At 40.6% G+C, this 60,948-nt stretch overlaps 2 protein-coding genes across 3 annotated transcripts; both read right to left on the reverse strand.

The window, feature by feature from the left end:
• Positions 1–16,345: 16,345 nt before the first annotated feature.
• On the reverse strand, positions 16,346–36,662 carry LOC311048149 (inter-alpha-trypsin inhibitor heavy chain H3-like). 2 transcript variants are annotated; one of them, XR_014601067.1, is made up of 23 exons: positions 36,522–36,662; positions 35,475–35,510; positions 35,337–35,360; positions 34,639–34,793; positions 34,428–34,532; positions 33,693–33,855; positions 32,322–32,432; positions 32,037–32,165; positions 31,460–31,576; positions 30,783–30,951; positions 29,703–29,828; positions 27,503–27,684; positions 26,059–26,244; positions 25,341–25,480; positions 22,136–22,296; positions 21,471–21,497; positions 21,291–21,374; positions 20,389–20,502; positions 19,857–20,058; positions 18,718–18,893; positions 18,066–18,177; positions 16,871–17,326; positions 16,346–16,452 (listed from the first exon to the last, which is right to left on the reverse strand). XR_014601067.1 is itself a non-coding variant. In XM_084061218.1 (22 exons), exons 1-22 carry the CDS (start codon positions 36,633–36,635, stop codon positions 17,188–17,190), a joined length of 2,772 nt encoding a protein of 923 aa, XP_083917344.1. In that variant the 5' UTR covers positions 36,636–36,662; the 3' UTR covers positions 16,485–17,187. The 2 variants fall into 2 exon arrangements, 1 of the variants encoding a protein (XP_083917344.1); XM_084061218.1 differs by lacking the exon at positions 16,346–16,452 and having other exon boundaries at positions 16,485–17,326.
• A 1,616-nt stretch (positions 36,663–38,278) lies between these two features.
• On the reverse strand, positions 38,279–59,022 carry LOC311048625 (inter-alpha-trypsin inhibitor heavy chain H3-like; the record flags this gene model as incomplete). Its single annotated transcript, XM_084061889.1, has 20 exons — positions 38,279–38,417; positions 39,103–39,214; positions 39,984–40,156; positions 40,561–40,762; positions 41,011–41,124; positions 42,395–42,555; positions 43,112–43,251; positions 47,038–47,223; positions 48,239–48,420; positions 49,497–49,622; positions 50,154–50,322; positions 50,854–50,970; positions 51,294–51,431; positions 52,481–52,597; positions 54,444–54,606; positions 56,114–56,218; positions 57,760–57,914; positions 58,297–58,320; positions 58,680–58,709; positions 58,912–59,022. 20 exons carry the CDS (start codon positions 59,020–59,022, stop codon positions 38,279–38,281), a joined length of 2,664 nt encoding a protein of 887 aa, XP_083918015.1.
• Between the last annotated feature and the right edge of the window lie 1,926 nt (positions 59,023–60,948).

The following is a 60,948-nucleotide window of genomic DNA, read 5'->3' on the forward strand; positions in this document are numbered from 1 at the left end:
CTGTGTTAGCTCTAGATTCACTTCAATCTTATAAACACACCTGTTAGACCAGCTCCTACATTCTACAGTGGTGGGAAAAGTACTCAAATTCTTTACTTAAGTAAAAGTACCAATACTGCAATATAAAAATACTCTGTTACAAGTAAAAGTCCAGAATTAAAAATTTACTTGAGTACAAGTACATGGCATCAAAAGTACATGGCATCAAAATGTACTTAAAGTACCAAAAGTAAAAGTACAAAATATTTGAAAATAGCCGATCTACAAGCTCACAACGCGTCGCGATGCGACGCGTTGTGAGCTTGTAGATCTGCTATTTTCAAATAGCCTATGTATAAAACAGGGCTAAAGTGGTTAATGTATGTTTCATTATATCATAGTTTATATCTGAAAAGTAGCTAGTAACTAAAGTTTTCAAATAATTGTAGTGGAGTAAAAGTACAATAATTGCCTCTGAGATGTGGTGGAGTAGAAGTAAAAGTATTGGAAATTGGAAATACTCAAGTAAAGTACAAATACCTCAAAATTGAATATCAGTGGTACGTAGTTACTTTCCACCACTGATATTCTCACACAGTGAAATCCTCTGTGTCCATTTTTCCTCTGAAAATATGTAGACATTTTTTTGTACACACATTATTAGAGCTATACAATCAATAATATTCGTGTCGTACCCAGGATTTGAACCATGGTTCGCGAGCAGTGTTGTACTAACTAACTAAGTACATCTACTCAAGTAATGTATATAAGTACAATTTTGAGGTAATTCTTTTACTTTACTGCAGTATTTCCAATTTTCAATACTTTTATACTTATACTTATCTTAGAGACAAATATTGCACTTTTACTCCACTACAATTATTTGAAAATGTTTAGATACTAGTTACTTATAGATTTGTATTAATATTATAAAACTTATATTAGCCACTTCAGCCCTATATACAATTCGGCTATTTGAAAATACCCGAACTACAAGCTCACAACGCGTCGCAATGCTATTTTCAAAGGATTTTTAGGGATTTTGAAAACTTGTGAAAATGGGATATTCTTTTACTTTCGGTACTTTAAGTATATTTTGATGCCAACACTTTTGTACTTTTACTCAAGTGAATTTTGAATAACAGACTAAGTAAAACATTTGAGTACTTTTCCCACCACTGCTCTTCAACCTATAGTAGTGCCTAGTAGTGGAGTTCCACAGGGTCTACATTGGAGACCACCACACATGTGTTAATTATATTGTATTAACATACTCTACCGTAAACATTGGTTAACCACTTAAACCCTATTGTAATAGAAGAAGAACCCTGGGGTCCCCCAGGGTTGTGTATTAGGGTCTGTACCATTTTCACAATCTCTTGGGCGAAAATAGCAGATCTACAAGCACACAACAACACGTCACAACACGTTGCAACACAATGCTTAGTGAGCTTGTAGATCGGCTATGTTCGCTGAATGTTCGCCCCCCAAATTAGGGACGCTAAGGTTCACGTGGTTGAAATAATGTTTTATTCTCAACTAAAAAAAATGTATGGACTGCAGCTTTAACACATGAATCACAAAGTGATTACGTGTTGTGTCACACAGATGTTCGCTGAAAAGAATTGATCAGCTATTTTCAGGGTAACCGGAAGACTCGCCCCAAAACACGCTTTTCCAGCGGTTCTTGTATTCTTGTATTATTTTGACTGAGGATAAGGTTAGAAATAAGGTTAGGCTTAGCCATAATTTTACTGAGGTTGAGGTTAGGAATAAGGTTAGGCTTAGGCATAGTTTTACAGTGATGTTGCTAGGTTTTCAATGTAATGGGTCCTGGGATGCAAGGGTGGTCTTTTAGATGGGTCCCAGGGACATTTTATGGGTCCCACAAAAATGCACAGCGTTTAACTCGTGTTTCATCTTATATGGTTATATTCATGTAGAACATGTATCTGAAAGAAAAGTACACAATTCCAAATCCGACAACTAGTACTTGTAGTACTTGTAGTACTTGATTTGGGTTTAGAAAATAGGCTTGCTATTTTCTGTTGCCCTGCAGCAGGCTTGAGAATCTTGTTTGGTGCCATTTTACACAACATTATTATTTTTTCTTTTATTTGTATAGTTTATTTTTAATTCACGTTTGTTGTATTCAAACGTGTTAACCATCAGGTCTGCTACGGGTCTACAGGTCTACGTCATGGCAGAGACGTCACTTTTCAACTCCGCAACAGACGGCCCTTGTGTGTCTGTGTTACACGCAAAATCGTTACCCAAAGAATTCGGTCCGAGCAATGAGCATGCGCAAAATGGCGGCTCCCATGGATCCTTATTATAATTTGTATCGTCTTTCTAAGACTATTTCTACGTGGATTTTATCGTTTATAAAGTACGATAAAGTAGGATGTGGCCATGCAAAATGGTGGTGTCCCATGGATTTGTAAAATATTCGCGGTAAAAAATTTTTTTTACTGCGAATTATTTTCATATTTTGGTGACAATTGTAGTGCGTCCCATGGACGCACCGATGGTGCCATGAATGCGTCCTTTTTCAATACGGTGCGTCAGAGACGCAGGACGCAGGCCTATGAGCATCTCTGGTTTTATTGAGGTTAAGGTTAGGAATGAGGTTAGGTTTAGGCATAGTTTTACTGAGGTTATATTTAGGAATAAGGTTAGGTTTAGACATAGTTTTACTGAGGTTATATTTAGGAATAAGGTTAGGTTTAGACATAGTTTTACTGAGGTTAAGTTTAGGAATAAGGTTAGGTTTAGACATAGTTTTACTGAGGTTAAGTTTAGGAATAAGGTTAGGTTTAGGCATAGTTTTACTGAAGTTAAGTTTAGGAATAAGGTTAGGTTTAGACATAGTTTTACTGAGGTTAAGTTTAGGAATAAGGTTAGGTTTAGACATAGTTTTACTGAGGTTATATTTAGGAATAAGGTTAGGTTTAGACATAGTTTTACTGAGGTTATATTTAGGAATAAGGTTAGGTTTAGGCATAGTTTTACTGAAGTTAAGTTTAGGAATAAGGTTAGGTTTAGACATAGTTTTACTGAGGTTAAGTTTAGGAATAAGGTTAGGTTTAGACATAGTTTTACTGAGGTTACGTTTAGGAATAAGGTTAGGTTTAGACGTAGTTTTACTGAGGTTAATTTTAGGAATAAGGTTAGGTTTAGACATAGTTTTACTGAGGTTAATTTTAGGAATAAGGTTAGGTTTAGACATAGTTTTACTGAGGTTAATTTTAGGAATAAGGTTAGGTTTAGACATAGTTTTACTGAGGTTAATTTTAGGAATAAGGTTAGGTTTAGACATAGTTTTACTGAGGTCATGTTTAGGAATAAGGTTAGGTTTAGGCATAGTTTTACTGAGGTTACGTTTAGGAATACTTAGGTTAGGTTTATGCATAGTTTAGGTTAGGTCTAGGTATAGTTTTACTGAGGTTAGGAATAAGGTTAGGTTTAGACATAGTTTTACAGAGGTTACCTTTAGGAATAAGGTTATGTTTAGACATAGTTTTACTGAGGTTACATTTAGGAATAAGGTTATGTTTAGGCATAGTTTTACTGAGGTTAAGGTTAGGAATAAGGTTAGGTTTAGGCATAGTTTTACTGAGGTTAAGGTTAGGAATAAGGTTAGGTTTAGACATAGTTTTACTGAGGTTACATTTAGGAATAGCAGGTGGCTGTCGGCACCTGGATTTGCCCTGGGGGGGGGGGGGGGGGGGGGGGCGGGACTGTGTTTTGGGGCGAGCGTTTGTAGTATTCATTCTCAGTGCGTGACACGGCGCGTTGCTAACTTCACCGTCTTAACACAGAGGCTTAACACCAACCAAAACAAGTTGTGTAAGAGATGTGCCTGAAGGCCATGTTCTCTCTTCTGGGCTCTGAGACGTTGTTGCCCCGGTTGGGTGTGATGTCAGGACGACCAGCGGGGGGCAGATGAAAGGGAGAGTCACCCCCCCCCCACTGGGGACGAGACTCCTCTTTAGGGCCAAACGGGGCGAGAGAGAGAGAGAGGGGGGGCCCACCTCTCTGGGTGGCACTGCGGCGGTCCCGGCCGGGGCCCTGAAGGGGCCTGGTTGTGATTTGGTCTAGTGGACGCTAAGCCGCGGCGGTCTCTTCTTCTTCCCTTTTTTTTCCCCGTGTTCTCAGAATGCCGTGGCCACCACCAGGTTAAGAAGAAGGCGGGGGGGTGAGGGAGAGGTCAGAGAGGGGCTCCAGTCCAAAGTGTGTGTCCTGAGGGGGAATCCTTGGGGGGGGGGGGGGGGAGAGGAGGGTGGCTGGCAGTACAGGGGGGTGGGGGAGGGGGGGGTGGTGGTGGCATCCCTCAGGAGCCTGGCCCCTCCCAAATCAAAACAAACAAACAGAGTGGTCCGTCCGTCCGTCCGTCCGTCCGTCTGATCTAATCTAGGCTTCATCTGCAGAAGGCTGCCTGGAGCAGCTACCAGCTTACTGTGCAGAGAGAGAGAACACACACACACACACACACACACACACACACACACACACACACACACACACACACACAAACAAGCAGGTTTGTATTGCTATACTTGCGAGGACGACGTCAACATTTTTGGATAGTGATTTTATGAATGTTATTTTTTAATACATTTAAACCGTAACTTTTTTACCGTAAGACGAAATATAGCAGATCTACAAGCTCACAACGTGTCGCGCTGCGACACGTTGTGAGCTTATAGATCGGCTATTTTTCGGTGCACGACACTGGCACGCCACTACAAGTATAAATCATGTTCAACTCTTAATTCCAAACCCTAAAACTATAACCTCAAAACGTTTAATCCTGATTCTAACCCCAACCTTTTTCTAATTGTAAACTTATAAACCATTTTACTTTTGAGCACCAGGAACGTCGTCTAATTTTCAAATTCTTCTATACTCGAAAGGTCCTCACAAGTATAGTTATAGAAACAAACACACACACACACACACACACACACACACACACACACACACACACACACACACACACACACACACACACACACACACACACACACACACACACACACACACACACACACACACACACACACACACACACACACACAGGGATCATCATGTTCCCTGACTCACACAACATGGTTGCACGCTGTGCACATAGGGAGCTCATATCACTATATTTGTCAGTCATGCTTATTTATATTCATGTAAAAGTGGTGAATAACGCCAATGTAGGATCACCGCTTCTTTTTTTTATAGATGTACTTACACAAGACAATGTATAAAAGGTATAAAAATATTTTGAAAATAGCAGATCTACAAGCTCACAATGCGCGACGCATTGTGAGCTTGTAGATCAGCTATTTTCAAATGGCCGAAATGTATATAGGGCTGAAGTGGTAAATGTATGATTTGTAATGATAATATAAATCTAAAAAGCAACTAGTAACTAAAGCTGTCAAATAATTGTAGCAGAGTAAAAGTATAATATTTGCCTCTGAGATGTAGTGGAGTAGAAGTAAAAGTACAGAAAATTGTAAATACTCCAGTAAAGTAAAAAATACCTCAAAATTGTACTTAAGTACAGTACTTGAGTAAATGTACTTAATTACATTGCACCACCGGTTACAGGCATGTGCTATTTGGTACGTAAGTTTATATTTGCTGAAGTCATGCTTCGCACACACACACACACACACACACACACACACACACACACACACACACACACACACACACACACACACACACACACACACACACACACACACACACACACACACACACACACACACGTACACACAAACGAGGGGGAAACCGTATCGTGCATAATTCGCACTGCCTGGGAAAGCCTCCATGTTTGGTTCTCTGAATTCTGGCCCTAAAACATTCCTTCACTCTCTGTGTTTTGAAGCTTTGCTATGGTTTAGAGGGCAGACTAAACCTCTGTTAATCCACTAAGACCGGGAACGCATCTGTGTCATTTTAAGGTTTCTTAGGCTATTCAAAAATAGCAGATCTACAAGCTCATAGCACGTGCGGCACTCAATTTGAAAAATTGTGAACATTTGTGCAAATCTTTGCTTCTGGGGGATTCTACAAATGTCTTCTAAATCCTAACAGTTTAAAAAAAGAAAACAATGTTAGAATACGCTATACGCTATCACTGGTCCTCAGCTTATTTTTTTTCAAGGACCCCCCAAAATGTATTTGGCCACGGACCCCCATCTCAAAACATGTTGTTCCAGGGACCCCCAGAAGCAAAGATTTGAGTTAAAAAAGTTCAAAATTATATATGTATATTCAAAGATTTGCACACATTTTCCAAAAATAGCAGATCTACAAGCTCGTATCGCGGCACTCGGTGCCGCGCTATGAGCTTGTAGATCTGCTATTTTTGAATAGCCAAAAGTCATCTAAAAAAATGACACAGATGCGTTCCCCGTTCTTAACGGGTTAACTCAACACAATGCTAAACAAAATTCCTCTTCCTCAGTAGCGCGGCCGGCCAATCGCAGCGCGGCCATTCTAGTCAGCTGACCCGAGCCCGGGAGAAGATGAGGGCAAGATTAGACCAATCAGGGGTCAGGCTGAGGTTATCACAACCGCTCCAAAACTAAAACAGATGGAGAGTGGAGAGAGCAGCGCTGAGACGACCCAAACATCTACTGTCGGACCGGGCCCTTGTATTTTTCTACTCCAGTGGACTGGAAGAATGTTATAAGATTTAGTTTTGGTTTTGAATTCATGGCCGGTGTTGTTTTAGTAAAACACGAGAGCGTAATCAGTGAGTATGAGGAGGGCGTGTGCGAGGGAGGGAGTACGAGGAAGGGATCAGACATTTTTGACCACATGAACCCTATTCTATGTGTCCCCGAGTCTGGGCCGTGTCGTAATAGCAGTGGTGGAAAAACTACTCACATATTTATTTTAGTTAAGTGAAAGTATCAATATTGCAATGTAGAAATACTCTGTTTCAAGTAAAAGTCTGGAATTCTGAATTTGCTTGAGTATGAGTACAAAAGTATTGGTATCAAAATGTACATAAAGTATCAAAAGTAGTAAGTACTCATTACGCAGAATGTCCCATTTCACAAGTTTTCAAACGTATACAAATTATTTGAAAATAGAAGCTATTTTCAAATGGCATAAACATAGGGCTCAAGGGGTTAATGCATGTTTTGTAATACTCAAAATCTACAAAGTAACTAGTAACTATAGTTTTCAAATAATTGTAGTGGAGTAAAATTACAATATTTGCCTCTGAGATGTAAAAGTACTGAATATTGGAAATACTCCAGTAAAGTAAAAATACCTCAGAATTGTACTTAAGTACAGTACTTGAGTAAATGTACTTAGTTACTTTCCACCACTGCATAATAGGCAAACTGGCATATTTCCAAGCTCTGGTGAGCTTCTAGATAGGCTATTTTCGGCAAAGAGATTTGGTGTAGAGGGGAAAAAAGGACGGACCAAGTACAGACCCCTGTGGGCCCCATGTCAACTAAGTATACAGGGTTTAAGTGGTTAAGCTAATACATACAGTATATTGATAATATTATATGATAATATTATTATGATAATATTTGACTTTCTTCCTCAGAGGGGTGGAATACCGATGGTTGAAGATATAGAAACGTAGAAAGGTTGAAGCCATAACCAATTCCTCACAAAAACATTAAGTCAAGTCACCGTTTATTTATTATAGCACGTTTAAAAACTAAAACAGATCAAATCAACCATAATAAAATCACAATCCCTAAATGCAAGACTAAAATAGGAAACAGGTGAATCACAATAAAATGATATAATCAAAAGCAGTATAGTAGCAAAATGAGAAGTCAGGAGAAACTGAATAAAATAAGAGATTAAAACTGTGTAAGAGGATGTTAACAATAAATGAAATGTGGACTTGACAAACACATCCATAGGGCAACATCAGATAAAAAAAAGGTGGGTCTTTAAATTGTATATAAGATGATCAGTGGGTGGGGCTGGACTTTGATGGGATGGGAGACTATTCCAGAGTCTATAGATGCAGCAACAGAAAATGCCCAGTCATCTTTTATTTTGAGGTGTGTTTGGAGGAACTGACAGGCGTTATTGTGAAGATGGCAGTGGTGTAAAGTAACTAAGTACATTTACTCAAGTACTGTACTTAACTCATTCCCTGCCTAGAACGACTAAAACGACTTCTGTCCCATAAGCCATGCCTGCCTAGAACGACTAAAACAACTTTTTTTATTTTTTTTTATTTGACCCAAAGACCAAGGAGATATGATTTTTCGAAGATCTAGACTCCCATCCACTTCCTTGTTAACTTAAAACTTAAAAATTCTGTATCTCGGCAATGAAAAATCTTGGCAGTGGGCAAACGCGGCCAGAAATAATTCAGGCAGTGAATGAGTTGTTAAGTACAATTTTGAGGTATTTTTACTTTATTGGAGTACTTCCAGTTTTCAGTACTTTTACTTCTACTCCACTACACCTCAGAGGCAAATATTGTACTTTTACTCCGCTACAATTATTTGACAGCTTTAGTTACTAGTTGCTTTTTAGATTTATATTATCATTACAAAACATACATTAACCACTTCAGCCCTATATACATTTCGGCCATTTGAAAATAGCCGATCTACAAGCTCACAATGCGTCGCGATGCGACGCATTGTGAGCTTGTAGATCTGCTATTTTCAAATATTTTTAATACATTTTAAACAGTAGAAAACTTGTAAAAATGGGACATTCTGCATAACGAGTACTTTCTACTTTTGGTACTTTAAGTACATTTTGACGCCAATACTTTTGTACTTTTACTCAAGCACATTTTTGAATTCCAGACTTTGACTTGTAACAGAGTATTTCTACATTGCAGTATTGATACTTTTACTTTTTTTTTTACATTTGAGAGAGGTTAACTTGGGACTGGGTCAACCCCCCGAGTACTGGGAATTACAGTAGTCCAGACCGAGAAGTGATAAAAGCGTGGATAACTGTTTTCAGGTTGGTATGAGATAAAAACAGCTTTATTGAATGGAATCTTGCCCGCTCGCATCCTCTCACTCCTTGTTTAGCCTCATGTACGGCTACACAGACACATCTTCTTCATTTAACTCTGAGTTAAAGGAACACTCAGTAGTTTTACAGTATATCTGGGGGACTTCAGAGGGCTGTGTGTCGGGCCCTCCAGTGATTTCCCTCATGGGAGCTGAAATAAAAACGTAAAAAAACATTTTTCTAAGCCCCCCCCCCCCCCCCAAACATTACTCCTGTCGTCTGTCAGTCTGCCTCCGCTGTTTCTTTCGCTCTTTCTATTTTTGCCATTTTGTTTGCTTGTTTTTTTTCTCTCTATTATCTCTCCATCAGGAATTCAACTCCCTGATGGTGATAAACATAAGGCCCCACTGAGTCTCTCTCTCTCTCTCTCTCTCTCTCTCTCTCTCTCTCTCTCTCTCTCTCTCTCTCTCTCTCTCTCTCTCTCTCTCTCTCTCTCTCTCTCTCTCTCTCTCTCTCTCTCTCTCTCTCTCTCTCTCTCTCTCTCTCTCTCTCTCTCTCTCTTAGTCTTCTTGCACCCAGATGAGATGTAATTGCCGTTTAACCGCGGCGTGACGGAGGACACAATTCTTTCGTCATGTGGGGGGAAAACAAACAAACAAAACAAGACAGATAACGAAAACAAAAAAAAAAAACAGGGATGGAAATATGTACAGTGCCTTATCACGGATGCTAATTGTTTCCGCGTGGGGTGGGGGAGGGGAGGGGAGGGGATGGAGGAAGGGAGGGATAGAGAGACGGGGAGACGGAGAGAGAAAGAGGAACTTGAGAATATCCTCCCCTGTGCCTTTGGCCTGTGTCTGACTTCTAGAACGTAAGCCCCTCTCTCCCAAGAAGGTCAACACCAGGTTCAACTTTTCACCTCGGCAGCAGCCAGAGAGAACACACTAAATACCGAGGATTACACGACCACGGTGCGCCACAGTGTTAGCCCTTCTCTCTGCACTGTGTTTTACTGTGTTTTACTGTGCAATAATAGCCCAGTGATTTCTCAACCCTGTTAATTACAAAGTTTGATATGCATTAGGCCAGTGGTTCTCAAACCTTTTGATGTCAAGGACCCCCAAATTGACACTTATTAGCCTGCGGACCCCCATTTGAAAATATATGCCAGGGACCACCAAAGAGACGATTTTTATGGAAGTACAGCAGTGATTTTCAAACATTTTAATTTCAAGGACCCCCAGTTGATACCATTTCATCAGTGATAATTTAACTCAGAGAGTGTACAAATGGAACCAAATGGACCCGTCAGGGTCCATTTGGTTCCATTTGTACACTCTCTGAGTTACAGGCACCTAAGCGTCCATTTTGTTCCTATTCCTAACTATCAGTCATGTGGCTGGGGACCCCCTGAAACCACCTCAAGGACCCCTGGGGGTCCCCGGACTCCACTTTGAGAACCACTGCATTAGGCCATGGATCCCCGTTTCATATGATTCTTTTAATTTTTATTATCACCGGGACCCTTAATTATGAATGATTTAGCTGGGGACACCCTTTGCTCCCCCTTAAGGACCCCTGGGAGTCCCCGGAACCCACGTTTGAGAACCGGTGCAATACATTACTGTGTAATAATACAATACTTTTTTTACCCCCATGTCATTCAACGGTGCAATTTCTGTGCCCTACTATAAGAGATGGCCCTTGCAAAACCTGAAGCTCCAAATAGAGTTAATTAGAATAAAGTCGGCGCACGAGCCAAGACCACACACACTAACACACAAAAATGTGGTATAAGACGACTTCAAAGGCAAAGCACCACCAGAGCCCCCCCAAATTCTGCCTCCTTGTCCTGGGAGGACATTTAACCTGTATGCAGTGGTGGGAAAAGTACTCAGATTTAGTACTTAAGTAAAAGTATCAATGCTGCAATGTAGAAATACTCTGTTACAAGTAAAAGTCCGGAATTACTTGAGTAAAAGTACAAAAGTATTGGCATAAAAATGTACCAAAAGTAAAAAGTACTCATTATGCAGAATGTCCCATTTCAGAAGTTTCAAAAAGCAATCTTTTGAAAATAGCAGATCTACAAGCTTTATAGCGACGCATTGTGATCGGCTATTTCCAAATGGCCGAAATGTTGTAACTATTTCAAATAATTGTAGTGGAGTAAAAAGTACAATTTTGCCTCTGAGATGTAGTGGAGTAGTAAAGTAAAAGTACTGAAAATCAGAAATAATCCAGTCAAGTAAAAAAAAAAAGTCAAAACTGTACTTAAGTACAGTACTTGAGTAAATGCACTTAGTTACTTCACACCACTGCTGCTGTGTATGTGATCCGGGGATTTTTGGCGTAGTAAGCACTCGGGCACCGTGGGTGGTGGGGGGGGGCGTGGCAACGCCGTAGAGTGCGCGCCGGTGTGTGTGGGGGCTACAGTATGTCAGCGCCGGTCAGGTGTGACCAAACAGGCACATACCGTCAGACAGACAGGCGGGCGGACCGGGCAGGCGAGGCCAGGCGGGCAGGCTGGCTGGCGTCAGTGGCCACACGCGTGTCACGACACACCACACGCCACAGGGCCCCGCATACCGCCGCGCCCACACCGCTCTGCGGACGCACAATGAGCGCTCAGTGCTCCGCATCACGCACCAGCGGCAGCAGTAATGTGAAATATTCACACGGGGACAAAAGGTACACCGGCAGCGCCAGGGGAGAGGGAGAGAGAGAGAGAGAGAGAGAGAGGGAGAGGTGGGTGGGGTGGGGTGGGGTGAGAGACCTGGGAGGTGGCTGGCTGGGCCAGTGATGGTGGGAAAAAGTACTCACAATTTGTTACTTAACCCATTAATCCATTAAGACCTAAATCCTAACAGTTTTTCGGAAAAAAATATTTAAAAAAAAGTTTCACAATTTTTCAAAAATAGCCAAAGAAATCTAAAATGACAGATTTAGATTTTTTTGGTTATTCAAAAAATATTGTTTGAAAAATCTTGGGGCAAATCTCTGAATATATATATATATTTTTTTTTAAACATTTGTAAAATATTTTTGTTCCATGGACCCCCCAGAAGCAAAGATTTGAGTTACAAATGTTTGCTTTAAAAATATATGTAATTATTCAAAGATTTGCACAAATGTTCAAGGTTTTTCAAAATTCGTTATCCACTAAATCTACAAGCTCGTAGCACGGCACCGAGTGCCGCGCTATGAGCTTGTATATCTTCTATTTTTGAATAGCCAAAGAAACCTTAAAATGACACAGATGCGTTCCTGGTCTTAATTGGTTAAGTAAAAGTATCAATACTGCAGTACAGAAAAACCCTCTTACAAGTTAAAAGTCCGGAATTCAAATTTGAAAAAGTACAAAAAGTGTTGGCATCAAAATATACTTACAGTACCAAAAGTACAATAACTCATTATGCAGAATATCCCATTTCACAAGGTAGCCTATCATATGTATAAAATGTATTAAATTCTTTTGAAAATAGCAGATCTATACAAGCTCATGATCGGCTATTTTCAAATAGCCAAAGTTTAAATAAAGCTGAAGTGGTAAATGTTATGTTTTGTAATAATAATCAAAATCTACACAAAGGAACTAGTAACTTAAGTTTTCAAATAATTTTAGTGGATTAAAAAGTACAAGAGATGTAGTGGAGTAGAAGTAAAAGTATTGAAAATGTGGACGGACTCCAGTAGAAGTGCCTCACAGTTGTACTTAAGTACAAGTACTTGAGTAAATGTACTTAGTTACTTTACGCCGCTGGAGTAGGTGGGGAAGGAGGGAGGGAGGGAGGGAGGGAATGAGGGGAGAGGTGAGGAGAAGGGAAAGTGGGGCATGGACATACCATAGTGTGTGTGTGTGTGTGTGTGTGTGTGTGTGTGTGTGTGTGTGTGTGTGTGTGTGTTTGTATTACTACAAATTCTACTATACTTGCGAGGACCAAGTCTAGTAGAATTTGAAGAAATGTACATTGTGAGGACCGTTTTCCTGGTCCTCACAAGACAAATGGTTGTTTTATAGTTAAAAAAATATTTTTAAGAGGGGCACGGTGGCGCAGTCGGTAGTGCTGTCGCCTCACAGCTAGAAGGTCCTGGGTTCGATTCCCGCCAGGGACGCTGTGGGCGCTGGGGGCGTGTCTTCTCCTCCGCGTCATCAGCGCCCATACCCAGGGTGGGGTTGGCGAAAGGGCCTACTCTGTGTGGAGTTTGCATGTTCTCCCCGTGTCTCCTAGGGTAGTTAATACCCTCACAAAAACATGTAGTAATCCTGGTCGCTATACCGCCTCCCCCATGACAGCCGGGGCGCCTGATGGAGGGGAAGGGAACTGGTTGGAATAACGTGTTCCTTCCACGCGCTACGTCCAACCAGGGAAACTCCCTCCTGTCAGGTGACAAGAAGGTCAGTTGGCTCTCATGCACTGAAGGAAGCATGAGCTCGGCCCTGGCCTCCCTGGCTGTGGGGGACTGGTGTAGCGCTGGTGTAGGGCTCGTGTAGCGCCCAGGATCACTTAGGAAATTGGCACCGGGTGAAAAAGAAATGGGTTACAAAAATCGCGGGATAAAAAATTAAAATTAAAAAAAATATATATTTTTAGAGATACGTTTACAATTAGAAAAACATTGAGGTTAGGATTAGACATTTAGAGGTTAGGTTTAGGGCTTGGAATTAGAGCTGAACATGATTTATACTTAGTTGCGCGCCAGTGTCATGCACCGAAAAATCTGCTGTTTTTCGGCTCTAGACTTTAAAAATGGCATTCATAAAGTGGCTGTCCTAAAGTGTTGATGTCCTCACAAGTATAGTAATACAAGTGTGTGTGTGTGTGTGTGTGTGTGTGTGTGTGTGTGTGTGTGTGTGTGTGTGTGTGTGTGTGTGTGTGTGTGTGTGTGTGTGTGTGTGTGTGTGTGTGTGTGTGTGTGTGTGTGTGTGTGTGTACGTGTGTGTACGTGTGTGTACGTATGTATGTAAGAGTGTGCGTGTATGTGCAAAACGATTCTGTGGGAAAGTTCGTTCACAAACTGTCAAATCCTCCATGTTAATTTAACTCTTTACACGTTATATCTAACTCTGAGATACTAATTGCTTTATTAACAGGATCACTGAGGATATCTATAAGTAACCCCTCTGAGAAAACTAAACATTTTAAGGTGCATTCTAGTTTGAAATGAATCCATAGACATGCAATCGGTGTCATAATCACAGCCTTCCTTTTTATTAGAACAAAAAAACGGTTTAATCAAAATAAAAACACACGAGGAAGTGACATTGTCATCATACAGCTCGAATAATAACTTGCATGACTATCAATACATCTGTGTCTGTAGATTAACCATGATTTTATATGTAGACGTATTTGAATCCAGGCCAAGATCTAAAAACAAACAAAGCAACAGAGCAACAACAACTACTACAGTATGTCAGTAAGGAGAAGTGTATGATTATTATCATGTCGTTTAATACAAAACCACAATACTTATGTGCTTTATCAGATTAAACATAAAAAAAGTTTCAAACTGAACTGGGTCAAATGATATGAACTACAGTACCTATCATCACAAGAGTTATTCTGGGACCACAGTTTGCACATCTCTAACAGCTCTCTGCTGCCCCCTGGTGGCGTAAAAAGGCAACTGCAACCTCAAAGAGTTTTAACTTGTGGCACAAAAAACCACCTCCGATGGTTTCAAATTCCTTTAGGGTAGACAGTGTTCTATAGAGTTGACCTGATGCATGCTGACCTCCTTTTGGAGGCTGTAGAGTAGAGGATGAACAGCGGTTATTAATGTCAGGCATGTGTGAAGTTGCTTGTGTATTTTCAATGAGCAGCAAGCAGAGCCTCATGGAGTACAGTGGGGCCTCTCAGAGCCATCACAGACACTCTGAGCCCCGCACATCTGGTGTGAATCAGCCCGGCTTACACAAACACACACACATGCGCGCACACACGCACGCACGCACACGTGTGCATGCACGTATGTATGCGTGCACGTGCTCGCTCGCACACACACACACACACACACTTCTAAAGATCCCCTTAAGAAAATCCCTCTCAACTCCTGAACTTCCGACATGACTGGGGTCAACACGGTTGCCCTGCGTCTATTAGTACACACACCATAGCCATGTAATAAGATCTGGGAAGCTGTTACAGAACAGGAGGTTCACACACACACACACACACACACACACACACACACACACACACACACACACACACACACACGGACACACAGACGGACACAATAGAGTTTAGGGTCATGGCATGGAGGCATATAAACACAGAGATTCGCCCATGCGTGATTTAAGGGGGGGAGGAGGGGGGGGGGGGGATAAAATGCTTGAATTACAGTGCAAGTACAGGAAATATCAATGGCACTAATTGAATTCTAAATTAATGAAGGCAATAAAAAGAAGAAATGTAATACTCCTCACAAGCAGAGCACGACTACATGTCAGCCTCCAGGTTCCTGGCAGTCCGGAATTAAAACATTTTGCTTGAGTAAAAGTACAAAAGTATTGGTATCAAAAATGCATTTTAAAGTACCAAAGTAAAAGTACTCGTTAGGCAGAATGTCCCATTTCACAAGTTTCCAAATGTATAAAATGTCTAAAAAGAATTTACACACACACATTCTTCGTAAAACTACAATCATTCTCTGCCTGGTAAACATAGGTATAACCACATTATTCAAGACACACAGATACAGAATGCCTTTAAGGCAGGGGTCTTCAACAGGGGGTCTGGGACCCCTAGGGGGTCCTCAGAGCTACTACAGGGGGTCCGCCAAATTTTTGTGTGATATGATTTATTTGTTTTACCTTAACCACTTGAACCCTAGCATCCCTTTTCTGAGGAGAACTTTAGCCAAAAAAAAACAGCAGATCTACAACCTCACAACGTGAGCTTGTAGATCTGCTGTTTTTGGCAAAGAGGTATAGGTGTAGAGGGAAAAAAAGAGCAGACCAAGTAAAAAAAAAAAGTTTAATCTGAAACACAATTTTATACAATATAGTGGGGGTCCCTGCTTCATCTCTCTCTCAGCTAGGGGGTCCTTGGCCTGAAAACGTTGAAGACCCCTGCTTTAAGGGAAGTGGACAAACTCCTGTATACAGTCAGTGACATAACAAGCCTTGACCAGTGTATGTAAAATATAGCCTACAATATGTACACTGTAAAAGCCTGAGCACGTAGAGATTGACCCAAAAGGGTCCGTTTTTACCATCTCTGAGTTGAACTAACACCCAGGAATTTGCAGTGTAGTGTTTGTGTATTTATTCTATAGTTTGAAAACTCACCTAGATGTTAATATGTTTGTTGTGGTTAAAAGTAGCTTAGTGATGATGGTCCATCATATACGTATTGCCAACAATATCATATTATTTGGTGTTTCACCACAATAATGAACCAGACCCGCACCATTAAGGACTATAGCATTGATACTATATGCTCTCGCTTTTTTTGAAAGGTGCTGTAAGTGATATACAGTATATCTTTTTCCCCCCTTCTTTTTTTGGGGGTTAAAGATGCAGTGCCATGATTTCTTTTCCGCCTAAAAAATGATGATCAGGTATTATGATTATACTAGGAGAAATAATTTTCCCCAAAAAGTGTACAGAAATGGCTAAAATTACGTCAGGTCACCCACCAGGTCATTATGTATGCGTGGTTGTCAGGTGGGTGGTATTCTATCTGAGTTAGCCACACCCCACAATGTTAAGTGAGTTGTGGTAGGCCGTCCCCTGTTATTGTGATGTCATCAAAACAGGGTATTTCCAATGGGCATTTTGACTCAGAGGCTTTCAGCTTTCAGGAAGAAACCAAAAGTACACAGGGAAGGCAAATTTGCACATTATAACAACACCTGGAGGTCTATTAGAGTAATGTTAACTGTCACGTGAAAACCAGAAAAGGCTCAAAACTATGGCACTGCATCTTTAAAATAAATGTTAAATAGCTCTATATACCTCTAGTAATCATTGCTATACAGTGTTTGTTCAGTAAAAGGAGTCTCCCCGTCTCTCCGAAAATAAATGTTCATGTCGGACTCGGGATACCAATTTAATCCAATCAGGAGAGAGAACTCATACAGGAACTATTGATTTTTTTCAAACGTTTTCGACAAATATGGATCTACAAGCTCACAGCATTGCGATGCGAAGCGACGCATTGTGATCTTGTAGGTCGGCTATTTTTGAAATGCCAAAGTATAAAAATAGTGGTTAATAATAAACCAGCCTCAGATTGTGTTGAACAGGCCTGACACGATGTAGGCTGAGGCGTCTCCATCTATGAGGCCTGTTCCATTACTGTGAATGAACCAGCAGGGAACATTTACTCCATTCTTCACATCCCGGTGGAAGTCCCTCTCATAGTGTCTGTTGGATATAGGAAGGACAGAGAAACATGAAGAGTGTGTGTTATTTCTACTGCGCTTTTAGTTAATCATGATGACCAGTGGCGTGCCCAGACATTTTGAGGGGCAGGTGCTCAAGTAAATTATACTTTTTTTTGTTTACTTGGTCTGGTCTTTTTTCCCTCTTCACCTATACCTCTTTGCCAAAAATAGCCGATCTACAAGCCCATTTTGGCTAAAGTTCTCCTCAGAAAAGGGATGCTAGGTTTCGAGTGGTTATGGTAAAAAGAAAAATCATATCACATAAAGATTTGGCGGACCCCCTGTTGTAACTCTGAGGACCCCCTAGGGGTCCCGGACCCCCTGTTGAAGACCCCTGCTGTAAACTGAAAAAAAAACAAAACTTTTTTTTGTCTTTTTTTCAAAAGGGCACTTCTGGTCAAGAGGGCACGTCCCTGATGATGACGTGTCTACATCAGCGTTTCTCAAACATCAACAGGCTTTGACTGGGGCCAGTTCTGAATTGAAGCCCGTAAGTGCCCTTTTTAATTTAGATCATGATTCACATGTTTTAACTGTGGGTAGGACATTTCACATGTTGCTGGCATATCAGTAGAACAAAATGTAATCCCTTGTTAGAGCCAAATCTGGGTTGAACCTGATTTGTGGAGCTCCCTCTGGTGTTGTGATTGTGGATGTCATTGACATTTTTGAAGTAGTTTGACAGGTACATGGGTGTGTGTACATCTGTTCATGTGTACCTGGTCACATTGAGCTGCTGTCCCTTCACATACATGGTGGCATCAGGTTTCTCAGGGACCTCTCCTGGACGCAGGTCTCCCACCTCAAACTCAACCCCATGGTAAAACTGACCTGGACGGAAAAAAAAGACCCATTATATTCTTATACTGTACCAGTGAGACCTGGTAGTGGTGGGAAAAAGTACTCAAATGTTTTACTTAAGTAAAAGTATCAATACTGCAATATAGAAATACTCTGTTACAAGTAAAAGTCCAGAATTCAAAATTTACTTGAGTAAAAGTACAAAAGTATTGGCATCAAAATATACTTTCATACATATCATATGTATGAAATGTATTAAAATCTTTTGAAAATAGCAGATCTACAAGCGCGCAACGCGCGGCGCCTTGTGAGCTTGTAGATCGGCTATTTTCCAAATAGCCAAAGTTTAAATAGGGCTGAAGTGGTAAATGTATGTTTTGTAATAATTAAAATCTACAAAGTTATTATTCTGCCTTGTAATAATACTTTAAAAATCAATTCTTCATACCAAATTCATACCACAAAAATACAACAGATTATGCAAATGATTAGCATGCGGGACATAAATGATCCACTTCCTGGCCTGTTTATAAATAGCCTACTCCTGCCCCCTGGTGTTGAGAGTTGTACCTAGCAGGCCGTGAACGTCCTGGGACAGGAGGTGAGCGTCCAGGGTGTAGAACCCCAGGTAGTCCTGTCTGTAACGGAGCTTCTTCCACACCCTGGTGTGCAGGACAACCTTAAACTTGACCGAGTCCTTCAGAGTCACTGTCAGAGCGCAGTGCTTGGTCAGATTTAGGTTCATGCTGGATCACAGAGAGAAGAGGGTGTGTGTGAATGTAATGCACCATCTGGGAAGTTCATTCAGCAAAATGCTCAAAAGAATTACGAGTTCGCTAGAAACTATATTCACACGGAAATTCTACCTTTCATAAATCTTATCAGTGAGAGCTGCATTTATCTATTTATTTACATAGCACGGCTCTGAGTGCCACGATTTTGTAGATCTGCTATGTTTTCATGATCATGAAAATTAAAATGTGTGCAAATCTTAGAAAATATATATTTTTAAAGCGAACATTTTTAACTCAAATCTTTGCTTCTGGGGATTCTACAAATGTCTTCTTTTTTATTTTCTTCAAAATTTTTATCCCATGATTTTGTAACCCTTTTTTCACCCGGTGTCAATTTTCTAAGTTATCCTGAACGCTACACTCCCCCCACCAGCCAAGGGAGCCCAGGGCCGAGCTCATGCCTCCTTCAATGCATGAGAGCCAACTGACCTTCTGGTCACCTGACAGGGGGGAGTTTCCCCGGTAGGACATGTAGCGTGTGGAAGGAACACGTTATTACAACCAGTTCCCTTCCCCTCCATCATGGGGGAGGCGATATAGCGACCAGGATTACTACATGTTTTTGTGAGGGTATTAACTACCCTGAGAGACATGGGGAGAACATGCAAACTCCACACAGAGTAGGCCCTTTGGCCAACCCCACCTAGGGTATGGGCGCTCGCGCTGATGACACGGAGGAGAAGACACGCCCCCAGAGCCCACAGCGTCCCCGGCGGGAATCAAACCCAGGACCTTCTAGCTGTGAGGCGACAGTACAAATGTCTTCTAAACAGTTTTTTTTAAAGTTTTTTTTTCATGTCAAGGGCCCCCAAAATGATATGTATTTGGCAGCGGACCAAATGTTCGCTTTCAAAAAAATATATATATATTCAAAGATCACTATCATTTCTAGATAATGAAAAATCAGTGTTTTACTTGGGTCCGTGCAGGGCAGCTGTATCAGACCAGAGCAACGTGACACGTTGGCCATCTTGTGACACAGAGATGTCTTCAGTGGTCACCTCCAGTCTCACCCCCAGGGTCCGGTGAACGATGCCGAAACGCCCAAAGTAGGTGTTGGTTTTACCATCGGGGGCAACTTTCTTCTTGCCAATAATTTCGCCATTGACCCAAAAACCTGTGCAAACAATGTAAGGCTTGAGATCTTAGGCTAACAAATGATGAGAAATTGAGAGAAGACATTTTTCACGACAAAAATGTAAACGTAAATGTTTTTGTGACCTCTAAAATCACAAAAAACTACTGACTAAGCAATCGTAAAATGTATGGTGTGGCATGTTTGCCATTCGTTTTGCCATCAAATGAAGCTCCTACTTAACTCTATCATTAACATTCATTTCGACCGTTTCAACATTGATACATTGTGAGCTTGTAGATCTGCTATTTCAGCCAAAATAATGTTTGCCTATTCTGACGAAAATAATGTTGGGCAGGGCTCCAGCCTCACCTGAGGTTGAGTCTCTGACCAGGTTGAAGACGGTCCCCGGTGTGTGGTTGATGTCAAAGCACAGGGCGTCTTCCTGCTCTGGAAGCTCTATCATGAAGTGTGGATCTCCATCCACTGAGCAGGTATTATCAACATCAGAATAAAGTCATGAAAAATCAACTAGACTATATTGAAATACAATCTTGATCTAGAACTACATTCAGAAACTGTGAAGAATGTACATTGTGTCAAGATTTAGAAACTATTTCTAGTTTAAATGTGCAACACTCATCTAGGACAACCTAGCCACAGTGTGAAAAGATTAAAGACACCCTTGTTGAGTGGTGCCAACCACTCCTATATCTGACTTTGTCCGTGTGTCCGTATGTATGTATGTCTGTCCAATAAACAAACATTGATGACAACATCAATACCAATACAGGGCTCATCAAAGGCACCACTCTCTTCACACAGGGTGTGATTTTTATCAGCTGATACCGACAATAAGTCACTCTGACCTACTTACTTCAAATAATATCACAGTAAAAAAATAAATGGAAATCTTAGTCATTTAGCATACTGTATGGTTGGCTAAACAGCTTGAAGACATTGTTATACAGTAGTAATATGGGATAAGAGAATAAATGGTAATACCTCATAATACTGGTATGACTTTGGAGAACATGGGTACAATCCTCTACATGTGCAGATAAACCAATGTGTGTGTGTGTGTGTGTGTGTGTGTGTGTGTGTGTGTGTGTGTGTGTGTGTGTGTGTGTGTGTGTGTGTGTATATATATATGGATATATATGCATTATGTATTTGAAGATTCTTCCTTCATTCATATGAGATATTATGCATATTTAATTAGGGATTTTAAGGACATTGTGTGATGCAAAAATGTATATTTAATAACAGCTTACCAGATTGACTAGCAGCACTGGAATGGGGGCTCTGAAGACGTTTATGGGAGGTGTGACTACTGAAGGTCCTTGGGGAGCCTGCCACTGAAAGGATAAAAACAATGATCTTTTCTTAAAACATCTTGAGCAAACATTATGAGTACATTATCCAGTAGGATAGAACTGTTGACACTCACGTACCCTTCCTCTGTGCTTTCTGTCGTTGGTCTGTCAAACAGTGAAAGCAGGGAAAACCATTAAACAAAATAAGAGAGAATGATTGCCACAAATCAGTAAAACAGACGGTAACATACTCTAAACCCTCTCCTCTACCTCAGTGTTGATTTCGTCGACTAATACTATGACAAAAAATGTTGGTCGACTACCTTTTTTCACTGACTAAAACAAAATAAAAACAAAATAAAAACTAGGCTATGATGACTGAAACTAAGACTAAATATATTGACAATTTCGTCAACAAATAAAAACTAGACTAAAATTTTAGTGAGGGACTAGTGGAGAAGAGATCCAGTAGAACTAAGACAAGTATGTTTGGTTGCGCTCAGGTGTTGCGCTCTGAACATAGCAGATCTACAAGCTTGTAGATCGTCTATTTTCAGCATGCAACCAAGTGTAAAATCAGCCATTACGACGCCATCAAGGCACCGCCAATATACATTTTAGTCGACTAAATCAACTGTAGATTTAGTCGACTATAATCTTATGATATTTAGTCGACTAAAACTAGACTAACAGTAAAACATTTCATATGACTAAAATATGACTAAAACTAAATGGAATTTTATTCATAAAGGCTATGACTAAAACAAAATAAAAATTTGCTGTCAAAATCAACACTGCTCTACCTTCAGTCAGTTTCTCAGCGATGAGGGGACCGCTGGGGCCGTCCTCGCGGTCCGGCTTGGTGACCACCAGGGAGGTCAGAGGGGTGACAAAACCGTATTTCAGGGACATGTCCAGAGCCTTGGCCGTGGCGTTGCTTTTCTCCGGTTCAGTGCCAATCTCACTGAGAAAGTAAACAGAAAATTATACATTGATTAAGCCATAGTGTGACAAGTTGACAATTTGCCCAGGGTTACAGTTTAGGCCAGTGGTTTTCAACCTTTTTCGCGTCAAGGACCCCCAAATCGACACACATTAGCCCACGGACCCCTATTTGAAAAGATATGCCAGGAACTCAACCATTTTAATCCCTTGGGGGTACCAATCTACACAGTAGTATCATCATCAGTGTTCATTTAACTCTGAGAGTGTACAAATGGAACCAAATGGACCCGTTAGGGTCCATTTGGTTCCATTTGTACACTCTCAGAGTTACAGACATATAAGGGTCAATTTGGTTCCTAATTATTAATTTGGCTGGGGACCCCCTGGAAACCCCTCAAGGACCACTGATGGTCCCCGGACCACTGGTTGAAAACCAGTGGTTTAGGCAATTGGCACTGGGTGAAAGCAATGGGTTACAAAAAAGCGTGGTATAAAAAATGTATTCCCTAAAATAAAAAAAAAGGATTAACTATTTATTGCAATGACATTGCATTCAGTTTGGCGCTGTGACTCTGCTCCTGTGAAACTACAGATTGTTTGCGCAAGTATGACACATAATCTGAGATCACTCTAACCCCCTGAAGCAGAGCATAAGATAAGATGCATGAACATAACACTGAACACCTTCAAGGGCATTAGTTGAGATAACACACAGATATAACATCCTACAATCCACAGACAGAAACATACATTTAACTCTTAGATGGCCCAAGAGAGGAGGCTGGCCAGGTGGAGGGAGTTGTCATCCCTGACAGACTGCAGAACAGCGTTCCATTAATACCTTCTAAACCAGTAGTTCTCAAACTTTTTCGTGCCAAGGAGCCCCAAAATGATATGTATCTGGCCGCGGACACCCCCCCCCCCCCCCTCCCATCTTAACTCATTCACTGCCAGAACTTTTTTTTTTTGCGTTTGCCCACTGCCAGAGATTTTTCATTGAAAAAAAAAAAGTACTCAGGAGCCGAGATACAGAAGTTTTAAGTTTTAAGTTAACAAGGAAGTGGATGGGAGTCTAGATCTTCGAAAAATCATATCTCCTTGGTCTTTGGGTCAAATTTGGAAAAAAATAAAAAGAAATTGAAAAAAACATTTTTTACGTTTTTTACGTCAGTGGCAGTATTGGTTAATTACGTCAATTACGTCAGTGGCAGTGGATGAGTTAAAATGTCACAATTATTCAAGATTTAAAAAAAATAAATAGCAGATGTACTGTACAAGCTCTCAGTGTGGCACAAAGCTTGTATATCTGCTATTTTTGAGAACCACTGTTGTAAACCACTTCTAAATCCTAAGAGTTTTCTGAAAAACTTATGTTGCTATATATATACATAGCTAAAATCTAAAATGATACAGATGCTTTTCTGGTTTTAATGGGTTAAAAAGTAAATGCTAGTTAAGTAGACAAGATCTAACTCACATCGGAAAATGTATCACAAATCCAAAAAAAGAATCATAAAACTGTCTCTCAAATTTTACTCAAATGCCTCTTATTTATTAATATATTCACTTCCTTTCTGTGTCCATTTATCTCCTCAAACCCGTGCCTGCTGTGCTCTCCATGTTATTATTGACCCCATCTGTTTTCTAGGTAACGTCCAATAGTCCCGGCACTTTGAATTTCAACGTTAGGCATTATCCAGAATAATGCTTCCTGCTTCCTTCTCTTAGCCTCTGGCTGTGTTCGTAGACCATCTTCAAACAACTCTGCAGCGAGTGCTGGCTTCAAATGTAGACAGTGGTGGAAAAAGTACTCAAATGTTTTACTTAAGTAAATGTATCAATGCTGCAATGTAGAAATACATTCAAAATGTACTTGAGTAAAAGTATGAAAGTATTTGCATGAAAATATACTTAAAGGACTCATTATTCAAAATGTCCCATTTTAAGTTTTCAATTGTATACAAATCTTTTGAAAATAGCAGATCTACAAGCTCACAATGCGTCGCATTGCGACGCATTGTGAACTTGTAGATCGGCTATTTTCAAATGGCAGATATAGTGGTTACTGTATGTTTTGTAATAATAATCAGAATAAAGTAGCTAAACGTAAAGTAACTATTGACTTAAGTTTTCAAATAATTGTGGTGGAGTAAAAGCACACATTTTTGCCTCTAAGATGTAATGTAGTGGAGTAGAAGTAAAAGTATTGGAAATTGGAAATACTTGAGTAAAGTACAAATACCTCAAAATTGTACTTGAGTACATCTACTTAGTTACTTTCCACCACTGTTAGACACACAGAATAGCATGCTACAGGAAACTTTAGATGCATTGCTGTACAGTTTATGGCAGTGTTGATTTTGACAGCACATTTTTTGGTTCAGTTTTAGTCATAGTCTTTTGAATAAAATTCAATTTAGTTTTAGTCATATTTTAGTAATCTGAAATGTTTTATTCTAGTTTTAGTCGACTAAATATCATGAGATTATAGTCAACTAAATTTACAGTTGATTTAGTCGACTAAAATGTATTTTGGTGGTGCCTTGATGGCGTCGTAATGGCTGATTTTACATTTTTTTACAGTATGCTGAAAATAGCCGATCTACAAGCTCACAACGTGTCGCAACCAAACATAAAATGACTTGTCTTTTTGTTCTACTGGATCTCTTCTCCACTCGTCCCTCCCTAACATTTTCACTATATTTAGTCAGTTAAAAAAGGTAGTTGACCAACATTTTTTCGTCATAGTTTTAGTCGAGGACGATTCACATACATGCCGAATTTAACCACCTGGCTGGCGTCCCTATCTTGGGCATGTCATCATAGCGCGCAAATGTTATTTACAGAAAGTTTCCAAAATAGCTAAAACGTGAAAATATATCCATGTCAACAATGAGGTAAATAACAATGAAGTAGAGTGAAAACTCCCCTCCGCCATTTCCTGTCTTGTTTCCTTAAGTGATTCTATTAGGCTTTGAGGGCAAGATTTCTTCCCAAAACTGCCATTTCATTTGAATGCCAAAAATCAATAATATTTGTCTTCAGGAGGAAGTTCAAACAGACCTCTGCTCCAGTAGCTGTTGGATGGTGATGTAGGCCCACATGCGTTCTGTGAAGTCCTCAAAGATGTACTCCTTCTCTGGGTAGACGACGTTCCAATCTACAGCGGTGGCCTGGCCCTCTACCTGGAAGTCGTCCTGAGACTGGAGAAAGAGAAAGCAGCTTTTTAACACTAATACCAAGACCATTGTTTCACGTATGGTCTAATGGGTGTCATCATGGGTGAGCGATACTTTTTCAGCTTAACTCTTTGACTACCAGAAATAAAACATAATTTGCCACGCCGCTGCCAGCGATTTTCAAGTGTTTTCACTAACTTTAAAATCGCTTTAAAAGACGTATCTGAGTCTCGTAGACTCGGGGGGGGGGGGGGGGGGGAGGGGCTAGCCACCGCGGTCATCCGTTCCATAGTTGTGGGCAGTTGAATGTAGGTTGTTTTCGCCAAAAAGCAACACAAACAGAGGAAAAGTCATTCTCCCAAATCGAATAACAAGAGAACGGGCAGTTTTTTTTGTGATCACGTGACCCGCTGCTTCTCTCCTTCACAGGGAGCCAAACGTTGACCCATTGGGGAGCGAACAGCGCCATCTAGTGGAAAACCACTGAAAACACAAAATCTTGTCATTCTCGTCATTGGCCGTGTGGGCCATAGCAAAATCTGACGAGAAATCTCGTCATTGGCAGTCAAAGAGTTGAGTAAGACACTCCTCCTCTGTCTCACCCCCTTGGCAAACACTTCCACCATGAAGTTATCCATGTCATTGTCACTCAGTCGTCCAGCCACCACGATCTCTGAGCCGTTGAACAGCTGAGTGAAGTGGCTGTTGGTCAGCGAATCCACGGTGTTGTCAGGGTAACGCAGGTCCACCTCTAAGAGTAGAGTACTGGCCACCTCCTCATAGAAACCCTGGAACACAACACACACAGAAAACCAGAACGATAATGTCATTGTACACCGACATGCAAAATGTCAATCAAGTCCATAAGCAACAGCTGTTTTTTGTTTAGTTTTTTCCCCTTGTGGGGTGTCATCAGACTAACCTGAGCTGCCGACTCATTGCTCAATACAATAAACAGTCTGACAGCTGCAAACGCGCAAACTTGGGAACTTTATCTACACCCGCAGATTCCTCGTGTCCTGCCGGGCCTCACCCCACAACTAGGGCATTCACGAATAGCGATTTTTAGCATTCGACTTATTTGACCTATAAGTATGCGAATATACGATTAATCGATTTGATTATTAAAATGTAAAAAAAATTGGCCAATGGCCATTGACGACTCGACTCAAGAAATGCGAGTCGACGTCAGGCTCCTCGCCCGACGCGTCGACTTTTAGGTGACGGCCCTACTCACATACAGTATGAAATGATTTGACAACAATCAACCATGAATGGATTAGGAAAACTACCAACACCAGAGCTCACAGCTGCATGTCTGCTGTAGAAAAGCCACTGAAAAAAAAATCGAATCTCTTTTTCTTTTTCTTTTTTTTTTCTAATAATCGACTTTGATGTACAGTGGTCGAATAGTGGTTTGATAGTCGAATATTTGAATATTGAATTACTCTTTTACTGCTCTACCCACAACTGACAGGCAGAGATCTGCACTTAGAGGAGCACCTTTTTATACTTTGTAAGGGCAGACACATAACTAACTGCATGACCACTCTGCTTGCTATTAAATTACCATATTAACCCCATGGAGTCCCCATTTTGAGCATGTCGTTATAGATACATACACGTCATGCACCAGTGTTGCACAGAGAAAATAGCAGATCTACAAGGTCACAATGCGATCACAGCGCGTTCCGATGCGCTGTGAGCTTGTAGATCAATTTTGATGTCATGATGTAATTTCGTGTCAGGCATAAATGGTTAAAGGGATAGTTCACCCCAAAAACATTTTTTTTTTCTATCGATTAGTCACCCCATGGACATTCATGGACATTCTTTTGTTTTTGTCGCATTCCTAATCCAATATCTTGATGACCAGCGGACCGGTAGGCGGCGGTTCCGGTAGGAGACACAAGGGACACACTTTGTGTCTTTTTCCGGAACGGATGCCGGTCATCAAATTATTGGCTTAGGAATGAGACAAAAACAAAAAAAAGTCATTTTGAGGGTGAACTATCAAAATTGAGGAATGGGTCTCATTAACGCCACCTGGAGTTGGATGCTTGCGTCCGAGGCCTCGTAGATTCTGCGGGCCAGTCCCTTGTTTTGTTTGGCCATCACGTCCAGAAAGGAGTAATCCACGTTGTCTCCAAAGCCCAGACAGAAGAGAGACATTTTCCCGTCAACAGCACCACGCACATTTTCCTGGATCTTTGGGAGGCGGGACTCTCCTGCATGTATATGTGCACACATACAATAAAAAGGTATTAGACCAGGGGTCTTCAACGTTTTCAGGCCAAGGACCCCCTAGCTGAGAGAGAGATGAAGCAGGGACCCCTACTCTATATTGTATAAAATTGTGTTTCAGATTAACCTTTTTTTTTAACTTAGTCTGCTCTTTTTTCCCTCTACACCTATAGCCTCTTTGCCAAAAATAGCAGATCTACAAGCTCTCAACGCCTAGCGCTGCGAGGCATTGAGAGCTTGTAGATCTGCTATTTTCGGCTAATGTTCCCCCTCAGAAAGGGAATTCTAGGGTTCAAGTGGTTAATGTAAAAAAACGAAATCCTATCACACAAAGATTTTTTGGCGGACCCCCTAGAGTAGCTCTGAGGACCCCCTAGGTGTCCCGGACCCCCTGTTGAAGACCCCAATTAGACAATGCAAGGAAATGGAAGTATATTTGCATAGCACAATTTATACACAAAAGGCAATTCAAAGTGCTTTACATGAGGCATAAAATGGCACTTGAAGACAAATTCAGAATACAAAGAATAAAATAGAAATGGTTAATCCATTTTAGATTTCTTTGGCTTTTCAAAAATAGCAGATCTACAATCTCATAGCGTGGCACCGAGTGCAGCGCTATGAGCTTGTAGATCTGCCTTTTTGTTTGTAATCGTGATTTTTTTTGCAAATCTTTGAATATATATATTTTTACAGCGAACATTTGTAACTCAAGTCTTTGCTTCTGGGGATTCTACAAATGTCTTCTAAATCCTAACAGTTTTCTGAAAAACTATTGTTTCTATATCAGTGGTGCTCAAACCTTTTCATTTCAAGGACCCCCAAAATCAAATGTATTTGGCCGCCGACCCCCATCTCAAAATATTTTGTAATAGGGACCCCCCAGAAGCAAAGATTGGAGTAAAAAATGTTGCCTTTAAAAAATAATATAAATATTCAAATATTTGCACAAACGTTCGAGAATTTGGAATAGCCAAAGTATAAAAAACATGGATAAAGTGACGCTTTCCCGGCTTGAATGGGTTAAGTTTGCTCACCGTCAGAAATCATAATAAATGTGAACTTGTCAGCGAGTATTGTTTGTATTGCGTAAGAGCATCATCCTTCTGCTCAACCATCGACATGTGGGACTCACTGTGATGTCATTGTTGGTTTCCTGTTTACAGAACTCTTATGTTCCCAGAACATCTTTATTTAGTGTCCCAGACCCACAGACCCACTCTGAACACAGAAACACATTTATTTAGTGTCCCAGACCCACAGACCCACTCTGAACACAGAAACAAGTCCCCAGGACTTTTTCATGTTATCCTTTTAGCTCTAATGGTGTCTGACTGTACCTCGTGCTGTTGTTTACATTTCTGTCTGATAAAAGTATTCAATCAATCAAAAAACATATGCGTGTCCCAAGACGATCCATTCCCTGAATTCATTGTGAAAATGTGTGCAAATCTTTGCCTCTGGGGGTCCCTGGATCAAAATGTTTTGAGATGGGGGTAGGCGCATATACATTTGGGGGGGTCGTTGACACGGAAAGGTTTGAGAACCACTGACATAGAAACATAAGTTTTTCAGAATACTGTTAGGATTTAGAAGATATTTTTAGATGTCGGGTTAATGGGTTAAATAAAAGGCTGTTTTATGGCAGAATGTGCCATAATGACTAAAAGCTGCCTCAACTGCTTTTGTTTTTTTGTGAATTTATAGAAGGATTACAATAATTGCCCAACTTACCCTTTTTTTTGCAGCCAAGGTGAACTGGCTTGTTTGATCTTGTAGTTGACATGTCAAGTATTGCTCAAATCCACCAGTTTGAAACTAAGATATGCAGAGTTCCCATTTTTGTCCTAAATAATTATCATTATGAGCCATTGCATATTTAATGAGGTCACAGATAGTAGCCCTGGATCTGATTTTGATTGATTCTTTTTACACCAAAATGAACACTAGGGGTTCAAAATTGGACCATAGCAAGTGGACTATACAAGAGAGTTGAGCTCACCGCTATTGGGTAATCCATCAGTCAGTAAAATGATCATGTCCGCACTCCTCTCTGGAAGCTTCTGGTCTTGTCTGTCCTTCACCAGCATTTTTACAGCAGTCAACACTGCATCGTTGATATCGGTCCCTGGAAGGTAATTGTAGATTTGATCTTAGTCATGTTATCAGTCAAGTTACACGAGGGGGAGACTTGTACAGTATATATAAGTACAAGTACAATATGGTAGGCATTTACAAAATAGGGAACGAGACTTTGCCCCCGTGGAGTTTAAGTATCTCGGGATAAGCTTGAGAATCAGAGCAGCAGGAGCGGTATTGCACAAAGCTCTCGATATATACCGAGCAATCTTCTTTCCTACTCTCACCTATGGTCATGAAGTGTGGGTCATGACCGAAAGAATAAGATCGCAGATACAAGCGGACAATTTTCTCAGACGGGTGACCGGCCTCTCCCTTAGAGATAGGTCACTTAGATCAGTGGTTCTCAAACTTTTTCAGGTCAAGTACCCCTAAATTAATGTGTATTTGGCCACGGACCCCCATCTGAAAAGATTTTGTACCAAGGACCCCCATCCAAGATTAAAGTTAAAAATGTCAAAAATATTCAAACATTTTCAAAGAATGTCAAGATTTTTTTGAAAATAGCTGATGGATGTAGGGCCCTGGTGGTCCCCGGACCCCACTTTGAGAACCCCTGCATTAGACCACGGACCACCATAACTCTCAGAGTTACAGCAACATTTGGTTCCTAACTATCCAGCATTTATCTGGGTACCCCCTGGAACCCGCTCAAGGACCCCTGGGGGTCCCCGGACCCCACTTTGAGAACCATGGACTTAGATGATGATGATGATGATACTGGTCACTGTCAATCCCTACTGTTGTCTCGGGGAGCATGTAGACCACTCTACTCCACTAGTCCCTCACTAACATTTTAGTGTAGTTTTTATTTGTTGACAAAATTGTCAATATATTTAGTTTTAGTCATCATAGCTTAGTTTTTATTTGATTAAATCACAATCAACTGACCTCTCAACAAGAAAAGAGAGCCATTAGACATACAAATAGGGCTGTTTCTCACCTCCTTTAGCCTTTATTTTCTTGGCATACGTCAGGGCTTTGGCCACGTTTCGCTTGGTGGCCTGGGTCAGAGACTCCTTCCAGGTCAGGACGCTGTCGTCGAATTGAACGAGACCCAAGTGGTCGTCCTCGTGGAGGTCTTTGAGGATGGCGACCATGGCGTCCTGGGTCTGCAAACAGTTTACAACGGTTAGAGGACACACTGTCCATATATGTTAGTTCGTTTTTTTGTTAGTTAGTTTATTTCGGTCATGATTTTTTTTACTATGACGAAGCTTCAAATATCATTTCAGAACAGACGAAACAAAAAGAATAATTTTGGTTTACATTAGTTTTTCAGACGTGAACAATTTGTATATGCCTTTTTACTAATTATATTTAACAATATCTTCTATCACTAGCAACATTTATACCATCACTATTTATCTATCACCATCAATAATTATCATGAATATTTTTATTAATTTATTTTATTTTATCTTTCTATTTATTTTTATCTTCCAATTGTTGGAAATTGTATTTATTATTTGTATAAATAATATATATCTCAATAACACACTTTCTACATATATGAAGTGATTGCTTCATACATACAGTATAATAAATGCATTCAATATGGACCAAGGTGATTCTCTGAGTCAAACACGGATGGACGAATGTCCATGAATTTGAACTTGCCTGTTTCATTTTTGTTCCAGACATAGACCCACTCCTGTCAATCACAAACACCACATTCTTTGGAACTCGGGGTAAGTCAGGAGGAGCAAAGAAGTGGACGAAGTATCCATTCACAATCTGAACGGGAAAAGAAAAGATCAACATAAAAAGCATTAGTTAATCCATTAAGACGACCCAGATCTGTTAAGGAACGCATCTGTGTCATTTTAAGATTTATTTGGCTATTCAAAAAAATAGCAGATCTACAAGCTCATACCGCGGCACCTAGTGCCGTGCTATGAGCTTACAGTAGATCTGCATTTTTTTTTTTTTATCTTGTGAAAATCTTTGAATATATATATTTTTTAAATGAACATTTGCTTTAACATTTGTAACTCACATCTTTGCTTCTGGGGGTCCCTGGAACAAAACATTTTGAGATGGGGTCCACGGCCAAATACTGTACATATCTAAAAAAGTTTTCTAGATCAGTGGCTCTCAAACTTTTTCATGTCAAGGACCCCCAAAATTACATGTATTTGGCCACGGACCCCCATCTCAAAATATGTTGTTCCAGGGACCCTGATGGCCGACTGACCTGAACGTGTCCAAGGCTCGTGGCCCGTTTCACGTCGTACTTGATGATGAAATCTCCATCGATCAGAGTTCCATCACAGCCTGGACACTTCCTCTGCTGCTCCAGTGTCGGTGAGAAGGAGATGTGTGCCTGAAAATAATTAAATGCAATCAATCTGTGATTTGTAAGACATGGATATGCACACACATTCTTATATGCAGCAGCCAAAATGATGGTAAAAATACAGTAGAAAAAAACAGACCACTGAGGGGTGACCTTATAATACAGAATATGACCTTACTATACCTTTGTATCTGAGACAGTTTTCTCCACTGCAGGAAGAAGCTCGTTGGATAAGAAGGTTCCATAGGCATCAACATATGCAATACCCTGAGGCTCATAGATATTTGCCACAACCTGCAAACACGCATGCACGCGCACACGCGCACACACACACACACACACACACACACACACACACACACACACACACACACACACACACACACACACACACACACACACACACACACACACACACACTGGAGTTACTGGGGCAGATGATCTGTAATATGAGGGATACATACAATTTCCTATTCACGTTCACACAAATCCTTTACAATGCAGCTTCAACACTTGAAAATCCTCAGTGTTATTTGAGTGTAAAAACTGACCCTCTTCTTCAGAGTTAATTTAACACCGAAGGTTTTGCTTTGTGGGTTCTCTTGTAGGTGAGGAGGGGTAAAGAATGTTGAACCTTGTTGTTATGGAAATAATATATATATCCAGTCGAGGTGAAGCTGATAAGAAACATGTTTATTTGTCCTTTGTTCCTCTCTTTTCTCAGTGTCTTTATACCTCTCTCCCAAGGCAGGCCGATGGCACAACCGCAAGGACTGAAATAAAGGCTTGAAGGTGAAGTACATTTTTGTGAAACTATATTTAGGACAGGGGTGATGCAACTTTGATGATGGAGAGGGCCACTATATTTCCACACTCACTCCAGAGGGATTGCATATAGTGTTGGGCAGACACCTCTTATCTCCGTATTTTAACTTTTTTCTTAAATTAATGTCGTACTTCACCATTCTTTCTGTCACACAAAAGTAGCAAAAATAGCAGATCTACAAGCTCAAAACGCGTCACACTGCGACACGCTTTGAGCTTGTAGATCAGATTTTTGCTATTTTTGAATTGGAATCCTGATTTTTTATTTTTGAATTGGAATCCTGAAAAGTAACATTTTCATTTCATTTCAAATGCATTTACCTATATACTTATGTTAACTTTATGAGCTTAAATACAAATACATTGGACATAAAAAAGACTATAAAAATGTTAGACTAGTCATTGAGCCAGTAATATAGACTGAAGTAATTAAAGCGGGTCATGTTTGCATGTTTGGAATTGTAAACAGCTGAAATCAATAATATAATATCAGTAATCCGATATTAAGCTGCGGGCCGCATTAAATGAAGGTGGGGGCCGCATGTGGCCCCCCAGTTGCCCATGTATGATTTAGGAGGACAATGGGAGGCAAGTGCAGTATAATAAGAGTGATATAGGAGCAATTTGAAGAGAAACATGCTTGTTTTTTGATGCGGTCGGACTCGACAAATAATCATATTTCTTTATCAGCTTCACCTCGACTGGATATATATTATTTCCATAACAGACCTGAAGCTTGTGGACCAGCTGTTTGGGTGTGACCCGGATCAGAATCTCATACTGGCCCAGTTTCCTCTGAAGAAGCTCCTCGTAAATGAGAGTAAAAGTCACTCCATTATTGGCAGCGATGTTTACGGACACAGAAAACTTCTCCATTTTTCTTCCGGAGGCTCTGGAACAGAAAGATGACATGGGGACATTCTTTAATGTAATATAGTATGACGTTCATGCCATCACTGCGTGTCTTGGGTTTGTCTTTTCAGTCAGACTTACTCAGTGGTGTAAAGTACATTTACTCAAGTACTGTACTTAAGTACAATTTTGAGCTATTTTTACTTTACTGGAGTATTTTCAATTTTCAGTACTTTTACTTCTACTCCACTACATCTCAGAGGCAAATATTGTACTTTTACTCCACTACAATTATTTAAAAACTTTAGTTACTAGTTACTTTGTAGATTTTGATTATTAAAAAATATATATATAGCCGATCTACAATCGGCTATTTTCAAAAGATATTTTATACATTTGTAAACTTGAAACGGGACATTCTGCATAATGAGTACTTTCTACTTTACGTACCTTAAGTACATTTTCATACACTATTGTACTTTTACTAAATTATTTTTTATTCAGGACTTTTACTTGTAACAGAGTATTTCTACATTGCAGTATTGACGCTTTTACTTAAAGAAAAAAATACTTTCTCCACCAGAGCAATTTCATCTTTTCAGTCAGACTTACTTGACCAGTCCAGCAGTCTGTCCTGATGAGACAGCTTTGTCATACTGCTTCTTGGCTTTCTCCTTCTCCTTAACCTCTCCAACATACACCTGACCATCGATCTCCCTGAGGAAGCAATAAGTGAACAATAAAATTAGCACAAATGGAGAGAGACACAAGATGATGTACAGTAGTTCTCTCAAAACATATTATTTCCTTTCAACTGACTGACATGCTGAAGTTGGTGATGAAGGCGGTCTTGGGTAGCTCCACCTCGTAGAAGATCTCCTGTGAGGAGTTGGCCTTGTTCAGAGCAGTGGAGGTCATGACGGTGTGAGCGAAACGAGACGCTACGGTACAGTCCACTGTAACACTGTCCACCTCCACCTGGGGGGGGGGGGGGGGGGGGAGAGAGAGAGAGAGAGAGAGAGAGAGAGAGAGAGAGAGAGAGAGAGAGAGAGAGAGAGAGAGAGAGAGAGAGAGAGAGAGAGAGAGAGAGAGAGAGAGAGAGAGAGAGAGAGAGAGAGAGAGAGAGAGAGAGAGAGAGATTTGATCTTTTGATACATTTGTGAAGCTCTCCAGGGCAGTGGTTCTCAAACTTGTTCATGTCAAGGACCCCGAAATTATATGTATTTGGCCGTGGACCCCCATCTCAGAAATATTGTTCCAGGGATAGAAGATTTATGTTTAAAAATTCAAAATTATTCTAAAATTTCCAAACTGCTAAGATTTTTCAAATAATTTCAAAAATAGCCAAAGTATAAAATATAGTTAAAGGTTGAAATGATTGTGACGCTATATTGACTAATTTTGCTGGGGGCCCCCTTGTTACATCATCAAGGACCCCTGGGGGTCCCCGGACCCCACATTGAGAACCAATGCTCCAGGGTGTACAATAAACATTTTCATTAATAATTATTGTTTGCCTACCTTTGCATGGTTAATACTCCTTTTCTGTGAAATTAATAGACAGCACATGCACACGTATTAATGAGTAAATACATATATAAGAGATTCAGATATCAGCAACACAATATGATGTGATTTATTAAATGTTTTGTGTCGTACCTTTATTGACCTGGCACCTACAAACCCTTTTGTTTCCTGGAACACAACGGACAGAGTGCACCAGGTTATTATATAAACAGAATGCCAGATTCTTGCCAGTTGTTGCCATGGCTGAATGCTTTGAAAATGCACTTCATGAAAGGTCTGTTTTCAACCAGTTATTTTATTTAGTCCACTGCGTCCTCTACAGATCTGGTCAATATAAATTACCATTGACCATATTTGTAGAGAGCGCAGTGCGGAGTAAATAAAAAAAATCTGTCTAGCGGACTTTTTTTCTTTCTGCCCAGAAAGTGTATTCTACAGAGAAGGTGGGGTGCTGAGACGTTTCCCACCCTGGAGAATAGACTTTCAACAACACAAAAATGCCTTTGTTTCGGTGAGTGGCAAAATAGTTTTGTTTATTTTTACTAAAGACGGAGACCTCGCACGGCAGTGGAATTTTCGGTCTATGAGCAGAGCAGCGTGCCTGGCAGAGCGTTAGAGAGAACTCACTATAACACTCTGGACCATGGGGTTACAATGTATCCAGACTGTATGCAGTGGTGTAAGTAACTAAGTACATGTACTCAAGTACTGTACTTAAGTACAACTTTGTGGTATTTTTACTTTACTGGAGTATTTCCAATTTTCAGTACTTTTACTTTTACTCCACTGCATCTCAGAGGCAAATATTGTACTTTTACTCCACTACAATTATTTGAAAACTTTAGTTACTTTGCAATTATCAATTATTACATTATAAAACATACATCTTTAGCCCTATTTTATACCTAGGCTATTTGAAAATAGCCGATCTACAAGCTCACAACGCGTCGCATCGCGACGCGTTGTGAGCTTGTAGATCTGCTATTTTCAAACATTTTAGTACTTTTACTTTTGGTACATTTTGATACCAATACTTTTGTACTTTTATTCAAGTAAATTTTGAATTCCGGACATTTACTTGTAACGGAGTACTTCTACATTGCAGTATCGATACTTTTACTTAAGTAAAACATTTGAGTACTTTTTCCACCACAGACTGTATGTAGTATGTTACCTTACCTGTGTTAGCGGATCATCATCACTGCGGGAGATGACCAAAGCTCCGTGGGCTGGGCTGTGATGAAAGCACATACATCCCCATAGCAGCAGCAGAACGCTCCACACCTCACACATGGCTGATAGCTGTGTCTCGGCTTGTGGAAAAGTGGGAGAATTCGAGGCATGCAGGACTAAACTTGTTGTTTACTCTGTCTCTGCCCACGTTCTTTCCTCCACAGGGAGGAGGAGGAGGGAGGGAGGGAGGGTTGTTGTCATCATATCTGGTAAGTGGGCGTGCGGTAAGTGGATGTGAACCGTCCCGGTCCGTGCAGTGCATTGTGTAGTAGACCAGTGGTTCTCAACCTGTGGGTCGGGACACCCACATGATTTTGTGCTGGTCTCCTCCAGATGACAGTGAACTGACAATTTAAGGACTTTTAAGACCTTTTTAGTACCTCAAAAATGTTTTTTTTAAATAAAAACTGGTCTAACATTGGCCAAAGTCAAATATCCGACAGAGGCAAACATTTTGAATATAGCCGATCTACAAGCTCACAACGCCGGCAAAGGGAGGAGTTGTGAGCTTATTGATCTATTTTCTATTTTCACAATATCTGGACCCGGGTCAAACAAAATTGATCAAACCCACATTCCAAGTGCTCGTCAGGGTGGGGGGTCCCCAGTTGAAACATGATTCTTTTGGGGAGTCTGAATAGGTTGAGAACCAGTGGTGTAGTCGACAGTAGGCTAAATCAAATTGTGTAATAAATAATTAATAATTTATGAATTACATTCACAATTCATGTGTATCAGTATCACAAAAACGAGAAGGTCTATATAGGCTGATGGCTAACCTTATATACTTTTTCAGATCCCTTTATGATTACATAATCAAACAAACGTGTATGTTAATCAAACAATCAAACAAACAAATGTATGTCAGTCTACCCAAAAGTCCCTCAAATTAATTTACACCTTCATAGAGAAATGTTTTCCAAATACAATTTCACATATAGTAAAAACTTGCCAATGCAACACAAATAAGGTACATTTTGCTTTCGTGACCGGGATTTTTATTTGGTACTACCAGACTCCAACCATACCCTTTCCAAAATTAGAATCTACAATTCACATACATTCACATTCCAAGGCTCTGAAGAACACTTAAAACATTGGCGGAACAAATTGTGATCTGGGGCGACCCAATAGCTGAATGGTTAGGTCACGTTCCACATAGGCAATGATGCCTGACAGTAACATGTCCCTAGTTCGATTCCTGACTTGCCGGAACATTTGCTGCATGTCACGTCCCCTGGACCTAGCCCATTAAGGCCATTCTACAAATTCCTGCCCTTCTAAATCAGTAGTTCACAAACCTTTTCGTGTCAAGGACCCCCCCCCCAAAAAAGTGTGTGTGTGTGTGTGTGTGTGTGTGTGTGTGTGTGTGTGTGTGTGTGTGTGTGTGTGTGTGTGTGTGTGTGTGTGTGTGTGTGTGTGTGTGTGTGTGTGCGTGTGCGCGCGCGCGTGACACAGATGCTCTCCCCGCTTTAATGGGCTAGAGCAGTGGTTTTCAAACTCGGGTCCAGGGACCATCTGGGTTCTTTGACAGTGTTCCAAATGGACCCTTACAGGTCTGTAACGCTGAGAGTTATGGGGGTCCTTAGTACTCTTAGTGTACAATTGCTGTTCACGTAAGTATAGAATGTTACAATCAAAGAATGATAATCATGAACATTTGTTCTATAAATCTGGAACCCGGTGTGTCCTGTCATTTATTATCAGTAAGTCTTAAACAGGCCAGACACGACGTAATCTGAGGCATCTCCATCTATGAGGCCTGTTCCATTACTATGAACGAACCAGCACGGAACATTTACTCCATTCTTCACATCATTCCTGTAGTCCTTCTGCCAGCCTCTGTGGACCAATGGAGAAAGAGACATTATTATATGGACTCAAATGTATTAAAAAAAATCACACCCTGTGTGAAGTGAGTGGGGCCTTGCTTAGCTTGGCTAACATGTTCAATCAGCCAAGCTAACATGTCCAATGTTAGCTTGGCTGATGGCACTGATATCACATGTAAACAATGTTTCAAAGTGACACACCTATTTATAGGTCTCTATTTCGTCATGCGTCTCGCTAGCCAATCAAAGCACACCCTTTCAACATATTGTCACGTGTCACGTGATGCTTGACCAATGTTGGCTTGGTGGACACACGGACATACAGACATACGGACACACAGACAAAGCCACGTATAGGAGTGGTTGCCTTCGGCACCACTCAAAAATCACACCCTGTGTGAAGAAAGTGGTGCCTTGGATGAGCCCCGTATTGATGTTGTCATCAATGTTTGTTTATTGGACAGACATACATACATACATACATACATACATACATACATACATACATACATACATACATACATACATACATACTGTACATACATACGGACGGACACACGGACAAAGTCAGATGTAGGAGTGGTTGGCACCACTCAAAAACTGTACAGTACATTGAAACAAAGACAAACACACACTTTTATCTGTACCAGATCTATAGAAATATTCATTCAGCCTATAGGATGAGACATGTGTACCTGGTCACATTGAGCTGCTGTCCCTTCACATACATGGTGGCATCAGGTTTCTCAGGGACCTCTCCTGGACGCAGATCTCCCACCTCGAACTCAACCCCATGGTAAAACTGACCTGGAGAGAGCAGCCCACCATTGTAATGTATTTATTTAAAAGGGAATCATTGTGGACTTCAGTTTATTTATTATTGATCTATTATTCTGAAAGCATTTTGTAATGTTTCCATAAGTTATAACCATTAGCATGATAATCTATAACGCTATACTAACAACTTAACTACACAATTACTGTACATCAAAGGTGGTCAATTATTTTGACAGCTTTTTTTTTGTCATAGGTGTGATTTGATAGGGGGGGGGGGGGTAGAATAGATGTTTCAGTGTACAGCATTGGTTCTCAAAGTGGGGTCCGGGGACCCCCAGGGGTCCTTGAGGGAGTTCCAGGGGGTCCCCAGCAAAATGATGGATAGTTGTGAAACCGTTTGTGGAACCAAATGGACCCTTATGGGTCGGTAACTCTGAGAGTGTTCAAATGGAGCCAAAAGGACCCTAACGGGTCCATTTGGTTCCATTTGTACACTCTCAGAGTTAAATTGACATTGATTTTACAATATAAATTGGGGTCCCAGAGATAGAAATGCCATTAAATAGGGGTCCGTAGCCCAGTGCATGTCAAACTGGGGGTCCTCAAATGGTTGAGAATCAGTGCTAGAGCCGTAAAAAAAACTTCTCTTATAAGGCATATCTTTTCAAATGGGGGTCCACGGGCTAATAAGTGACTATTTGGGGGTGCTTGACATGAAGAAGTTTTAGAACCACTGCCGTACAGTACATCTGAGATTCTATCCTGTCCTAGTGCTGCCCCCTAGTGTGTGGTTGTGTACCTAGCAGGCCGTGAACAGACGGGGAGAGAAGATGGCTGTCCAGGGTGTAGAAGCCCAGGTAGTCTTGGTGGTATGGGTGGCTCTTCCAGACCCGGTGCAGCAGGACCACAAACGTCACAGAATCTTTCAGGCTGACCGTCAGGGTGCAGTCTTTGGTCAGCAGGAGATCCATACTGGAGAAGGAGGTGCCAGGGCAGAGGGTACAGAGGTAGGGAGGTAATGGGGAGGGAGGGAAGAGGGAGGGAATGTTTATAGGGTGTACAACACCAGTCTGAATTTATGAATGACCAGAGAGCACCTGGAGTGCGCTCCCAGTATTTCTGAACGAACCTGTCAATGTCTATTGTAAATATGTATGCTCAATGACCTGTTGTACACGTTAGGCAAAACCCAGACATTGTAAGGAATTTGTAAAAGAAAAAAGAAACCTGGACAGATTTTAGGGACCCAAAAGGAGGACATGTCTGGGTAAAAGATGACGTTTGGTCAGTCACCCTCATTCAGCCTTAACTTTTAAATATCATATTGTGTACTTATAATTGTGAGCCAGAAGGTACTCTAAAAAGCAATAACTTACTTGGGTCCTTTAAGGGCAGCTTTATCAGACCACAGTAACTTCACACGTTTTCCATCTTGTAGCACAGAGATGTCTTCAGTGGTCACCTCCAGTCTCACCCCGAGGGTCTTGTGAATGATGCCGAAACGCCCAAAGTAGGTGTTGATTTTACCATCGGGGGCAACTTTCTTATCTCCAATAGTCTGACCGTTGACTAAAATTCCTGAGGAAGTAAAATTTAATTCAGTCACTCACAGAGCAGAGATGAAAACATATACATACAACTCATACAAAATACAACACTATTCAAATGTATTGAGTATTCAAATCCACATCAATATTATGTCCAAATCTTAAGTGTGAAACTAAAATGGATGTCAGAATAATCATCAGAAGTTGTCCACTACAGTATCTTTGGCTCTGAAAATGTGAATAATTAAAAAACGAGAAGAGAATCATATTTTTAATCACCTGTGGTTGTGTCTCTAACCAGGTTGAAGATGGCGCCTGGTGTGTCGTTGATGTTGAAGCACAGTGCATCATCTCTCTCTGGAAGCTCTATCATGAAATGAGGATCTCCATCCACTGAAAGGGCATTATCAAGGTGAGAGTTCAGTTATTATTGGACACTCAAAGTCCAGCTGCCAATACCTGAAGCTGGGCTATATATATGTTAGCACATGGGTATTTACCGTAATATGTGGGAGAAGAATGATAATTTTGCGAACTTGGACTTTGCCATCTGTTCCCGGTTCCTGGTTAAACAAAATGGCATCCAGATGAAAAACAAATACATTGGAAGCATAAACCTTTATTATTCTGTTGGGTGGAAATGGAATGTTTCACCTTGTCTCTCTGCCTCTTGTCGTTGCGCTGTAGAACATAAATAGTGAAAAGATATTAGAAGATCAATGACAATGTAATATGGATTCAGTAGCTTTAATAGTACTCGTGTCACAACGGACACAAGACCACACAGTCAAGTGTCACACTTTTTTCCTTCCCATTCCATCTTCCTAGTGTTCCCAAATGTACGATAATTTTGCCATATCACAAAAAAAGTGAGTGAATTTACTAAACTCCCTGGCTGCTGCTTCAGGATCCGATTTGGCTTTTCAAAATAAGTCAGGAAATCAGTCAATCTGAGCCTAGATCTGTACTCGGAGGCATTAAAAACACCGGTTTCAGGCTTTTATTTGTGTGAGGTCCAGGAGGTTGCCTGCTTCTAGGCAGCATACTGTATGTGATGCGTTTTTATCTCGTATAGGGCATAGCAGTGGCGGCCATTTTCTGGTTCCACTTCAAAATAGTCAATGCTTTTTTTCCATTGACATTTACAAAAATATTTATATCAATTATTTTAAGCCTAGAATCAAGCCATCCAGGGTCCTGGTGAATCATGACCATAAAACGTTTGATTCTGTGAAAATAAAAAACATTAAAACTGCAAAACAAAGGGTATTTATTAAATAAAGTATATCATATAATTAAATATAAAATAAATTTAAAAAATCACAGAAAAAAATGTTTTATGGTCATGATTCACCAGGACCCTGGATGGCTTGATTCTAGGCTTAAATTAATTGATATGAATATTTTTGGAAATGTCAATGGTCAATTGACTATTTTGAAGTGGAACCAGAAAATGGCCGCCACTGCTATGCCCTATAGGAGTCTCAAACAAGGTTGTTTCTTGAATGAATAAGATTTTCTTTCGTCTTGAATGAATAAGATATTTTTTGAGTGAAATTACATATTTACACTTGTGATTTATCTTTTTTGGCTGTGTACGATAGTTTTCTTTCAATTACGATAATTGACGATTTCCCATCTGTCAACACTGCATGGTCCCTACCCTCAGTCAGTTTGTCAGCGAGGAAGAAATCATCCTTTCCATCCTCGGTCTTGGGCTTGGTGACAACCATGGAGGTCAGTGGAGTGACAAAATTGTACTGCAGGGACATCTCAAGAGCCTTGGCTGTGGCGTTGCTTTTTTCATCTGGCGTACCAGTCTTACTGGAAAAAAGAAAAGAAAAACATAATATACTTCTTCCTACTTCCTGGTAGGAGTACTCAAATTCTTTACTTAAGTAAAAGTACCAATACTGCAATATAGAAATACTCTGTTACAAGTCAAAGTCCAGAATTAAAAATGTTCTTGAGTAAGTGCAAAAGTATTGGCATCAAAATGTAATTAAAGTACCAAAAGTAAAAGTACTAAATTGTTTGAAAATAGCAGATCTACAAGCTTAAGTTTGTGCTGAAGTGGTTAATGTATGTTTTATAATATAATAATTTATATCTGAGAAGTAACTAGTAACTAAAGGTTTCAAATAATTGTAGTGGAGTAAAAGTACAGTATTTTCCTCTGAGATGTAGTGGATTAGAAGTAAAAGTACGGAAAATTGGAAATACTCCAATAAAGTAAAAATACCTCAAAACTGTACTTAAGGAGTAAATGTACTTAGTCACTTCACACCACTGCGTTCTTTCTACACTGTAAGCAATCCAGAGCCTCAAAGTCCTGACAGAGCAGCTATAGCCTATAGCTAGAGAGATGATTCAAACAGACCTCTGCTCCAGTAGCTGTTGGATGGTCATGTAGGCCCACATGCGTTCTGTGAAGTCCCCAAAGATGTACTCCTTCTCTGGGTAGATAACGTTCCAATCTGTGGCGGCTGCCTGGCCCTGCACCTGAAAGTCCTCATCAGACTATAGAGAAGGAGAAGTAGTGGAGCTGCTAAGAGAAAAATCGTTCACTTTGTGATGCAAGCATGAAATTTGGTACATTTACTCTTCAAACCCCACTCTTTTCAAAAATACCGCTGGCCACGCAAAATTCCAAAATGGCGGCCCACAAATCCAAGATGTCTGTCCAAAAGTTAGGTTTTTCCTTTATAACTCGAAATGTATTGATTTTAAGCACCATAAATGTATTAAAGTTGAATATAAATGTGGGCATTGCGGATATTTTGGTACTAAGTACATGTCTGTATCTATTACGGTTCTTGAGATACAGCATATAGGTACTTTTACAGACTCAGGAGAGTAAGACATGTGTAACATTGATTGTTAATAAGTGAATATGGTGATATTTGGTGTTATTTTCATAACCTGTTATTTTCAGTAGGGTTATAACATACAATTCTAAATCTAAGATGGCGTCCAAGATGGCTGCCGTTAACTTGAAGTAATCATATCTTAGCAACTATGATACTTTTTTTTGGCGTGCATATGTTTTTTGGTCTATGAATCCAATGGGGCCATTGCAGTACAGAATTTAGACGTTGATAAAAGTGGATATTTTGGTACCTAGTGCATGTCTATATTATTGCGGTTCTTGAGATACAGCTTGAAGGTTCTTTTACGGAATCGGGAGAGCATAAAAAAGAGGTTTGAGTTACACCTCACAGTTGCAACTGCACAGAGCTGTACACATGAGACCCAGTTTATAGCACTTGCACCTGCCACGACAGCCACATTTACAGCCACATTTGGTAAGCTGTTTGCACGTCTTGGCTATTGGAGAGTTGGCTGTCCAGAAGACCTGCCATTCCTCACCAACCTTCTGCCATCCCCAGTCTGCAGGGTCCTCTACTCCTGGCTGACACTGGGTTGCCTGGGCCCACACACAACCAGCCTGGTAGGCAGTACGCCTGGTGTGTTGGAGCAAAGCTGCTCTGGTTGGTGGGATTGACTCATAAGGCCTCTGCTTTCTGGCAAACATGTCAAACCTGGCCTCATCCACAGTAGCAGCTGTGCTGGATCTGTCATACATTAGGATGACAAACCTCTCCAGAATCTGTAGGTCACAATCCTCCACTGTGGGAGGGTAAATACCCAGTTTGGAGAATACAGGCGAGACCTCTGGGCATATGTCCCATGTCTGCCAAGCAGTTTTCTTGCCTTTGTTGCGGAAGGCTGACACAGTGTCACATCCTGTAAAGGCATGAAAGAATAGCATGCCTTTGACCTTCTCCTGGCCAACAAAATGAAATAGGTCATGCACACTGATCCAGCGCAGGCTCTGACCTTGTCCAAATGCAACCCACATCTGCTGTAGTCCAGCCTCTTGAAGAGCAGCGAAGACACTTAGTGCTAAGATGAGAACATCTGTGTCATTTGCCTTGATCAGGATGGATTGGCTACCATGTTCTGCAGCATGTTTGGCGTGCACAAAGATGCAGCTATCAGCTTCCTCATGAGAGCATTTATCCAGTCCATCAAGACCAGTTTCATGAGTGCTGAGGACAGCAGGTCACAATCACAATATTTGGAACGAACATTTGTGCAACCTTGTCGGCAAGAAAGTGATACAACTTGTGCCTCAGGAAGTTATGCCAGTTAGATGGCATGTGTCATTGTGTACTTGCTGCTGTACATGTATATCACTGGTAGGAAGTCAAGAGCTGCATAGTCCTCAAATGTCTTGGATATTTTTGGTGGCAGGGCATGGACCAAAGCTGACCCATCTACAATGAGAACATCTGCCTCAGGTTCTTTGTCAACTGGTGGGACATAAGTCTCAAGGATAGAAGTCAGCTGAGACTTCTGGCAAGAGTACAGTCTTCCACCTTTGCTCAACGCAGCAGGAAAGGACTGGTTCTCATGCTGAAAGAACTCATGCAGGTCACACACTCGGCTCTGACAGGAGATGAAAAGCTTTGAGAACAGCTGACAGTCCTCCTTGAGAAGCTTCTGCTTTGAGGGTTCAGCAGAAGAGGAATCCTGTCTGAAGAAGTCAGCTTTGTTTTTCTTGATTGGCTCATAGAAGAAGGATGGATTGTCTTCCAGTGCCTTACAACTAGGTTCAGTTATTATCGGTTAACCTACACCTAGCCCGATCATTCTTCCAATGCCATTTAAGTCCCGTGTGATCTGTACACCATCCGGGTAACTTAAGCCCCGTTACCCTTGGCTCGGCTCTCCCGCGCTGGCACACCCTTTCGATTCAGGTGCGGCTATCTAACTATATCTACTAACTACCAACTATGGTTTACTAGCTAATGGATATGGGGCAGTCAGACAGCATTTGGGACACTAAACTAAACTATACTACAACTACAAGGCTAATAAAACATTAGTATATCTAGATCAGCCGACACTGAACCCCATGCTGAGTTACACAGCAGTGATGTCACCAGTGTGCCCTGGTTGTGTGCTGACATTCACTCTATTGCATTTGTAAGATTTTATCAATGTCTAAATTCTGTACTGCAATGGCCCCATTTGAACACATAGACCAAAAACATGTGCACGCCAAAAAGAAAGTTTCATAGTTGTTAAGAGTTGTTAAGTTTTTTAGTTTTTGATTTAGAATTTTATGTTACAGCCCTACTAAAAACAGGTTATGAAAATAACATTTTCATTTTGCCATATTCACTTAACAACAATCAGTGTTACAAATGTATTGCTCTCCCGAGTCTGTAAAAGTACCTATATGCTGTATCTCAAGAACCGTAATAGATACAGACATGTACTTGGTACCAAAATATCCGCAATGCCCACATTTATATTCACCTTTAATACATTTATGGTACTTAAAATCAATACATTTCGAGTTATAAAGGAAAAACCTAGCTTTTGGACGGACATCTTGGATTTGTGGGCCGCCATTTTGGAATTTTGCGTGGCCAGCGGTATTTTTGAAAAGAGTGGGATTTGAAGAGTAGATGTACCAAATTTCATGCTTGCATCACAAAGTGAACGATTCTTGCTATATTCTGCAGTTAGCCGCTGCACTAAAGAGAGTAAACGGGTTAGGGGTACCGTGCTTTATCATCTAAAGCAGGGCTGGGCAACTTTAATGATGGAGAGGGCCACTATATTTCCACACTCACTCCAGAGGGCCACATTGCATATGCTGTCGGGCAGACACCTCTTATCTCCGTATTTTAACTTTTTTTCGTAAATGAATGCCAATTTATGCCATTCTATGTCACACAAAAGTAGCAAAAATAGCCGATCTACAAGCTCAAAACGCGTTGCACTGCGTCGCGTTTTGAGCTTTTAGATCTGCTATTTTTGCTATTTTTGAATTGGAATTCAGGTTTTTTTTTTGCTACAGTATGTTTGAATTGGAATCCTGAAAAGTATAATTTTGATTTAATTTCAAATGCATTTAGTTATAGTTATGTTAACTTTTTGAACTTAAATACAAATACATTGGACGTAAAAAAGATTATAGCATTTTAATACTAGTCATTAAGCTACTACTAATATAGACAGAAGTAATTGATGCGGGTCATGTTTGCATGTTTGGAATTGTAACAGCTGAAATCAATAATATATCAGTATTCTGATATTAACCTGCGGGCCGCATTAAGTGAAGGTGGGGGCATTAAGTGAAGGTGGGGGCATTAAGTGAAGGTGGGGGCATTAAGTGAAGGTGGGGGCATTAAGTGGAGGTGGGGGCATTAAGTGGGGGCCGCATGTGGCCGCCAGTTGCCCATATATGATCTAAAGTAAGAGACTACGGTAGCTACTCCTCTGTCTCACCCCCTTGGCGAACACTTCCACCATGAAGTTATCCATGTCATTGTCACTCAGTCGTCCAGCCACCACGATCTCTGAGCCGTTGAACAGCTGAGTGAAGTGGCTGTTGGTCAGGGACTCTACGGTGTTGTCAGGGTAACGCATGTCCACCTCTAAGAGTAGAGTACTGGCCACCTCCTCATAGAAACCCTGGGGAAAATAATAATAATTAGGGTAATAATAATAAGGGTAATAATAATAATAATGATAATAATAATAATATTAAATCATCTTTATTCAAATATCACTTTTCCAGACAGATATGAAAAAGTACATGCAACACCAGTAAATAGTATTTTTACAATAGGATGAGGCTGGCTAGAATCAAGCCATGCAAGTCACGGCTAGTCAGTGCTGAAAAAAGTACTCAAATGTTTTACTGAAGTAAAAGTATCAATACTACAATGTAAGATGTACTCTGTTACAAGTGAAAGTCTGGAATTGACAATGTACTTGAGTAGAAGTACAAAATGATAAAGTAGGCTATGCTCTAGGAGGGGCGGGATGATTTGATTGACAAGCTACACAACCACTAACCTCGCGTCACCAGTCTTTCTACCTCGGAGGAAAGCCTAGTATGCGTTACTAAAGACCCATATGATCCGGTCTAGGCCACGCCTACTGAAAAAAAAAAAAGAAAAAAGAATCCTCTTTCCGGATTCTGCCCATCCGGTTTTGCGGTGCCGCTTTGTTTTGGTTCCCCAATCCCTATTTAAATGGAATAGAATTTCCCCGTGGGATAATACAGACGCTAAATAGTCTCCGGATAGTGCACGCACATTTATATTTAAAAAATAAGCTAAACTATGCCGCATCAAGGATTTTATTAGGACGGACCTATTTTGGGGTGAGATGTCTTTCCGGTTCTGCCCATTCGGCCACTTTTTTTTTTTTTTTTACTTCCGCTCCCGACCGGATCATAGACACGAAAAGATATGCTGCCCAGGCTACACAACCACTAGCATTCATTCCCCGCCCCCGCTCTTGATTGACAAGCTACACAACCAATAGCCAGCTGCCCCCCCCCCCCCCCCCCCCGGAAGCGGAAGCGCGCCAGCCATACAGACGCTTCAGAGCCAGAGGAGGCGTCTACCTTTATATGTCTATGGGTGTAACGCTGTCCGTACTTTTTCACTGTCTATGATCACACCCTCCCTTACTGCACCGTGAGTTGGGCGGTCGCATCTGAGGCCTCGTAGATTCTGCGGGCCAGGCCCTTGTTCTGTTGGGCCATCACATCCAGAAAGGAGTAATCCACATGGTTTCCAAATCCCAGACAGAAGAGAGACATTTTTCCGTCAATAGCTTCGCGGGCATTTGCTTGGATGGTTGGGATGTCAGTAACTCCTGTATGTAAATACACGGTACATATATGTTGTACATATACAGTATATGTAGAATATAACAAACGGAAATATTTATAGTACAATGGTACCTTCCATCCTATCAATGAGAGGACCACAAACATTTTCAGAATACACTACAGGAGGTTAGCTCCCACACATTTGCAAAGATGGAAAAATGTACACGTAGTCAATAATAGGAGTATATAAACACATTTATAAACACGTTTATACCATACATGGGCAACTGGCTTCACTTAATGCAGCCCGTAGGTTAATATCGGAATACTGATATATTATTGATTTCAGCTGTTTACAATTCCAAACATGCAAACATTACTCGCTTTAATTACTTCAGTCTATATTAGTAGCTTAATGACTAGTATTAAAATTCTATTGTCTTTTTTATGTCCAATGTATTTGTTTTTAATTTCATAAAGTTAACATAAGTATAACTAAATGCATTTGAAATTAAACAAAAATGTTATTTTTCAGGATTCCAATACAAAAATAGCAAAAACTAAAATCTGAATTCTAATTAAAAAACGCGTCAGCTTGTAGATCTGCTATTTTTGCTATTTTTGTGTGACATAGAATGGCCCGAAAGTATAATTATGCAATGTGGCCCTCTGGAGTAAGTGTGGAAATATAGTGGCCCTCTCCATCATCAAAGTTGCCCACCCCTGGTTTAAACAACGTTATAGCTAGATACAAAATTACCAGAGATATTTGTTACAGGGCTCACAAAATCCTGTGCTCTGTAGCACACAGTTCAATATAGTAAATACACCTATACTCGGGGATGCATATAATGTGCCCCAACTACAGTACTGTATGTGCAGTCCTCTCCGTGCCACAACTCTGCACAGACTTGCCAAAAAAAATCAAATAAACAGCTTATATTTGGAAACATCAGCTTTGTCAGTCTTTGCTCATTCTAGCAGTAGTGCATGCATGCCAAGAGAACATTTGCGGGTTTTTTTGTACTTTAATTCTGTTAATTTGGTGCTTAATTCGGTACCTTTTAAGCTTTAGGTCATCAGTCCTTTAATTGTATGACATTTCAAACGTTGAGCTCACCTTCATTTGGCATTCCATCAGTCATGAAGATAATCATATCGAAGCTCCTTTCTGGGAGGGTGTTGTCTTGCCTGCCTTTCACCAGCATGTCCACAGCAGTCAGTACTGCTGTATTGATATTGGTCACTGGAAGGGGAATACACATGTCAAATATTAAATCAAATTCAACTGTATCTTTGCTTTCAAACATTATCCATCATCCATATTAGGAAGTGAACAAGGACAGTGAAAGATGGGACTTAGTATTTATTTATTTTTAGTCTGGTTGCCCTAACAGGGCAACCAGTACTCTTCCGACTTTCTTCTTCTTCTTCTTTCTAGATAAACTTTATTTTGCCGCGCAATTTCTCCCACACTCGTGCCATACTGTATGTCAAATTGACCGGCTTCACCGGGAATCGATGGCTTGTACTTTGCTAAGAGATTGGTTACATAGTTTAATTGATATTGATTTATTAGTGCATTACATTTCCCCATCCACTTTAATGGGAAAATGAAAAACTCCCATTCAAGTATTTTTTCCTCAGAAACCGTAAGGGCTAGAGTTACAAGACTTGGAGGGTCTAAAACTTTCTATACACGTTTGAAGGACCATGACAAAGACTTTTAATGTGTGGTAAAACTGAACGTCATGAAACCTTTAACCTGCATGCTTACTTCCATCGGTTTCTATCCCTCTGGTGAATGTCAGGGCTTCGGCCACATTTTCCTTGCTGGCCTTAATGAGAGATTCTTTCCAGAATTTAATCTTATCATCAAACAGGATGATGGCAAAGTAGTCGTCCTCGTGCAGGTCCTCGATGATGGCCAGCATTGCCTCACGTGTCTGCACAGCACAGGGTAACATGCAGTGGTGGAAAAAGTACTCACATTTTTTTACTTAAGTAAAAGTATCAATACTGCAATGTAGAAATACTCTGTTACAAGTAAAAGTCCGGAATTCAAAATTGACTTGAGTAAAAGTACAAAAGTATTGGTATCAAAATGCACTTAAAGTACCAAAAGTAGAAAGTACTCATTATGCAGAATGTCTCATTTCACTACACATTGTGAGCTTGTAGATCGGCTATTTTCAAATGGCCAAAATCTATATAGGGCTGAAGTGGGTGATGTATGTTTTGTAATAACAATCCAAATCTACACAGTAACTAGTAACTAAAGTTTTCAAATAATTGTGGTAGAGTAAAATGACATTGTCTTCCTCTGAGATGTAGTGGAGTAGAAGTAAAAGTACAGAAAATTGGAAATACTCCAGTAAAGGAAAAAATACCAAAAAATGTTACTTAGTACAGTACGTGAGTAAATACTGGAGACATTTTTTCTCTCACACACTCACTCATACTTTACACTTTCTCACCTGCCTTATTGCAGTTCCAGACATGGATCCACTGATGTCGATCACAAACACCACGTTCTTTGGAACTGTGGGTAAGTCAGGAGGTGCAAAGAAGTGGACGAAGTATCCATTCACGACCTGAGGGGGGAAAAAAAGACAAATGTACTGTATACTCAGAAAGCAGCGACGGAAAGGGTATATACTCTATATACTGTATATAAGTGGTTTTGTAATAATTATCAACATCTACAAAGTAACTAGTAAAGTTTTCGAATAATTGTAGTGGAGTAAAAGTACAATATTTGCCTCTGAGATGTAGTGGAGTAGAAGTAAAAAGTACTGAACATTGGAAATACTCCAGTAAAGTAAAAGTACCTCAAAATCGTGCTTAAGTACAGTACTTGAGTAAATGTACTTAGTTACTTTACGCCACTGGAGAATAGAAACGATAGACAGCTGACCTGAACGTCCCCTAGGCTCGTGGCCCGTTTCACGTCGTACTTGATGATGAAATCTCCATCGATCAGAGTTCCATCACAGGCTGGACACTCTGGCTGTGACTTCTGCTGCTCCAGTGTCGGGGAGAAGGAGATGTGTGCCTGAGAGAAGGACAGTGGTGGAAAAAGTACTCAAATGTTTTACTTAAGTAAAAGTATCAATACTGCAATGTAGAAGTACTACTCTGTTACAAGTAAAAGTCCCGAATTCAAAATTGACTTGAGTAAAAGTACAAAAGTATTGGCATCAAAATGTGCTTAAAGTACCAAAAGTAAAAGTACTAAAATGTTTGAAAATAGCAGATCCACAAGCTCACATCGACTCGTTGTGAGCTACGAGATCGGCTATTTTTAAATAGCCTTGGTATAGAATAGGGCTAAAGTGGTTTATATATGTTTTATAATGTAATAAATTATGATTTATATCTGCAAAGTAACTTGTAACTAAAGTTTTCAAATAATTGTAGTGGAGTAAAAGTATAATATTTGCCTCTGAGATGCAGTGGAGTAGCAGTAAAAGCATTGAAAATTGGAAATACTCCAGTGAAGTAAAAAATACCTCTAAATTGTACTTGAGTACTGTACTTGAGTAAATGTACTTACAGTAGTTACTTTATACCACTGCATCTGACATGTCTAATAGAAGACAAGAGGGTAAAGCGCTGCTGGGTGTGTTATTGCCACATGCTGTGCTATTTAGATGGTTCAAGTGTGCTGCAGTTTGTTGCTGGAATAAAGTATTAATTGTCAAGCGAGATTGTAAACAGCAGGTTTCCTTCAATAAATCCAAGGCTCACTGTAGTTTTATGGGAAAAAAGAAAAGAAAAAAATGGTTAAATTTGACTTTATTTTTCGTGACAGATTTAAGAAACAACCTAAATGCTGAGGCCTGCTCTGGTGGTCATCAGGGTAGTTTGTCAGTAATGAGTTGCCCACTTACTCATTACTTCTTCTTTCTACAAAACTACAGAGTGTGCCTTGGATTTATGGAATATGATGCATATGTAATAGTTTAATTATAGGGAAGATGGGCATGTTATTCAACAGGGTAGGGTAGAAGATACACAAAGATGAATGTGAGAGATGAATGAAACGAGCTGTCCGAAGAACCTTTAATGAGAACGTATAGAGCCATTTTTAGCCCTCTCTACCTTTTTGTCTGTGACGGTTTTCTCCACCAGAGGGAGCAGCTCATTGGATAAGGATAAGAAGGTTCCATGGGCATCAACATGTGCAATACCCTGTGGCTCATAGATATCTGCCACAATCTGTGCAAAGTGAGACACAAACACACACACAAAGTGAGATTAGCCTTTCATTAAGGGACCCACTTCACCCATTTTCAACTTATATTATTCATATAATTGGTCCTCACTAATGCTCAGTCATTATAATAAGATGGCACCATTTATGACTACCCCGTTTGTGTCTCAGAGGAGGGCTGTGGACTAGAGTTCTCAAATTCTGCCCGAACTCGACCGACCCGATGTTTCCAGGCCGGGCTGGGCCTAAAATGTATGCTATTTAGTCGGGCCGAGCCAAGCCTCGGGTTCCGTGAAAATAAATGAAAAAAGAGTAAAACATATATAATTCTCTTCTGTCTATTCTTGTGTATTTATTGGTTATGAAGAGGCCGCTGACTGGCCTTTCACTTTTACTATGTGATAGGAGTGGAGAGAGGCTCAGTTTACACTTTACACAATGACGCGTCAGGAAGAGCGAGAGAGAGAGAGAGAGAACGAGAAATGTGTGACAACAGGGATTTAACAGTCTACCTATATGTTTTGCAGAACTCAGCATGTTTTATGAACGACTGAGCATGTGAAGTTGTTCAGTCGTTCATAAAACGGTCATTAGGCCGCCTGTACTGTGGGTAACCATGGCCATCATGAGGCAGTCGAGTGTTGTCACAGAAGTCTTTAGGGAAGCTGTTATTGACCATGCAGGGGCTGTTACGTTCGGCTGTCCCACAGGGTCCATGTAGCATGGATTGACGCAGAGTGGCTCCTTCTGTGGGTCAGGTATGTCTGCTAGTACAGTGATTCTCAAACTATTTCACGTCAAGGACCCCCAAATTGACACTTATTAGCCCGCGGACCCCCATTTGAAAAGATATGCCAGGGGGACCCCCATAAGAGAAGATTTTTACGGCTCTAGCAGGGATTCTCAATCAGTGTAATTTAAAGACCCCCCCAGTTTGACATGCAGTAGGCTACGGCCCCCCATTTAATGGCATTTCTATCTCTGGGACCCCAATTCATATTGTAAAATCAATGTTAATTTAACTCTGAGAGTGTACAAATGGAACCAAATGGACCCTAACGGGTCCATTTGGTTCCATTTGTACACTCTCAGAGTTACAGACCCATAAGGGTCCATTTGGTTCCTATAAATCATTTAGCTGGGGACCCCCTGGTATCCCCTCTAGTACCCCTGGGGGTCCCCGGACCCCACTTTGAGAACCAATGTGCTAGTACACCACCACTCTTTGAGTTTGCCGTAATTGTGATAAAGAGGTCAAACTTCCTGTATATGGTTGCTATGGCAACCTGCCATTTCAGGCTGAGGGTCTGATAGGCAAATCAGAGAATCAATCAAGCCGAGAGTCTGATCACAGATCTAGGTGGGGTAAGATGCCTAAAACATACCGCCATAGCTCTGATCAACAGTCTGTGGCAAGTTTCGGGGCAAATGGAGTGATCCTGTGCGTGTTTACCCCGGGGCTTTTGTCAATTATATAGTAGTAAGATAAGATATTAAGATAGTAAGATAAGATTGTTCGGGCAGGCCCAGTTAAGGCCGGGCCTTAATCTTCAGGCCCGTTGAGAACTCTACTGTAGACCGTTCGGAAATCTGCCTACCAGTGACATCATCGGTAGGCAGGTTTCCTATCGATGATGTCACTGGTAGGCATGTGATAACGTAACGTAACGTAACGAATCAGAGTCTGGATTTCCAAGCTAGGTTTCTGAACTGTCCACAGCCCACCAGTGAGATACAGAATGAGTAGCTGGAAATTGTGGCATCTTATAGTGAGCATTAGTGATGATTAGATAAGGTTGAAAACGGGTAAAGTGCTCCTTTAAAAAGTATGTGATGTGCACGGAGATCCACCTGAAAGTTCCGGACAAGCTGCTTGGGTTTGACCCGGATCAGAAGCTCATACTGCCCTAGTTTCCTCTTAAGAAGCTCCTCATAGGTCAGAATGAATTTCACGTTGCTATTGGCAGCAATGTTTACTGACACAGAGAACTTCTCCATTTTTCTTCCAGAGGCCCTAGAACACAGACAAACCAAAAATAATGAATAAAAGAATGATGGGGAATACCGTGTGTAAGTACCATGCGATGCGAGAGTGCGGTCTAGCCAACAACACCAACTCGGGACCCCTCAATTACTGGCCTAGAAAAGAAACGAAATAAAAACTAAGCTATGGTGACTAAAACTAAGACTAAATGTATTGAACATTTCGTCAACAAATAAAAACTAGACTAAAATGTTGGAGGGACTAGTGGAGAAGAGATCCAGTAAAACTAAAATACAAGTCATTTCATGTTTCCCAATATGCGTCGTGAGCGGCGATTTTCAGAGTGCAACCAAGTGTAAAATCAGGCATTACGACGCCATCAAGGCACCGCCAACATACATTTTAGTCGACTAAATCAACTGTAGATTTAGTCGACTATAATCTTATGATATTTAGTCGACTAAAACTAGACAAAAACTAAAACATTTCAGATGATTAAAATATGACTAAAACTAAATGGAATTTTATTCAAAAGACTATGACTAAAACGAATTAAAAGTTTCAGTCAAAATCGACACTGCCTGCCAGCCTCATCCTTCTCTCTCTGACCTGTGTTAAGTCCCCGTAGAGGACCTAATTTCTGATGTGGTCCGTCCAGCTAGTGCTATTCGTAGCATTCTTGTGTAGACTCTATATCCAGGGCCCTTTCCTGTTGTGCAGTCCCATACAGCAACACTGACTCCACTTTAGTTACACACAGCCACCTCTTGAGGTCTTCCTCCATGTCATATATCAGTCAGCTCCTCATGACACTGGCCACCTCTGGTAAAATCGCCCATCTCCTAATTGAAAAGGATCATGCTGTTCTCTCCCCTTTTAGTGTAATGGCCTAACTCCCTAGTGTGACTTAGGCCAAAATAGGCCTTTTTTTTGCCTAAGTCACATGGTTTTGTGACTTAAGCCAAATTATTTACTGATTTAGGCCATTTTGTATTTTTTTTTGCTTTTTTTTTCAGATTTAATCCTATTTAAACCTATTTAAATCTTATGTTACATAACTGACAGACAGTGTTATTTCTATTTAAATAGTCATAATTTGTATTAAACATTTTGGGTGAAATGATTAAGAAATATAATATAGTTTTGTTTTGGATCAGTTTTTTATTTTTCCTGAAAAACTTTTAAAAAATGACTTAGGCCATTAGTTTAGCAAGGCGACGATATTCTACACTCTCCTCATCCCATGCAGAGCATTCCAGGCAAATGCCCGCTGGACCTTCAGGTCCTGTTCCGTTGAAGCAGTCCAGGCCCGGAGATATCCGAAGTCCTCGACTATACCTCGAGCGCCATCCCGTCGGCAGTGGCAATGGTTTTGTCCTTCGTGTCAACTGTCAATACTGTCAAGGCCGATCTTCCTGCACTCCATTTCTACTACCAGTAGGAGTTCCCTTCCTTTCTCTGCTGTATCCGACACTAGGGAAATGTCATCTGCTATAGCTATTTCACCCCTCTCCCAGTAACATGCCCTGAGACTTACCTGACCAGTCCAGCAGTCTCTCCTGATGAGACAGCTTTGTCATACTGCTTCTTGGCTTTCTCCTTCTCTTTGACATCTCCAACATACATCTGATTATCAATTTCCCTGAAAAGCAAATAGAGTCAGAACTCAACAGAGGTTTATCACTAATAGTTGTCATTTAAAAATCAAAAAAGGCATATGAGCTTTGCAGTGGTAGAAAAAGTACTACAATGTTTTACTTAAGTAAAATTATCAATACTGCAATATAGAAATACTCTGTTACAAGTAAAAGTCCGGAATTCAAAATGTACTTGAGTAAAAGTACAAAAGTAGTGGTGTCAAAATGTACTTGAAATACCAAAAGTGAACTCATTATGCAGAATGTCCCATTTCACGTTTTCAAATGTATACTAATCTTTTGAAAATAGCAGATCTGCAAGCTCATAATGCGTCGCACTGTGAGCTTGTAGATCGGCTATTTTCAAACGGCCAAAATATATATAGGGCTGAAGTGGTTAATGTATATTTTGTAATAATAATCTAAATCTACAAAGTAAGGTAAGGTAAACTTTTATTGTCCCGAAGGAAATTTGTTTTGGGCTTTAACCCCAGCTGCAGCCACACGTAAAACAGTGACAATACAAAATACAAAATACAAAATACATAACAGGGGGGGGAGGGGGACAACATTACACAAGTGCACAGATAGTGATCGGTCTACTCTTAATGGTCACTGCAGGGCCTCATTTAGCATTTTAGTTGCCACAGGAACAAACGATTTTTTGAATCGTACATAATTCCATCTAGGTTCGCTATACCTTCTCCCAGAGGGCAGCATTACAAACTGTCCATGTAAAACATGGGTAGCATCACTGACTATTTTCTGAGCTTGTCTTAGCGTGGCCTGCTCGTAAATAGACTGCAGAGAGGGGAGTTGTCTTACTCCTATGATTTTCCCTGCAGTCTGCACCAATCGGAGCAATTTGGACCTCAGTTGCACTGAGAGGTTGCCAAACCAAACTGTGATGCCAAATCTGACCAGACTTTCCAAGACCGCTCGGTAGAACACTAACATAAACTTTTGGTCAACACCATGAACCCTGAGACGGCGGAGGAAATGCAGTCTTTGCTGAACTTTACTACAGAGACTGTCCACATGTGTATTCCACGTTAGCGTGTTGTCAATGCTAATGCCCAAGTATTTATATGAGGAGACCTGTGAGATGGTCGAGTCATGGATGACCACAGGCCTGTGGTCACCTATACTCCTAGGGTCAAACACCATCTCCTGTGTCTTCCTCACATTGAGAACAAGGTGGTTGTCATCGCACCATGCTACAAACCTCTGAACCTCTGAAAAATAGGTAGCTAAATCTCTATCTTTACCCAGTAGGGAAAGTAACTAGTAACTAAAGTTTTCAAATAATTGTAGTGGAGTAAAAGTGCAATATTTGCCTCTGAGATGTAGTGGAGTAGAAGTAAAAGTATTGGAAATTGTAAATACTCCAGTGAAGTAAAAACACCTCAAAATTGTAGTCAAGTACAGTACTTGAGTAAATGTACTTCACATTTACTTTACACCACTGGAGCTTTGGAACATTGGATACAGAGGCAGACACGGGTTCTAAACACACAGTAAGAAGAGACAGAGAGATGGCACTGACATGCTGAAGTTGGTGATGAAGGCGGTCTTGGGCAGCTCCACCTCGTAGAAGATCTCCTGTGAGGAGTTGGCCTTGTTCAGAGCAGTGGAGGTCATGACGGTGTGAGCGAAACGAGACGCTACGGTACAGTCCACTGTAACACTGTCCACCTCCACCTGAGAGAGAGAGAGAGAGAGAGAGAGAGAGAGGGAGAGGGAGAGGGGAATGGAAGGGAGAGAATGATGGGAGACAAATACAGTATGTGCTATACAGCTCAGAAAGTGTCCGTTGACATTCAACAATGTCCACAGAGACTTTGTCTTGCGAATATGAAACAGCCTTTAAGGTGCACTATTGTCTTTTTTTCCCTCACAATCTTGATCACGTTCACAACTAGGGAGCTAGCTGCCTCTAATTGGTGTCAAAGAAAAAGTATTAGCATTTTGCTCACATGAAAAACACTGTTATTCCACATTGGGAGAGTCATGGCTTGTCTAATGACAGTTGTATTTATCGTTTCTTCATTAACAGACTGAAAAAAGAGATTTTGTTTCTTACCTCTATGTTGTTTGTACTTCTTTTCTGCAATAAAAAACATGAAGAGACACTCATCATGGGACTCATTAACTGGGATAAAATACAGTATGAGTAGGCCACTATATGAGTAGGTCTAACTTGAGGAGTTTACAAAGTTTACAGTGAAGCAGGCATCTTCAATCACTTATCATGATTTTTATTATAAGTGAGTAATGAGAATCAATTAGTATCATTAAAATTAGTATAAAATGATTATCATAAAAAAGTATTTAGTTTACCAAAATGTTTTTTTATTTCAGACTAAAAGGAATTGAAATAACGATAAAGATGAAGTTCAAAATGTGTAAGCAGTGAATTTCCAACTTCATGAAGTCGTTTTTCCAACAATGTAATTTCAACCATACCTTAAGTAACCTGGTGGCATCCTGTGTCTCCTGGAATTCACATAGAAAGGCGAATTAAAATAGAGGCTACAAACTACAATGCAAGACTGAAAACTGAGTACTGAACTACATTAATTGCATTTAAATGTGTTGTGCTGTTGCATTATGAATGATATACATTAGTATCGTTATTATTGTTATAAATTACACAACTACAAAATAAGCAGAAAGAGACGAGAAGCAGTGTTGTTACCTGTATGGCAGCGTCATTGCGGGAGATAACCAAAGCTCCTTGGGCCTGGCTGAGAAGCCAGAGACAGAGACAGCCCCACCACAGCAGCACAACACTCCTCAACCTAGACATGACTAAACTCCACTAAAACGCTCACTCACTTCATTGCTTAGGAGAGAGCCCAATGTCCCTGCCCAGGAGGAGGGCTCAAAATGTGTGTGTTGTGTCGAAAACATATTGACTAAAAGACCTGACATAACCTAATGCCCCAATTACTGTAGCATCCAGGCTTGTACATTTTTTTCTATATTATTTATGTTATTGTGTTTTGGAAACACAATAATGCCCTTTTCCTTGAAAAAAAAATGTAACAGAAATGTATCATTGTAGTAACAGTATTTTTTTTCCCTTTGCATAGCAGTTTGTATAGCAGTTTTCCCCAGTTATCGCACAAACCCTTCTTTGGTAAATGGTAAATGGTAAATGGTGCATTTATATAGCGCTTCTATCCGAAGCGCTTTACATTGATTGTGCCATTAACCCATTCACACACACATTCATACACCGATGGCGGAGGAAACCATGCAAGGCACCAACCTGCTCATCGGGAGCAATTAGGGGTTCAGCGTCTTGCTCAAGGACACTTCGACACTAACTCTAGGGGAGCGCCCCAGCCCGGGATCGAACTGGGAACCTTGCGGTTTTCCAGTTCACACTACCCGGCCACTCTACCCCTGAGCCACTGCCGCCCCACACAACACTGCTTCTCATATGTGTCACCTCAAAGAAACAGTATTTTCTTTGAGGTGACACATATGAAAGAAGCGTGCTACATTTTTTACAGGTAACTGTCATATTAAAACTCTCAATATTCAAACTTGTTGCCTAGATTCCGGGTATTGTATTTTGACTGTGCATTTCACAAAAATAATAATCAAAACAAACAACCACAATACTAACCAGGAAATTATCATTTAGCAGAGTAGTAGACCAACCCAAATACTATACAGTAGCCTACAATAGGTTACAACAGCCAGCTCACACATCAACATGGTATCTACAGTATGTTACACATCAGTTGAGCCACTGTTCCACAAAAAAGTTGTAATGTTAAGGCCATAGCATGTGTGCATGCATGCCGTAGCATGTGTCCTGTCTAGTCACTTTAACTTTGTGTTTCAGGGACCAAAAACATAAAAAAATAGCCACAGTCATGCTGACGAGTATCAATGTCCACTGTGTGGGGGAGAGTTATAGGCTACTGTGTAAACTGCAAAGTGCACTCACCAATGTCAATATTGAAAAAACACACACTGGGTTTGTTTTTAATTCCAGTACGTTTTTTAAGAAAGCCGTTTATAGCACACTACACACAATTTACCATTCACTTTCCATTTGTAATACACCCGCTATTTTACGTGTGTGTGTGTGTGTGTGTGTGTGTGTGTGTGTGTGTGTGTGTGTGTGTGTGTGTGTGTGTGTGTGTGTGTGTGTGTGTGTGTGTGTGTGTGTGTGTGTGTGTGTGTGTGTGTGTGTGTGTGTGTGTGTGTGTGTGTGAGTGACAATGCACATCAACATTACATTTTTCACATTTAATGTAAATGGGTCAACAACAGTTAGCTAAGAGCTAAATACCATCTGTACTCCTTGAGCAGGTTATTAAAATTGGTGGTCTATGTTATAGCTATCAGTACAAAACAATACAACTAAGCGTAAGTACAAGAAACAGTACAAACGTACTAGGCCTGTACAGTATGTTACAATACAGTCCCCTCTCTCTGGTAGTTGCCCTTGTTGCCCTGCCACCTTCTGCCCAACGAACTGACTCTGTGGGAGGAGGTGCAAGCCTACAGACACACAGTGCAGATGCTTCATGTAAGGTCATGAACTCCACGACGTCAGTGTTGATTTTGATAGCACATTTTGATTTAGTTTTAGTCATAGTCTTTTGAATAAAATACCATTTAATTTTAGTCATATTTTAGTCATCTGAAATGTATTAGTTTTTGTCTAGTTTTAGTCGACTAAATATCATAACATTATAGTCGACTAAATCTA

The sequence above is a fragment of the Gymnoscopelus microlampas genome, assembly GCF_963454915.1.
Source record: "Gymnoscopelus microlampas genome assembly, chromosome: 7".
Taxonomy (NCBI): Eukaryota; Metazoa; Chordata; class Actinopteri; order Myctophiformes; family Myctophidae; genus Gymnoscopelus; species Gymnoscopelus microlampas.

Bases quoted from the DNA above. Each gene is read 5' to 3' on its own strand.
- LOC311048149 (XM_084061218.1), bottom strand. From the start codon at position 36,635: ATGTGTGAGGTGTGGAGCGTTCTGCTGCTGCTATGGGGATGTATGTGC. The intron at 29,829-30,782 runs GTGAGAAACAGC...ATTACCTTCCAG, and splicing joins GAAAATAAAGGCTAAAGGAG to GGACCGATATCAACGATGCA. The intron at 18,894-19,856 runs GTAAAACACTGA...TCTGTGATCCAG, and splicing joins GCTGCCCTGCACGGACCCAA to CATGAACCTAAATCTGACCA.